The sequence below is a fragment of the Salmo trutta genome, chromosome 30 (assembly GCF_901001165.1).
Source record: "Salmo trutta chromosome 30, fSalTru1.1, whole genome shotgun sequence".
Lineage (NCBI taxonomy): Eukaryota > Metazoa > Chordata > Actinopteri > Salmoniformes > Salmonidae > Salmo > Salmo trutta.
The window spans coordinates 21,988,606-22,047,248 of record NC_042986.1 but is presented as its reverse complement, the minus strand read 5'-3'; the positions used below and the strand labels follow the sequence as shown (position 1 = coordinate 22,047,248).

Genomic DNA, 58,643 nt, shown 5'->3' with positions numbered 1-58,643 from the left:
CACACTTTATGTAAATAAGGTATTTTTGTTTAATTATTTTCAATACATTTGAAAAAATTCTAAAAATCTGTTTTTGCTTTGTCATTATTGGGTATTGGGTGTAGATTGATGAGGATTTATTTTTCTTTAATCCATTTTAGAATAAGGCTGTACATTAACAAAATGTGGAAAAAGTCAAGGGGAATACTTTCTGAATGCACTGTATGTCACGCTCTTATACCTCTTTGCCCAACATGTTATACCCCAGAGGTTGTAAATAAACCCTTTTTAAGGTGATAGAACTTCTATCATTATTATAGGCTGTGAAAGCCATAGCTGAATGGCTTCAGACTGAACATTTCTCACTGGAAATTGCTGCTGACATTGAACTTATTTTGGGCAACAGACATATACAACAAAATGCACAATGTGGATCCAGAGGATATCACTTGAAAGTATGAATTAAAAAGCTTATTTCCAAGTAAAAACAATAACATGATAAGACAAGATAAAATTACAAACCATAAACACATTCATTTATATTGACATCCTAAAAAGTGGCACTATTCACTGCACTTCTCCCTAACCTTAAAAATCAACCATATTCATTTCACATTAAAACAACCTAGTAATTGCACATACCAATCCTTCAAATAAATACACCTGACCAGAATTAGGGGGCACAAGGGGCAGTGGAGTGGTTTCCCTTACTTAGAAAACCTTGTCCTACTTTTTAAAGCTATTTTTACTTTTATTTGCTTGATCTCCAAGGGAGGCTATTCCATAGACAAATGCCTGTTTAGAAAAACGTGCTCCTCACAGTACTGTTTACTCTTGGGATTTTACAAGACATAACACTAGCTCTGGTATTGTGCCTGTTGGTTATAGACCATATCTTACCTGTATAGTTCCCCTTCTCACTTTCCTTCTTAATGTGGTCAAAAAGGTGGACAAGTATCAGGAATAAGGTAAGACCCAAGTGTAGAAGTAACAATGTTTATTGTACCAACAGGGGCAGGCAAACGTCAAAGCAGGCAGGCTCAGGTCAGGCAGAGGTCGGTAATCCAGAGATGGAGCAAAGGTACAGGACCGCAGGCAGACTCCGGGTCAGTGACGGGCAGGGTGGTCAGGTGGGTACAGGGTCAGGACAGGCAAGGCAAGGCTCAAAAACCAGGAGGACGAGCAAGACTGGAAAAGCAGGAGATGAGACACAAACCACTGGTAGACTTGTCAAACAAGACAAACTGGCAACACAGAAAACACAGGTACAAGTACCCAGGGGATACAGTTGAAGTCTGAAGTTTACATACACCTTAGCCAAATACATTTAAGCTCAGTTTTTCACAATTACTAACATTTAATCCTAGTAAAAATTCCCTGTCTTAGGTCAGTTAGGATCACCACTTTATTTTAAGAATGTGAAATGTCAGAATAATAGTAGAGAGTAATTTATTTCAGCTTTTATTTCTTTCATCACGTTCCCAGTGGGTCAGAAGTTTACATACACTCAATTAGTATTTGGTAGCATTGCCTTTAAATTGTTTAACTTGGGTCAAACGTTTTGGGGAGCCTTCCACAAGCTTCCCACAATAAGTTGGGTGAATTTTGGCCCATTCCTCCTGACAGAGCTGGTGTAACTGAGTCAGGTTTGTAGGCCTCCTTGCTAGCACATGCTTTTTCAGTTCTGCCCACAAATTTTCTATAGGATTGAGGTCAGGGCTTTGTGATGGCCACTCCAATACCTTGACTTTGTTGTTCTTAAGCCATTTTGCCACAACTTTGGAAGTATGCTTGGGGTCATTGTCCATTTGGAAGACCCATTTGCGACTAAGCTTTAACTTCCTGACTGATGTCTTGAGATGTTGCTTCAATATATCCACATAATTTTCCTCCCTCATGATACCATCTATTTTGTGAAGTGAACCAGTCCCTCCTGCAGCAAAGCACCCCCCACAGCATGATGCTGCCATCCCCGTGCTTCACGGTTGGGATGGTGTTCTTCAGCTTGCAAGCCTCCCCCTTTTTCCTCCAAACATAACGATGGTCATTATGGCCAAACAGTTCTATTTTTGTTTCATCAGACCAGAGGACATTTCTCCAAAAAGTACAATCTTTGTTCCCATGTGCAGTTGCAAACCGTAGTCTGGCTTTTTTATGCCGGTTTTGGAGCAGTGGTCTCTTCCTTGCTGAGCGGCCTTTCAGGTTATGTCGATATAAGACTCGTTTTACAGTGGATATAGATTATTTGTACTTGCTTGTACCTCCAGCATCTTCACAAGGTCATTTGCTGTTGTTTTGGGATTGATTTGCTCTTTTCGCACCAAAGTACGTTCATTTCTAGGAGACAAAACGCGTCTCCTTCCTGAGTGGTATGACGGCTGCGTGGTCTCATGGTGTTAATACTTGCGTACTATTGTTTGTACAGATGAACATGGTACCTTCAGGCGTTTGGAAATTGCTCCCAAGGATGAACCAGACTTGTGGAGGTCTACAATTTTTCTTCTGAGGTCTTGGCTGATTTCTTTTGATTTTCCCATGATGTCATGCAAAGAGGCATTGAGTTTAAAGGTAGGCCTTGAAATACAGCCACAGGTACACCTCCAATTGACTCAAATTATGTCAATTAGCCTATCAGAAGCTTCTAAAGCCATGACATCATTTTCTGGAATTTTTCAAGCTGTTTAAAGGCACAGTCAACTTAGTGTATGTAAACTTCTGACCCACTGTTATTGTGATACAGTGAATTATAAGTGAAATAATCTGTCTGTAAACAATTGTTGGGAAAATGACTTGTGTCATGCACAAAGTAGATGTCCTAACCGACTTGCCAAAACTATAGTTTGTTAACAAGAAATTTGTGGAGTAGTTGAAAAACGAGTTTTAATGACTCCAACCTAAGCGTATGCAAACTTCTGACTTCACCTGTAAGTGGGGAAGATGGGCGACACCTGGAGGGGGTGGAGACAACATAAGGACAGGTGAAACAGATCAGGCAAGTATCAGTGGAGTGAGCTGTTCTAAAGCCAGATTGTAGTTCAAAAGAAGTTTGTGCTCAAGAAGGTATCCCTCAAGTTGATTAAAAACAAATCTCTCAACAACTTTGGATAAGGTGCTGAGGATTGACACAGGCCTGTAGATTCCTACATTTGTTTTACTGCTCTTCTTGTGAAGTGTAACCACCCAGGCTGTTTTGAGATCCTTTTTTTCAACCTTCATTTATACCGTTTTTTCTCAGTGACATAACATCTCTTTTCCAAGGGAGACCTGGTTCAACTAATAGAAACGTTTACAATATGCGTTATCATTTTAGCAGTGACACAAGCGCTATCCTTTATGAATCTTGCAGGAAGGTTATCCAGCCCAGTTGCTTTGTTTGTGCTCATTAAGCATAGTAGATTGGAAAGGTTGTCCTCTGTTACCATGCACAGCTCAAACAAATTATTTGTGATACCTTTGCTATGGTAAAAGTTGTTAATGAAAGACTGGCCACAGTATCCAGAGCATATGGGTAACTTAACCAGAGATGAGACTATAGTGGTAAAAAATGTGTTTAAATTATTTAAAACATAAAACATCATCACTATCCAGGCCAAAACTACAGGATCTCTACAAAATGTTATTTTGAGTATTGTTTCATAGACCGTACCTTCATGTATTTATTACCTGGCTGTAGTAGCATTTTAAATTTCTTACGGGTACAGTAGGTTACCAAATGATCATTAAAACCAATGTTTAAGACTCCTGACTGATAGTCGTTCTCTTGATCTGATACAATAATCAAATCCAAAGTTAATTTACTGTCAATACACACCTGGGTTGGCTCAACAATCAGTTGTTTTAGTCCAAATAACTGATTGAAGTTATACAGGGCATTTACTAGTGTACTGTTCTTGGGTGATAACTCCACATTTGTATTAAAATTGCCAAGCAGATGTCACGACTTCCGCCGAAGTCGGCTCCTCTCCTTGTTCGGGCTTTCTAGCTATCGCCGCTCCATTTTTCATATATCCATTTGTCTTGTCTTGTTTCCATACACACCTGGTTTTCATTTCTCCAATCAATCTACTTGTATTTAACCCTCTGTTTCCCATCATGTTTTGTGTGTAATTGTTTCCTGTTATTATGGTGTTTTATTTACGCGCTTTACTTTTATGATGTTCCGTGTTTTGAGCGCATTTTATTTATGTAGTGCTCAGGTTTTTGGAACTAAAATAAAGTGCGACTGTTTACATCACTCTACTCTCCTGCACCTGACTTTGCCTCTAATACACCCGCTGACAGAATTACACACTGCCAATGGAGTCAGCAGGAGCAGGTACCCCGGTTAAGAGGAGTCGAGGAGCACGTCCAGGAACATTCGGCCATGTTACAACATCTTGGTGCCTTGATGGATTGCGTTGTCCAGACCATGGACCACTGGGAGAGACAAGAAGTCTCTCCAGTACCTCGACCAGCACAACCGGGGTTGTCTCCATTCGTTCCATCCGGAGAGAGTTCCAGTGGGATGCGTCTCTCCCTTCCCAGGGAGTATGATGGAACGGCAGCACAGTGCCAGGGATTCTTGTTACAACTGGACCTCTACCTGGCCACTGTGCACCCAGCTCCCTCAGGAGGGCAGAGAGTGGCCGCCCTCGTCTCCTGCCTCACAGGAAGAGCTCTGGAGTGGGCAAATGCCGTGTGGAGAGAAGGAGACACGGCGGCAGACCACTTTGAGGTCACCCGGCGCTTCAGGGCCGTCTTCGACCATCCACCTGAGGGCAGAGCGGTGGGGGAGAGGCTCTTCCATTTGAGACGGGACGAGGAGCGCCCTGGAATTCCGGACCTTGGCCACCGGAGCAGGCTGGAATGACAGGGCCCCCATCGACCACTATCGATGCAGCCTACGAGAGGACGTTCGACGTGAGCTGGCCTGCAGGGATGCCACCATTTCCTTCGACCAACTGGTGGATTTGTCCATCCGGTTGGATAACCTGCTGGTCACCCGCGGACGTCCAGAGGGGGCTCTGTCGGTTCCATCGTCCAGTACCCCCGCTCCGGTGCCCATGGAGTTAGGAGGGGCTGCTCATAAGGAGATTGGAGGAGGAGCTGTCATGTGCGCCATCTGTGGCCGCAGAGGACACACTGCTGGTCGGTGCCGTGTTGGTTCCTCTGGGAGTTGAGGTAACAGGCAGGGCACTCTGGCGTCACCCCAGGTGAGTTTGCACCACACTCATCCAGAGTCCTCTGTTGATCAACTGTTTGTGTCTGTTTGTTTCCCTGAGTTTTCCCCACATTCCCAGAATTTTATCAACAGAGCATTAGCCATTAGGTTAGGGATCCCCATTTTTCCTATAGTTAGACCCTTTACGGTACACGCTCTAGATAGTCGACCATTAGGGTCCGGGCTAATCAAGGAGGCCACCATCTCCTTGGTCATGGTTATGCAGGGGAGTCATGAGGAGAGAATCAGTCTCTTTCTCATTGACTCTCCTGCGTTTCCTGTTGTACTAGGCCTTCCTTGGTTGGCTCTGCATAACCCCACTATTTCCTGGCAACAGAGGGCTCTCACGGGGTGGTTGCGGGAGTGCTCAGGGATGTATGTAGGGGTTTCCGTTGATGCTACCACGGTGGAAAGTCCAGACCAGGTCTCCACCGTGCACATCCCCCCAGAATATGCCGATTTGGCTCTCGCCTTCTGTAAAAAGAAGGTGACTCAATTGCCACTTCATCGACAGGGGGATTGTGCGATAAATTTCCTGGCAGACGCTGCGCTTCCCAGGAGTCACGTGTATCCCCTGTCGCAAGCGGAGACGGTGGCTATGGATACATATGTCTCTGAATCCCTGCGCCAGGGGTACATTCGGCCCTCTACTTCACCCGCCTCCTCGAGTTTCTTTTTTGTGAAGAAGAAGGATGGAGGTTTACGCCCGTGCATTGACTACAGAGGTCTCAATCAAATCACGGTGAAGTACAGTTACCCGCTACCTCTTATCACCACGGCGATTGAGTCAATGCATGGGGCGCGCTTCTTCACGAAACTAGAGCTCAGGAGTGCGTATAACCTGGTGCGTATCCGGGAGGGAGACGAGTGGAAGACAGCGTTCAGTACCACCACAGGGCATTATGAGTACCTCGTCATGCCGTACGGGTTGATGAATGCTCCTTCAGTTTTCCAATCCTTTGAAGATGAGATTTTCAGGGACCTGCACGGGCAGGGTGTAGTGGTGTATATCGATGACATTCTGATTTACTCCGCTGCACGCGCCGAGCATGTGTCTTTGGTGCACAAGGTACTTGGACGACTGTTGGAGCATGATCTGTACGTCAAGGCTGAGAAATGCCTGTTCTTTCAGCAGGCCGTCTCCTTCCTAGGGTATTGCATTTCCACATCAGGGGTGGAGATGGAGAGTGACCGCATTGCAGCCGTGCATAATTGGCCGACTCCCACCACGGTAAAGGAGGTGCAGCGATTTTTAGGGTTTGCAATTACTGCCAGAGATTTATCCGGGGTTTTGGCCAGGTTGCTGCACTCATTACCTCACTGCTGAAGGGGGGTCCTGTAAAGTGCGGTGGTCAGCTGAGGCGGACATGGCTTTTGGGCAACTAAGGGCTCTGTTTACTTCGGCTCCAGTGCTGGCCCATTCGGATCCCTCTTTGGCATTCATAGTGGAGGTGGATGCATCTGAGGCTGGGATAGGAGCCGTGCTCGCACAGCGCTTGGGCACACTACCGAAACTCCGCCCCTGTGCTTTCTTCTCGAGGAAGCTCAGCCCAGCGGAGCTTAACTATGATGTGGGGGACCGGGAGTTGTTGGCTGTGGTTAAAGCGTTGAAAGCGTGGAGACATTGGCTTGAGGTGGCTAAACACCCTTTTCTCATCTGGACTGACCACCGCAACCTGGAGTACATCCGGGCAGCGAGGAGACTGAATCCTCGTCAGGCAAGGTGGGCCATGTTCCTTACCCGTTTTGTGTTTACCCTATCCTACAGACCAGGTTCCCAGAATAAGAAGGCAGACGCACTGTCCCGGCTGTATGACACAGAGGAGCAGCCCATGGATCAGACTCCCATACTCCCTGCCTCCTGCCTGGTAGCGCCAGTCATGTGGGATCTGGATGCGGACATTGAGCAGGCGTTGCGTACAGAGCCCGCTCCCCTCCAGTGTCCCGTCGGGCGTCGGGAACGTTCCGTCTGCTGTCCGTGACCAGTTGATCTATTGGGCCCACACATCACCCTCCTCTGGTCATCCAGGGATTGGTCGGACGGTGCGCTGTCTGACTGGGAAGTACTGGTGGCCCACTTTGGCTAAGGACGTGAGGATTTATGTCTCCTCCTGCTCGGTGTGTGCCCAGTGTAAGGCTCCAAGACACCTTCCCAGAGGTAAGTTGTATCCCTAACCCGTTCCACAACGACCATGGTCACATCTGTCAGTAGATTTCCTAACAGATCTTCCTCCCTCACAGGGAAATACCACGATCCTGGTCATTGTGGATCATTTTTCTAAGTCCTGTCGTCTCCTCCCTCTGCCTGGTCTCCCACAGCCCTTCAGACTGCAGAGGCCCTGTTTACACACGTCTTCCGGCACTACGGGGTGCCTGAGGATATAGTGTCAGATCGGGGTTCCCAGTTCACGTCGAGAGTTTGGAGTGCGTTCATGGAACGTCTGGGGGTCTCGATTAGCCTTACCTCAGGTTTTCACCCCGAGAGTAACAGGCAGGTAGAGAGAGTCAACCACGATGTGAGAAGGTTTCTGCGGTCCTATTGCCAGGACCGGCCGGGGGAGTGGGCAGCGTTTGTGCCCTGGGCCGAGATGGCACAGAACTCACTTCGCCACTCCTCCACTAACCTCTCCCCCTTTCAGTGCATATTTGGGTACCAGCCGGTTCTGGCACCATGGCATCAGGGTCAGACCGAGACTCCTGCGGTAGACGACTGGTTTAGGCGTGCAGAGGAGACATGGGAGGCCGCCCGTGTCCATCTCCAGTGAGCCACGCGTCGCCGTCACCGCAGTGAGACCCCGGTGTTTGCACCGGGGGACCGGGTCTGGCTCTCGACCCGTAACCTTCCCCGCCGCCTGCCCTGCCGGATGCTGGGTCCGCGGTTTGTGGGGCCATTTAAAGTCCTGAGGAGGGTGAACGAGATATGTTATAGATTACAGCTTCCCTCTGATTATCGTATTAACCCCTCGTTCCATGTGTCTCTCCTCAGGCCGGTGGTGGCTGGTCTGCTCCAGGAATCTGAGGTGCTGGAGGTCCCTCCGCCCCCTTTGGACATCGAGGGGGCCCCGGCGTACATCGTTCGTTCCATCCTGGATTCGAGGCATCGGGTGGGGGGCCTTCAGTACCTCGTGGAGTGGGAGGGGTACGGGTCGGAGGAGAGGTGGTGGGTTCCGGTTGCAGACGTTTTGGATCCTGAACTGCTGCGGGAGTTTCACTGTCGCCAACACCGTCGCCGGTGTCGGCGCACCGCTGGAGCCGCGCGTCAAGGTGGGGGTACTGTCACGACTTCCGCCGAAGTCGGCTCCTCTCCTTGTTCGGGCGGCGTTCAGCGATCGACATCACTGGCTTTCTAGCCATCGCCGCTCCATTTTTCATATATCCATTTGTCTTGTCTTGTTTCCATACACACCTGGTTTTCATTTCCCCAATCAATCTACTTGTATTTAACCCTCTGTTTCCCATCATGTTTTGTGTGTAATTGTTTCCTGTTATTATGGTGTTTTATTTACGCACTTTACTTTTATGATGTTCCGTGTTTTGAGCGCATTTTATTTATGTAGTGCTCAGGTTTTTGGAACTAAAATAAAGTGCGCCTGTGTCACAGTATCTAACGAAGGTGGCGCCCCTCCTCGGTCGGGCGGCGCTCGCCGGTCGTCGTCGCCGGCCTATTAGCTGCCACCGATCGTTGTTTCTGTGTCTTTTGGTTTTGTCTGTCTATCCCGCACCTGTTTTGTGTTTGTCATTAGTGGGGGGTTATTTAGTGTGTATTTTCAGTTGGGGTTCTCGTGCGGGATTGTTTATTGTTCACTCAGGACGGTTGTGATTGTATCCTGTTAGTAACCATTACATTGCCGGGCTGCGCCCCGTGCGCTGTTTTTTTTCAGTGCGCTTATTTTGGGAAAAGTGTTTTCCCCTGGCGGACTTCGCCACGCGCCCTGTGCCCTACGGCTATTGCATTTTTTTATTTTTATTAAAACACAGTTGCTCCGGCCCTCTGTCTCCTGCTCCTGATTCCACATCTCCACTGGTCCTAGACAACCGTGACAGCCTGTTTACGTCACTCTACTCTCCTGCACCTGACTTCGCCTCTAATACACCCGTTGACAGAATTACACACTGCCAATGGAATCAGCAGGAGCAGGTACCCCGGTTAGAGGAGTCGAGGAGCACGTCCAGGAACATTCGGCCATGTTACAACATCTTGGTGCCTTGCATATGTATATCCCGGTAGCTCACAGTGATGCCAATTTAGCAATTTTGTTGCTAGATTTAGCAACTATTCAGACTACCCTGGTAAGTTTTTTTTTTTTTCAAACAGCACCTGGCAACAAATGTAGTTACTTTAAAAAATGTCTTTTGAACTTTTAGCAACTTTTGAAAAGTGACTCAAATGCTAAAATGCAAGCATTTTCCCTCTAAATGACACAAAAACTATTTTCTCTGTCACACACTCAGTCACAACACACGGGCCTGACTGCAAAAGTGCATTGTGAGTGACATCAGCAGGCCAGCAGCAATTTCAGCAAATTGCAAATCATTGTTGGCTGACTGCAGCATTCGACGAGACAAACCCAATGAATATAGTTGGTCACGAATGTTTGATCTTGAACAGAATTTACAACATCCGTTAACCATGTTAAAAAAGAGCCGTTGTGTACACATTTCTGGGGCTGGTTGAACATGAGGGGGGCGATGCCAGATCAATAGTAAAGGTGGTAGTTGAGTTTCTTGAAGTGTAACCTTAAAAAAGAGAATCTTCAGGGTATTGGCACTGATAATGCATCTGTGATGACTGGGATGCACAACGGGGTGCACAAGATTTTAATGGAAGAATGTGCATTGCCCAATTTGGTACTCATCCGCTGTGTGTGCCATTCTTTACAATTGGCTGTCAGCGCAGCATCCAAAGAAACCATCCCTAGGAGTGTTGAGTACTTAATCAGGGAAACCTACAACTGGTTTTCGATTTCCCCAAAACGGCGCGAGGCGTACAAAGCAGTGTATGCCACCATTAATTGTGGCCAGAAACCCCTGCAGATCAAAGTGTGTGCCACACGTTGGCTATCGATTGAGCCTGCGGTAACTCGTATATTGAGCCAGTGGGAAGAACTGAAACTCCACTTTGAGGTGACCAAGGCCAGTGAGCATTGCTACATGGCGGATGTGCTCCACGCCATGTACGTGGACAAGACCAACTATGTCTAGCTGACATTCTTGAAATCAATCCTGTCTGACGTACAAGTTGCAGTGAAGTCATTTGAGGGAGAGCAAACCAGATCCTGTCAAGCTTTTGGACAATCTGGTACACCTCTTAACATCAATTTGCAGCAGAGTAGTCAACCCTATGGCAAAAATGGATGTCCTGAAGGATGCCATTGATGGACATCGCAGTCCATCACCATACCTTGGGTATCTTTTCGAGAGCACGGTGTACCAACTCAGTCTTGCGCCAAAGGACGAACAGGTCGTTTGGAGACGGTGCATCAACTACATTGTTGCTTTAAGCAAGGAGCTGCAAGCAAGGCTCCCAGACAACCTTGCGAAGCCTTGCGAAACATGGCCTTGTTCAGTGTTATGGAGACGCTAAAGGACAATAAAGGCACCACTGAAATTATTAAAGTAGCTGAGCTACTGGGGTACCAGCCCCAAACAATGATACAATTGTTTCCCAATGGAGAAAGATCCATCTGTTTAAGTGAATAACTACACAGACTCTTCCAGATCAAATCCTTATGAAGAACTGTGCAAAGCTGCACTCGCTGCCCTCTCCTTGCCACACTCAAATGCAGAGGTTGAACGGCTGTTCAGTCAAATGAGTGTGGTCAAGTCTAAGTTAAGAAATAGAATGTCACTGCACGCTCTCAACTCCATACTCCTGGTGTGGTACGGACTGAAGCTGGCTGGTGATACCTGTTACCAGCGTAAACTACCAAGTGAAGTTCTGCAGCAGTTTGGCACCACAGCAGCATACAGCTTTAAGGCCACTCCATCCTCTTCTGCTGGTTCCAGCTCCGTGACAATGCAGTTGGACAGTGAAGATGAGGTTTTCCTTGTCAATCTATGATTCATCATATTTACAGTACATATGCAAGGAGTGGACTTTCTGGAACTGGCGGAGACACACAGCTGATGGTGGCAGTGTGCACTGCAGTGTGAGCGAGAACAGTGGCAATATCTGGAGGAAACCATTGAGTAGCTAGCCAGCCAAGCTGCACAACAACCTGGAGAGAGATGCCTAGCGCACACATCATTATTTGAGTTAAGTTGCTTGTTCAATAAGACAGCATATATACCTTGTTATTAGCCTGTACCTGTAATTGTTGATCAGTTAGGTAGCATGTTAACTACCAATACACTGCTTAAAACTATAATTGTTCAGAATGTGTAGGTTTACTAGTTAAAAAGAAAATAGATGAAACGTAATTGTTTAATAATGTGTAATGTGTAATTGTTCAATAAAATAAAAATATCTGATCCTATAAAATGTGTTGTGTTTATATTACTTTTACAAATAAAAATGTGATAATAAACAAACAAATCTAAACTAACAAATGTCAAATTATATTTCTCGCCGAGATGGCCAGTCAATTTGAGTAACGTTATCGTGTATTCTACGTAATGACGTCATCACGTAATGACGTCATCACGCAATGACATCACAATGTCATATAGCAACTTTTAGCAACAAATCAACCTACCTCTAACAACTTCCCCTGAAAATTAGTTGGCAACACTGGTAGCTCAACCTCATTGTCCTCAAAAGTAAACTTGGAGTCTCGCAATGATATGTTGTCTGGTCCTCCCACTACGACTCGGGAAAGCATGCAGTTTATTAGGCTACAGATTAAATACATTTTGATGAACTTCACAGGATGGTGGATGCTCTTTTCCAATAAACATCGAGGGTTTATTCTGGTGACATGATGGGCGACACTTGGCTGCCGATTGACAAATACTGTTGTTCTTATCCATAATAATCTCACAGTGTAGATAGCCTACCCCCACTGTATGTGAGAGCTGTTGGCTAGAGTGCATGTGACAAGACCAGAGTGGGCACATTTGCTACATAACGCAACAGTTTGTGACAAAACCATCAGTAGAGATGAAAATGCGATGGAAACCCATTTTAAAAAATGCATTCGGTATTTAATGGCAAAGGTTATTTTTATGTGCACTGCATCACTCACATCCTTTTATCCACTAAAAGTATGTTTACTCTAAACATCTCCGGTGAGAAAATGCATATATTGTTTTCTGGAGACTTTAAGATATACACATGAAAATCTGTCACATATTGGATGGAAACTTTCCTAATGTTTTGGAGTGTGCAGCTATGCCTTACCAATTTTGGAATGCTGTTCCTTTCATTCAAGGTTTACAAAATGCCAACATCTAATTTCCCCATCAATCTATGCCTATCCACTATTAAATGTACAGGCAGCTCGTCAATCTTTCTCGTCTCATTGAAGCTGGGCCGGAATGTCTTCCTGCCTATCTTGTAGACTGGTGTTGGGAGGACCACTGGCAGAAGTCTTAAAGCGATGTCACCTTGTGTATCTGGAGTATGGTTGACCCCAATTAGTCGACTGGTCAATTGTTTTGTCGATAGGCTGTCGGTCAACCAAGATTTTTTTCGTCGAGCAGTAGCAAATATATATATATACATTTTTTTATGGCACAGGAGATACCTGTCTGATTCACGCCCATCTCAGTGAACCTTTATTTGTATTTATTTAACTTTTATTTAACCAGGTAGGCTAGTTGAGAACAAGTTCTCATTTACAGCTGCGACCTGGCCAAGATAAAGCAAAGCAGAGCAACACAAACAACACAGAGTTACACATGGAGTAAACAAACATACAGTCAATAATACAATGGAGAAAGTCTATATACAGTGTGTGCAAATGAGGTAGGATAATGGGGGTGAGGCAATAAATAGGCCATAGTGGCGAAATTATTACAGTATGGCAAATTAAACACGGGTGATAGATGTGCAGAAGATGAGTGTGCAAGTAGCGGTACTGGGGTGCAAAAGAGCAAAATAAATAATATGGGGATGAGGTAGTTGGATGGGCTATTTACAGATTGGCTTTGCACAGGTGCAGTGATCTGTGAGCTGCTCTGACAGCTGGTGCTTAAAGCTAGTGAGGGAGATATGAGTCTCCAGCTTCAGTGATTTTTGCAGTTTGTTCCAGTCATTGGCAGCAGAGAACTGGAAGGAAAGGCGACCGAAGGAGAAATTGGCTTTGGGGGTGACCAGTGAAATATACCTGCTGAAGCGCGTGCTGCGGGTGGGTGCTGCTATGGTGACCAGTGAGCTGAGATAAGGCGGAGCTTTACCTAGCAACGACTTATAGATGACCTGGAGCCAGTGGGTTTGGCGACGGATATGAAGCGAGGGCCAGCCAACGAGAGCATACAGGTGGCAGTGGTGGGTAGTATATGGGGCTTTGGTGACAAAACGGATGGCACTGTGATAGACTGCATCCAATTTGCTGAGTAGAGTGTTGGGGCCTATTTTGTAAATGACATTGCCGAAGTCAAGGATCGGTAGGATAGTCAGTTTCACAAGGGTATGTTTAGCAGCATGAGTGAAGGATGCTTTGTTGCGAAATAGGAAGCCGATTCTAGATTTAATTTTGGATTGGAGATGCTTAATGTGAGTCAGGAAGGAGAGTTTACAGTCTAACCAGACACCTATGCCTTGTTAAAAGTTCATTTGTGGAATTTCTTTCCTTCTTAATGCATTTGAGCCAATCAGTTGTGTTGTGACAAGGTAGGGGTGGTATACAGAAGATAGCCCTATTTGGTAAAATACCAAGTCCATATTATGACAAGAACAGCTGAAATAAGCAAAGAGAAATGACAGTCCATCATTACTTTAAGACATGTAGGTCAGTCAATTCTGAAATTTTCAAGAACTTCGAAAGGAGTGATCTATCAGCCAGAGTGTTACCAGCTACAATATCTCTGTATACTACATACTGCTATTGTGCCCTTGAGCAATGCACTTTAACCCTAAGTGCCCATGAGCTTCGCCCAGCCTGTGATGTGTGTGTTGTGTGTCAAGTTGGTCACTATGACAATTTCAGTGCAAATGACCAATAAAGCAAGTATGGTAAAATTAAGGCCAGACTGACTATGGTATCTGTGCATGTAATGTATCTAGTCCCAAATTGTCTACATGGTTCTAAGAAGCTCTGGTGAAGTTAAGTCTTTCAAGTTTCCATTAAGGTTGTACTATTGGTTATCGATGACAATGTGGAAGAAGTAGATGCTATTTTACAAAGGGTTAATGAAAATGTGACTGACTACCTCGATTCGGTCTTATAGTATGTAGCAAAATTTGAAATGGTGTTTTACATTGGATAGAAGTAGAGACTCAGAGCTACAAAATGGTATACTTCAGTTGTGCAACCATGGGAAAGTAATTCTGCTTTGAAAGTTAAACATGTAAACCCACTTTTGAGAAAATGGCCCCACCCATTTATTTTAGGATTCACGTGAGGCCTTGTGCTAAACAGAGTGAGTAGGGTAGTAAACAACAAAAGATTTCAAGACTAAAATTGGTAAAAGTAACAGCCTACAATAAGGAAAAACTAAATCAAATCAAAGTTTGTCACATGCACAGGATATAGAAGGTGTAAACGGCACAGTGAAATGGTTACTTGCATATTTGCGTAGTAGCAATATCAAAAATAGAAAGTCTAGATATACAGTACCAGTCAAAAGTTTGGACCCACCTATTCATTCAAGGGTTTTTCTTTATTTGTAATATTTTCTACATTGTAGAATAATAGTGAAGACATCAAAACTATGAAATAACACATATGGAATCATGTAGTAACCAAAAAAGTGTTAAACAAATCAAAATATATATATTTTTTGAGATCCTTCAAAGTAGCCACCCTTTGCCTTGATGACAACATTGCACACACTTGGCATTCTCTAAACCAGCTTCATGAGGTAGTCACCTGGAATGCATTTCAATTAACCAGTGTGCTTTGTTACTATGAAATAACACATATGTAGCTAACTTTACCACAGCCAATGATATTACTGTAGTTAACTTTACCACAGCCAAAGATATTAGCACTGAAAATGGCTAACTACAGTAGCTAATGGTCGTTAGCTAGCCAGCGGTTGTTAGCTAGCTAACGGTCAAGCTAACATTTGCTAGCTACCTAATTATGATAGGACAAACTATTGAACCTGAACGACCATCACATTCATAATTCGTAGTGTTTGTAATTCGTAGTGTTTGTTCAGTCAGCCAAAACACCCTTGGTCAGAATAACGTTATCCGTTTTCCACTCGTCAGTCACTGAGTCACACTAGAACTAGAATACTTACAAGTATTCTGGTGAACTTCACGTGCTGGTGGCGGGAAAATTAACCCACTGGCTGGGTCAAATATCCATAGCCTAACCTTAATAACCCAGCACCAACAACCAAACCTTGTTGTATTTACAGAAAACAACCCAACAATTGACCTAATGCCTGCAACACAGCAACTGGGTCATCCAAACAACCCTTACATCTCAAAGCCATGCATGCAAGAAGCCTTTGACTTACCTTATAAATCTTGAAGACGATACACTCATTTATCACTCAAAATAAGTGTTATGAGTGAGTGCACCACAAACATATTTCCAGGGTGTTGATGCATCCCCCTCCCAAGCCTCTTCCAACACATCGGGAAGGGAAAGGTATCCATCTGTCAAAATGAAGGTTTGCTTTGATGTCAAATCATATCATATTGTTGCTAGCTAGCTACCTTAGCTGTTGTGCTAGCTTATGCTACTGAACCATGACACTAGCATATTGACATGCATATTGGTATTAAAAGTCAGTAACGTATCTACCTAAAAATGTGTCTAGGCAAATCATTAGTTAACTAGCTACCTATCACATGAATTGAGCAAAAATATGATAGCTAACGTTAGCTAGCTTGCTAAACACTAGCCAGTCAGTCAGTCAGTGGCACTGACAGATTGAAATTGATATCAGCAAAATGTGTTTCATTGTATCCCATGAAACATGTCTTTGTTAACTAAGTTAGGCTTTATTTAGCTAAAAAATGTTAAAGTTTATTAAGAAGTTTAATTAAGAAGTTAGACACTCACAGGAAAACTTTGGTAGGTTCTGTAGCTAGCTAGATAGCTAGCTTGGTTTCCAACAGATGTTTCTAATCCTCTTGATTGATCATCAACGGTTACTGATCTTGGAACTCATGTGTTCACCAGAAACAGCTTCTGGTAAACTTCTTCTTCCTCTATGATATCATGGCTGTCCACAAACAATAATTTAAGTGCATGTATGGTCAATCATGATCTTCCCAATTCTGTACTACCATAAAAATAAAACCAAATAAATCCCTACTAACTTCTACCACCTCCCTAGCCTCTCTCTGCACCTGGCCTCCACCAAATGCTGCACTATGTCCCCCACCACCCACAATTACAACACTTAACCTTCACATTTCTCCCACATTCACCGAAATCATGTTCCCATCCACACTTGGCACATCTTTTCCTTCCTTTACATTGAACAGCTACATTACCCATTATTTCGCATTTAAACACCGCAATCTCTGACATTGAAACTAAGGAATCCTATCTGTACTTTCCCAGGCATAACCTTCTCAAACCTCAGCAGCACTGATAGGCTTTCACTTCTTTGACCCACTTGGCCTCAATCACTCTTCCTCCCTTCAAATGTTCTATAATATAATCTATGGACATAGATATTGGGACCCCAGTAATGACTCCCTTCAATCTAACATAAGCACCAATGACATGGCTTTTTATTTTGTATTTTGTATTTTTTTTTGTTACCCCTTTTTCTTCCCAATATCATGGTATCCAATTGGTAGTTACAGTCTTGTCCCATCGCTGCAACTCCCGTACGGACTCTGGAGATGCGAAGGTCGAGAGCCGTGCGTCCTCCGAAACACAACCCAGCCAAGCCGCACTGCTTCTTGACACAATGCTTGCTTAACCCGGAAGCCAGCCGCACCAATGTGTCGGAGGAAACACCGTACACCTGGCTACCGTGTCAGCATGCATGTGCCTGGGCCTGCCACAGGAGTCGCTAGAGCATGATGGGACAAGGACATCCCGGCCGGCCAAACCCTCCCCTAACCTGCAAGACGCTGGGCCAATTGTGCGCCACCCCATGGGTCTCCTGGTCGCAGCCGGCTGCCTGGACTCGAACCAGGATCTCTAGTGGCACAGCACCTTAGACCACTGCGCCACTCGGGAGGCCCACCAGGGACATGGCTTTTAATCTTATTCCCATTAAGCTTTTCCATTTTCAGAATCTTCTTTTGCTGAGCCTGGCTTTCATATATTTTAATAATCTACCATTTCCAATAAACCAAGCTAATTTGACTTCACCTACCTCTTTCTTGACTGCATTAGTTGGATAGGGTGTAAATGAGCCACTGTGGTCTCATCAAACACCATCACCAATTTCCACTCCAACACATTATTACGCTTGCTTCCTACCTTGGCCCTCTTTATGCTTTCTTTACTAGACACTCCACTGCTTTCTGTATCATGATCTCTCTTCTTCCTATGTCTTTCCACTACCGACCATTCCGGTCCTTGACCATCATCCTCCTGCTCCATACCATCAGAACTGACACCCATATTGTTCACATTCCAGCACAGCTGTTGCTTCACCGACTTTTTCTCAATTTCCTCCATTCCGCACTACTCGCCGCCCTTTCCCCTTAACAGCTCACGGAATCTCCGCCAGTTCTTTCGTGTCCCTGACCTGTATGAAGCTACCCACAATAAGGATTAGCTTCTGGTAAACTGCCGCTAGTGGCAATAAATGTTGCTGCCACAGGTTTGCCACAGATTCAAATAGAATCTTGAGAGAATTGTCTGCCACAAAAAACACTCAGGTGAACTGTTTGCCACTAGTGGCAATAAATATTATTGTTGCCAAAGGTTTGCCGCAGATTCACCACTAGTGGCAAACATTTGCAAACTTCTGGCAACATTTTTTGCACACGTTTTAGTTTGCTGCAAATTTGCCACACACTTGCGTGAAGTTTGCATCAACAAATGTATTTTTGGAAGGGTTGGCTATAGATATAGGTGCATGACTGTATTTATACAGTCAAATTAATTGTTGTGATTTCACCATAATGGGTTGTTGTAGTTTTCCAATATTGTTTGAATAGCTCAATGTTAATATATTCTTATTTTCTGTATTAAATTGCCAGTGTATGTGGCAATATTTTATGTATGTGCAAGACATATTCTCTCCAATGGCTTTTTGTTCTATTCTATGGTGTTCTGTTGGGCCAGTATTTGGTCCTGCTTTCCTGTGCTCAAAGTTATGGGTGCTATTCTCCACAAGATGGCAGCAGCATACAGTACTGCCAAGAGGACCCTGCTACCAGGTTTCCTAATTGCTCTGCATAAGTCTATGGAAGGTTGCTGGGGTGCTACATAAGGGGCCTGTGTTCAAACTCTTAAAGGCCAAACATTTTCTCACATTGAAAGCAAAGTATCACTTGCTGTCTTCCGACAATGCTTTGTTAAACATCTATTTTCATCTACATCCCTCAAACACAATGACTTCAAAGAGATATGCAAACATCCCATTTGCTGATATGCAAAACTTACCACCTTTCTTTTCACATCCCCTTTAGAGCAACTTCCTGTTGTTGTTTTATAGGGGCTTGACCAACGTTTTCGATCTTTTCATCTAGGAACCATTTGAAGAACATTTTTAAGGATTGTTCTGAACTTTCACTCTCCTGGATGGGATTTTATCTCCCAGAAAATGTTCGATAACTTTTGAGAGATCCTGCAAGGCTGGAACAAGTTATTTTACTGTCTCTGTCACATGTAGATTTCCAGTTGCTGGTGTCAGTCATTAAAATAATCATGCTGATGAAGCAGATTCTCCAATTCATTACATAGGTTGGTCAGCACATTTACCAGCTTGTCCCTAGCTATGACTCATCATTGCACTGAATGACTGGTCAAATTCAGGGTGACAGCCTGTTCTCCTATTTGTCCCAGTGGCAGGAAACAAAGAGGCAAAGTTGTCCTAATTGGGCAAAGGGAAAGGGTATAATGGCCCTACAGTATTTCGCCAACAGAGCAAACAGAGAGTACTCTTGCCACATAATTGTGGCTTGGAACTGCATGCAGTGTGCTGATGTCATGTCACCATCTTTGTTGGAGTGATGGGTTCCATTTGACACCCCGCTTTCATGCTGTGCAACGAGCCTTTCGACAGTGTCAACCTCTATTACAAAATGGTACCCTTGATGACAGGGACAAGAGCAGGAGAGAAAGTGAATGTGGGGGTACTTGTTTTGGGTACACTGGTCACAGTCTTTTGCCACCATCCACCTCCGGATCAGGTCTTGATCTTCCTGTTTGAACTCAGTGAACTGGCAGATCCCATCCCATTCAACTTTACAGTAGGTCCAGGACAGAGAAAGAATGTCAGAGAAATGATGACAGGCAAGGCTACACAGTAAAAAGTTAAAATTGCCACTACTGTACAATATGCTTGCTAGGCACTGGTTTAAAAGAGTGAATACCAGTAGTTGTTTTGAGGGAAAATGTCCTTGCGCCAGCCTTCCTCAATATTTGTGCTCTGCCATGCCACCTATACATCTTTCTTGACTGTTCTACCCATGGCCTTTTGTGTATTTACTAGGCCTACTTTCATGATTTATTAATTGTGCATAGTGTCTCTTAAAGCACTTATACCATGTGTCTTTTCTCTGTACTCTGGATTGGCCAGTTTAGATGTCCGTCTCCTGTGCTAGGCTGGGATTGGAGGTTGGAGGCAGGATGGAAGCAGGATGCTGGATTAGGCAGCGGGAGCAGGTGGGCCTCAGGTGTCAGAGCAGGCAGGTGGGGAGGGGATCAGGTTCCCGTCATGTGAAGTTGAGTCATCCTGGAGGCAGGGAGTATTCCCATGAGCCAGCAGCACTATGGAGGTCACATGACTGCCTGGATTAGGTGTCATGTTTTTACCCGAGCTCATCCTCTCTCAAGGGAAGTCGAGGTGGCCATCGGCCAGTTCACACCCAGCCTCAGCCACAGCCCTCAGCCCTCACCAACAACATTTGCAAGACAAAGGTGTGTGTTTCAAACTCGCATTGGTCTCACATGCAAGATGTTCAAAAAATAAATTGCACTGGTGAAAAGTTTGCAGTTCCGTTTTTTCAGAGGGAATAAAATTAAACACAAAGGTAAAATAAAAGTTAGGATTTGAGTTTAAATGAAAACAATATTATTGTTTAGCTTTAAAAAATGATTCCCTTCTGAAAATGATAGGTGGTAACTTTTCACAAGTGCAAATGCTTAGTAAATCTGGTCCTAATATTACATCCTACCACAGCATCATCCCAGTGTCAGAGGTGCTGGTATCAAACCATTGTAAAGCATTTCCTTAAAATAGCAACTGTACCCAGGGGGATTACAGTCAGCACTAGGAACTGTCCAGATAAGCACTCTCTCACCTGTACTTACATGAGAGAAACAATGCGACACTGCCAGGACAGGTGAGAGGGAGGGACAGACATAATATATTATCAAATGATCCTGGAACAAATGATCAATGTCATTATTATGAAAGTGCAGACCTTGTACTTCCTTGTGAACATCAGTTGGCTGCCCTAGCTTGTTCTGCTATCCCGGTGAAAGAGACAGGCTCGTTCATTCCAAATAAAACTTTTTAGAAGTTTTGTCTCATCATAAAAAAGCTGTTTGTTTGGCTAGCACACAACTTGGTAAAAACATAATGGGCTCTCTCTATAACTGTAGCCTCTGTGTGGTGGAAGTCCTTTCAGTGGTAGATGACGCCATGCAGGTATTGGATTGCAAATGCCCATTGTGCTCTCAACCCTACTGTTTCCATTCTAGCATTGTGGCCCGTAGTGGGTGTAATGACACATTACACAAAATATTTATCTCAGAAAAAATATAGCTGCAGTAATAAATCAAATGTTATTTTGGGGAATTTGTTTACAGGACAAAATGACTAAACTAGACATTGCTTAGCTTATTATGTACGCAGGTGCAGTAGTAGTTCACCAACTAACATGTAAACAAGCAATAAGGCAGTCATTTTCTTTCTCTGACTTCTAGGCCATACTGTTGTGGATGTGGTCTGTTTATTGTCTTTTCTTATCCTGAACTGTTGCTATGTTCACAATGTGTTGTGTTTATCATTGGTGGTCCATCAGTCAGTCAGTCAATGGTTGGCTAACTAACTAAGGTGACCCTTGCGAATCCCTTAGGCCTATTATCATGACAGAGGAGGACTCTATATTGGACTCTGCTCTGGTTTCAGCACAACCAAAGCAGAAACCCATTCAATAACAACCAGTCTGGTAGGTGGAAGAATGGGATTCTTGTTCCTGCTAAATGACTCATTCATTACCTGTCTATTCTGCCCTGATTCTGTCTTTCATCATATACTGTAATAGTTTGCTTGGTATTAAACTATCATCTGTACTGTTTTGTATTAATTTATTTTCCAAACCTGGATGTTTTTGATCATGTTGCATGGCTTTTGACACAAGTTGTTCGCAATGGCTTGTATTCAAGTATTCTCTTTTGATATATTAAACAATACTGATCCCACCAAATCTCCCCCCATTCTTTCTTTTAACATGATTGTTTATGTTCACTTTCAAAGAGTGTTGATTAAATCATTTGGACCCAAGTTTTGCATTAATTTGTTCTTGGAGCAGTAGTCTTTGCACGTAGGTCTTTCTTGCACCTCGTGAAACATATTTTTTTGATTTTGGCATTCAGATGACCGGACAGCTCCCTACTGTCAGGAACAAAGGTTGACATCAATACAGCCAATGATCTCAACAACACATTTACAATTTCTGTGGAAAAGTAGTGTACTTCAGTCCCATTTTGTATTAGTAGTAAGACCAAAGCTATTGTTATTTGTCCTATAGTTATTGTTCCTCTGGTGGCTTTGAGCTGTAAACCAGATCTGCTAAATGTCCCATCCCTCCACTTGCAAAGCTCCAATCCAGTATTATTGCGGTGCATGTCTTTTAAAGTGTGTCTTGTACCCATTTATGGAATTGGCCTGTTTTCTTTTTAATACAAGCACTGACCATTGTTACATTTACATTTTAAATTTGAGTCACTTAGCAGACACTCTTATCCAGAGCAGCTTACAGTTAGTGCATTCATCTTAAGGTGGCTAGGTGGGACAACCACATATCACAGGCATACAGTAGTAAGTAAACTTTTCCTCAATAAAGTAGCTATCAGCAAAGTCAGAGCAAAGAGGGGGCTTCAAGTGTTGGTTAAGTATTTTTTTGGGGGGGGGGGTTGAGGTGAGGGTTTATTTCAGATATTCTTTGAAGAGGTAGGGTTTCAGGTGCTTTCAGAAGATGGGCAAGGACTCTGCCCCGGGAGGAAGAGCAGCTCTGTCTTGTCGAGGTTGAGCTTGAGGTGGTGGGCCGACATCCAAGCTGAGATATCTGCCAGGCATGCAGAGATGTGAGTCGCCTCCTGGGTGTCAGAAGGGGGGAAGAAGAAAAGTAGTTGAGTGTCATCCACATAGCAATGATAGGAGAGACCATGTGAGGATATGACAAAGCCGAGTGACTTGGTGTATAGAGGGAAGAGGAGAGGGCCTAGAACCGAGCCCTGGGGGAGACCAATAGTGAGAGTATCCTCTCCACGTCACATGGTAGGAGCAATCTGCCAGGTAGGATGCAATCAAAGAGTGTGCAGAGCCTGAGACGACCAGCCCTGAGAGCGTGGAGAGGAGGATCTGATGTTTCACGTGTCGAAGGCGGCGGATAGATCTAGGAGGATAAGAACAGAAGAGAGAGTCAGCTTCGACAGTGCAGAGAGCCTCTGTGACACAGAGAAGTGCAGTCTCAGTTGAGTGACCCGTCTTGAAGCCTGACTGGTTAGGGTCAAGAAGATCGTTCTGAGAGAGATAACGAGAGAGTTGATCATAGTGAAAATTCACTTTGTCTGAGAAATACAGAGAATTTGACCCTAATAAGAAGCTATTATTTTTTTAAGGCTATAGGCCCATTATCGTATCCAGTTGTTATAGCCAAGGTCAAGAGAATACTATAAGATGCACGTTCCTAGGTTAAACGTTTTGCAATTATTAAGAGGCTAAGGAACAAAGAGCTAATATCTTGCAATGTCCTTCTCAATGTCCTAGCATTAAATTATTTAGTTAACCTTAGCTCAGAGAAGCACAGTTAGAGACCGAGCATACATGCTATGTATATTGCTAACAACATTTACTGTTAGACACTTCACCAAATAATAATAAGTAATATTACTCAGAAATGTGAGGACTACGGTTCATATCCATTTAAAAATAATCCGATTTATTATAGTTATGCAATAAGAATACAATTAACAAATGGTACATATCAGAAACCTTCACGAGAAAAAGAAGAAGTCTTAGCAGCATAGAAAATTCACCGCTACGACATACAAATGTGCATAAGGAGATCAGTTTTCCTAAGACTCCATGATCAATGTTTAAACCCAGTTTTTGTTATTATTCCAAGAGCGCCAAATCCTGGTATCTCCAGTCTAATTAACATCACTTTGTATGGCCCAAAACATTAAAACAAAGACATGAAAACACACATTCTTGGATCTAGTCATCACAACTCGTCGTTAAAGGTAGACCAAGGCGCAGCGTGTAAAGTGCTCATATTTCCTTTATTAATGAAAACACTTGGAGGTTCTGACCTACAGGCCGCCGCTGGAGGCTCCGGGCTGAGGAGCGTCGCTGGAGGCTCCGGGCTGAGGAGCGTCGCTGGAGGCTCCGGGCTGAGGAGCGTCGCTGGAGGCTCCGGGCTGAGGAGCGTCGCTGGAGGAAGAGTGCGAGGAGCAGGCACAGGACGTACTGGGCCATGGTGGCACACTGGAGGGAGAGTGCGCGGAGCAGGCACAGGGTACACTGGGCCTTGGAGGCGCCCTGGAGGTCTGGCACAACCCGTCCTGGCTCGATGTTAACCATAGCCCAGCAAGGGCGGGAGCTGGAATAGGCCACACTGGGTTGAGCTGGCGAACTGGGGTTACCGTGCGCAGAGCTGGCGCAGGATAACCTGGGCCGAGGAGACGCACCAGAGACCAGGAACGCTGAGCCGGCGCACTCCTTCTTGGCTGAATGCCAACTCTAGCACGGCAGCGGTAAGGAGCTTGCACCGAGCGCACCGGGATGTGAGTGTGCCTGGGCGACACCGTGCGCCCCATCGCATCACACGGTGCTTCTACAGTCACTCGCTCCCCACGGTAAGCACGGGGAGTTGGCTCAGGTCTTAACCTCGCCTTCGCCAATCTACCCGTGTGCCCCCCCCAAAAAATGTGCGCTGCCTCTCGGCCTCTTCTTGCTTGCCTAGCCGTTCCTCACAGTATCATCGTTCCGCCTTCGCTGCCTCTATCTCCCACTGCGGACGGCGATACTCCCCAGGGCTTGTCCAGGGTCCTGCCCCATCTAGGATCTCCTCACAGGTCCACTCCTCTGAACCATACTGCTTGGTCCTGCTCTTCCTCCTGGAGAATGCCCGCTGCTTGGTCCGTTGGTGGTGGGTAGTTCTGTCACATCCGTCGTTAAAGGTAGACCAAGGCGCAGCGTGTAAAGTGCTCATATTTCCTTTATTTATGAAAACACTTAAACCAAAATAACAAAAACAACAGCCAACAGTTCCGTGAGGTACACTGACAAAACGGAAAACAACTACCCACAAAACCCAAAGGAAAAACAGGCTGCCTAAGTATGGCTTCCAATCAGAGACAACGATAGACACCTGCCTCTGATTGGAAACCATACCTGGCAAAAACATAGAAAACAAAACATAGAAATCTAGAAAAAGCCCACATATAAACAGAAAACCCAAAACCACCCAAAACAACCACCTGTCACGCCCTGACCACTCTACTATGGAAAATGACCTCTTCCAAGGGTCAGGATGTAACAGTGGGAATGTCTCTTCCTTGAGATTGCCACAGATAAGTTGTTTGACCCCTGTGATAGCCCACAGATGGTGTCGTTCTACCAATACTCGGCGCCAGCAATTCACTAGGCGCATCTTCATCACTGGCCTTCATCATCGTTCACATTTGTTCACTCTCTTTATATTTCCACTACAACAGCATGCTCAAGTGTTTTGGAAAGTACATACAGAAGGGATACAGGTCTATAGTTTTTGACCTCAGATGAGTCGAGTGTTGGTTTCTTGAGGGGAGCAACTCGGGAAATGTTGAAGTCAGAGGGGACGCAATCAGTGGTCAGGGATGAGTTGATGAGGGAGGAATGGGAGAAGGATTTAGCAGAAGGGAGAGATGATAGGATAGAAGACGATGGAGTGGTGGGAGAGATTGCGACGGCTCATGACCATCTGGGTAGGGGCTGAGTGGCTAGGGTTGGTGGAAAGGGAGAGAGAAAAGGAAACAAAATAGGGATCAGGGGGGTTGCAGTGAGAATACTAGGTGAACAGCCTCTAGTATTGCTTGCCTTGTGAGCGTATTGCTTGCCTTGTGAGTTGGAGGGGATTGACAAAGGGTGAGGTCAAAAGAGGCAAGGAGTGGAAAGAGAATTAATCGAAGGCAGACGTCAAGAGGTTGAAGTCGCCAAGTACAAAGAGTGATACGCCATTGTCAGGAAATTTGCTTTTCAAGGTGTCAAGCTCATTGAGGAACTCTCTAAGGGCACCTATTGGGTGATAGAAGACAACAATGTTAAGCTTTAGTGGACAAGTGACAGTGACAGCATTGAATTCAAATGAGGAGATGGACAGGTGAGAGAAGGAGAAAATAAAACATCTTCACTTAGGAGAAATGAGTAGCCCTGTGCCACCACTGTGGTGACCAGATGCACTTGGATTATGAGAGAAAATGTAGTCAGATGAAGAAAGAGCAGCTGGATTGGCAGTGTTCTCTGGGGTGATCCATGTCTCCGTCAGGGCCAAAAATTCAAGGGACCGAGGGGCAGCATAGGCTGAGATGAACTCAACGTTCTTGACCACAGATCAGCAGTTCCAAACGCTGCCAGAGACCCAGAATTCCACATGGATTGTGTGCGCAGGGTACACTAAATTAGAAGGGTTGCAGCCAAGGTGTGTGGAGCATCTGTAAAGCCTACAGGGAAAAGAGCAAACAGGTATAGAACACACATACACATAGTTCCGAAAGCTACAAAAGAGTGTCATTCATTTTCAGGCGTTTTCAAGACTGAGAATTTATAGTCACCTGTTACGCACGCCTCTAGAAAGAGGGAACGCAACACCCTGCTACAACTTAACTCTCCTTGTTGTGAATAAGGTAGGGAAGTGTAGGTGTGAACAAGTATGACGAATAGGCAGAGAATACCGTTAACAGGGAATTTATTCCTTCACGTGGTAAGGTTTGGGGAAAAGGGGCTGGACGGAACCAAAGCAAAGAAAGTAAATATCAAAGCCCCCTCTCCTACCTTACCTGCCTACCCACTACTTACCTAACTAGCACCACCTGGTGCACTAACCAAAATACAGGGGATGGTCCGCCCAGGTCTTTCCTAGTGTGCATAGACAGCAAACTACTACAGGTATATGTATGCCCGCGGGCCTCTTGCCTAAGCACTCCCTAGGTGCCTTCCCCTTCCCCCCTGGGAACAAATGAAACAGAATTACACAAATGTAAGTCAATCAAAACACTGCATCCTATTGACACACACAACCAATCAGCTCCCTCAGCAACAACGAACACTGTACATACCAAAATTCTTAGAAACAACCAACATGCTATAACCCTCAGCCATTAGCCTTGTCTCTCAGCAATCATCTCTCCTTCTGAGCAACAGAACTGGGGCTTATATAGCTTCAGAAGAAGTTAGTAATTGGAGACAGCTGCGTCCTGATGAGGGGGCGGGGTCAGCTCTCCAAACAATCAATGTTGATTGACCAATCAGCTGCTCGTAGAGAATTTCAGGAATCCATTTCCTGAAATACATGCATGATAATACACAAACCAGAACAAAGAAACTGGGGAACGTAACATCACCTCAGGCTCCATATTCACATAGTTATTTCCATAATGTTCATTATTTGTTTTAAAAGTGGACATTACCAGGCCACTGACAGTAACATGATGACATAGCCTACGCAAACAGATTTTAAGAGTCTATATGAAACATGTAATGTTCATGTGAGGGACAATTTCTCCTCCTGATGTTCAACAGGTTCACTTCTCAAACTATTTACAATGTCAATCTTGTATTAGTGGTGTGGCTTATTTGGCAAAGAGGTAGATTTATGTGTTCTGAAAATATTTTGATATCATGCCATCACAGATCTGGCACCTGAGGGCTGTGGCACCCATTTTACAAAGTAAAGCTTGAATAAAAAATGTAATAAAAAATAAATAAACACATCCAGGAAAGAGCAGCTTAGCATTACCACGATACAGGAGTAAACAGCATACGACTGACAGGAACGACTTCTATGGAAATGTAGCCGTTTTTAAAAAATTATAATTTCTTGCAATTCTACACTTTTTGTCCAAGGGGTGGAGAGGAAATTGTGCAGTTTTAAAGCAAATGTCCTGCCATTCCACACATTTTGCCATGAGTTATGCAATATTCATATGATATCTGAATGAGAGTGACAAACAAAATCAATGGGGGCCCACTGGAGGTCAGGGCCCCTGGTCACATGCCTTGCGTACTCAGTCAGTAATTCGGCCACTACAAGGTTTAGATAGCTGGCTAGACTCACCTAGCAATCTATAAAATGTTAGCTGACATGGCCTAATTAAGTGACTGTCAGTGACTGATACAAGAGAATAGCTGCTGCTTTTTCATTTATTTATTTTTGTTTTGGGGGTCCCCTAGCGGATGGTTGTTGCTTATGTCTAGAAACGGCACTGCTCAAATCATTGCTGCCAGTACGACTCCTGGGTCAAGTCATCGTTCCTGTCAGTCGTGTGCTGTTTACTCCTGCATCAACGTTCATGCCAAGCTGCTCGTTCAAGGATTTGTTTATTTATTTATTTTAGTCAGTCAACCTGTATTATGCTGGCCCAAAACAATGGAGGGAATGTTCTGATCAGTGGCATAGTGATTGGTAAACACACATAAACACCCTAGTGACATCTTATCAGAACAATCTGACATTTAGAAAAATCCAGAATAATTATTGTGGGAGTTTGTATATTAATTAAAAGCTCCATCTTTTGGAAGATATCTGCCATGGAGCCAGACCTGCGATTGGCACGATATCTAAATATTTTTATATAATCTCTGCCAAATTTGGTGCTTTTATCACAAACTGAACAAGTATTATGCTTAGTCACCCCAAGATATGGTCTGATTTATAAATGTCCTTACTGCTTGAACATTTAATTAATCTAATCCCCATGTAACTCAACAATGGCCATGTTCCTAAATCAACTCTAGGCTACTATGCACTTCCACCAGAGCACATGCCACTCAGTTACTTTCAGACCAGCCCTACATCTAAACATTTTGTCTTTGTCTTTGCTTTCTTACAAGCCCTTAACCAACAATGCCGTTTTAAGAAGTTAAGAAAATAAAGTGTTAAGTAAAAAATAGATAGGTAAAAAAATAGAAAATAAAAGTAACAAATAATTAAACAGCAGCAGTAAAATAACAATAACGAGGCTATATACAGGGGGATACCGGTACAGAGTCAATGTGCGGGGGCATCGGTTAGTCGAGGTAATTGAGGTAATATGTACATGTAGGTAGAGTTAAAGTGACTATGAATAGATAATAAACAGAGAGTAGCAGCAGCGTAAAGAGGGGTCTGGGTAGCCCTTTGATAAGCTGTTCAGGAGTCTTTGGGCTTGGGAGTAGAAGCTGTTAAGAAGCCTTTTGGACCTAGACTTGGCGCTCCGGTACCGCTCGCCGTGCTGTAGCAGAGAGAACAGTCCATGACTAGGGTGGCTGGAGTCTTTGACAATTTTTAGGGCCTTCCTCTGACCACCCGGTGTAGAGGTCCTGGATGGCAGGAAGCTTGGCCCCAGTGATGTACTGCACTGTACGCACTACCCTCTGTAGTACCATGCGGTCGGAGGCCGAGCAGTTGCCATGCCAGGCAGTGGTGCAACAAGTCAGGATGCTCTCGATGGTGCAGCTGTAGAACTTCATAACAATTTCATGAAAGACATTTGATGAAGGTAGGCTTTATAAAGCCTTTATTTCACCTCATGGATATGCCTCCTTTAATTTAAAATACCTTCTGCACACATTGAAGGCTTTACCTTTTAAAGTATCCTAACAATACATAATATTACAGCAATACGGTACAGTAACTAATGGAAAATTGAATTGCTAATCTATTAACAAGTACTCTTGCCTTAGATACTAGAATTACTTTTTCAAAGTAGCACATGCAACATAAATATGGACTGAAGTGGGAAAATAGCTCTGTTCATCAGAGAAAACTTTCTTCTACATTAGTACGCAATGAGCTACGTCATCTGCCGAGCTATCCACAGCCAATTAGAATCATATTTTACAAACAGGCGCTCTCCCACTCCTCGGAATCGCTCGCTCCGAAGCTGCAGGCAGCCAATAACATTGAAAGCTGATTGAATAATATTAACCGGCTTATGTCCAGTAAGAACGTATCAATGGGAGCCAATAACGAACGGTAGGTATACTTGCGTATCATAAAATAATAAGTAAAGACCGCATAATGAAAATGTAATAATGAATTGTGGATTTTAAATGTTTTTTTAAAACTTTAATATCAGTATTTACAAAGGCTAACGACGGTGTAGTAAGCGCTGTGGATTTTAGTTTCCTCACTGGAGATAAAAGGATCCTAGAAGACTCTTCTGCATAATTGTGTCCTGTCTTCTGCGAGGTATCCCGACAACCATCGATACTTCACTGATCAATCACTATGGAAGGCGAAGGAAAGGTAATGACAAAGAGATACCCCAAAACTGGTGAAATTAGCCGAGTAGCCAAAGTATCGTGATGGGCAAAGATAGTCTTGTTAGCATGTACAGTTTGGTTTGTCTGCATGACTTATGGATAGTCTACTAATGTTTTAACTTTTTTGCAGAGTATATGGAATAGCCTGGGCTGCACTTGGGCACATGCCATGAAACGACCCGACACAAAGGATGTTTGTAATGTAAACCTTTGACAATGTCTAGTGTTGTTGGGTTAGGGTTCAACGGGATGGTTCAATTTGTTTGTGGGACCAAAGTCTCAAACTTGCATATCAGTCTAGACTGGATCCTTATACTTAAAGCAGAGTCCATGATGGATTGTTTATTTTGTAAATTACATACAACGAAATGCTTACAATTCTTTACTTTATTTGAGCTAGACCAAGTGTCAAAACATCTACAGTTGAAGTCAGAAGTTTACATACACTTAGGTTGGAGTCATTACAACTCGTTTTTCAACCACTCCACAAATTTCTTGTTAACAAACTATAGTTTTGGCAAGTCGGTTAGGACATCTACTTTGTGCATGACAAGTAATTTTTCCAACAATTGTTTCCAGACAGATTATTTCACTTATAATTCACTGTATCACAATTCCAGTGGGTCAGAAGTTTACATACACTAAATTGACTGTGCCTTTAAACAGCTTGGAAAATTCCAGAAAATGATGTCATGGCTTTAGAAGCTTCTAATAGGCTAATTGACATAATTTGAGTCAATTGGAGGTGTACCTGTGGATGTATTTCAAGGCCTACCTTCAAACTCAGTGTCTCTTTGCTTGACATCATGGGAAAATCAAAAGAAATCAGCCAAGACAAGAAAATAAATTGTAGAACTCCACAAGTCTGGTTTATCCTTGGGAGCAATTTCCAAACGCCTGAAGGTACCACGTTCATCAGTACAAACAATAGTACGCAAGTATAAACACCATGGGACCACGCAGCCGTCATACCGCTCAGGAAGGAGATCTAGAGATTTACATTTACATTTTAGTCATTTTAGCAGACGCTCTTATCCAGAGCGACTTAAAGTAGTGAATGCATACATTTCATTTCATGCATTTTTCTTTTTGTACTGAATGAACGTACTTTGGTGCGAAAAGTGCAAATCAATCCCAGAACATCAGCAAAGGACCTTGTGAAGATGCTGGAGGAAACAGGTACAAAAGTGTCTATATCCACAGTAAAACGAGTCCTATATTGACATAACCTGAAAGGCCGCTCAGCAAGGAAGAAGCCACTGCTCCAAAACCGCCATAAAAAAGCCAGACTGCGGTTTGCAACTGCACATGGGGACAAAGATCGTACTTTTTTGGAGAAATGTCCTCTGGTCTGATGAAACAAAAATAGGACTGTTTGGCCATAATCACCATTGTTATGTTTGGGGGGAAAAGGGGGATGCTTGCAAGCTGAAGAACACCTTCCCAACCGTGAAGCACGGGGGTGGCAGCATCATGTTGTGGGGGTGCTTTGCTGCAGGAGGGACTGGTGCACTTCACAAAATAGATGGCATCATGAGGGAGGAAAATTATGTGGATATATTGAAGCAACATCTCAAGGCATCAGTCAGGAATTTAAAGCTTGGTCGCAAATGGGTCTTCCAAATGGACAATGACCCCAAGCATACTTCCAAAGTTGTGGCAAAATGGCTTAAGGACAACAAAGTCAAGGTATTGGAGTGGCCATCACAAAGCCCTGACCTCAATCCTATATTTTTCACTATAGAACATTTGTGGGCAGAACTGAAAAAGCGTGTGCAAGCAAGGAGGCCTACAAACCTGACTCAGTTACACCAGCTCTGTCAGGAGGAATGGGCCAAAATTCACCCAACTTATTGTGGGACGCTTGTGGAAGGCTACCCGAAACATTTGACCCAAATTAATTATTCTGACATTTCACATTCTTAAAATAAAGTGGTGATCCTAACTGGCCTAAAACAGGGACATTTTACTTGGATTAAATGTCAGGAATTGTGAAAAACTGAGTTTAAATGTATTTGGCTAAGTGTATGTAACCTTCCGACTTCAACTGTAGATGTGTGTGCGTGTGCGTGTTGCCGTCCTATGTCAATGGTGCATGCATCTCTCCTGACTGACAACATTTGAAACAAATCATGTTATTTTAATACTTTTTGCTCACCCTGAAAAATTATAGGCAGAATCCTAGTTAGATAAACGCCTTATATGTTATAATCACCAGATTAATGAATGCCTTTTGGGGAACCGTGTCCCCGTATGGCAGTAAACACATGGTAATATTCCTACACATATTAAGCCACTTTTCAGCATCCTTATACAGTACATTGGGAAAGTATTCAGACCCCTTAACTTTATCCACATTTTGTTACGTTACAGCCTTATTCTAAAATGGATTAAAAATGAATAAAAACTCAATCTACAAACAATACCCCATAATGACAAAGAAAAAAATGTTTAGACATTTTTGCAAATGTATTAAAAATAAAAACGAAAATATTACATTTACATAACTTTTCAGACCCTTTACTCAGTACTTTGTTTCAGCACCTTTGGCAAAGATTACAGCCTCGAGTCTTAGGTATGACGCTACAAGCTTGGCACACCTGTTTTTGGGGAGTTTCTCCCATTCTTCTCTGCAGATCCTCTCAAGCTCTGTCAGGTTGGATGGGGATTGTCGCTGCACAGCTATTTTCAGGTCTCTCCAGAGATGTTCAAGTCCGGGCTCTGGCTGGGCCACTCAAGGACATTCAGAGACTTGTCCCGAAGCCACTCCTGTGTTGTCTTGGCTGTGTGCTTAGGGTCGTTGTCCTAAGTTGCCCCAGTCTGAGGTCCTGAGGCCTCTGGAGCAGGTTTTCTTCAAGGATCTCTCAGTATTTTTCTCCGTTCATCTTTCCCTCGATCCTGACTAGTCTCCCAGTCCCTGCCACTGAAAAACATCCCCATACCATGATGCTGCCACAATGCTTCACCGTAGGGATGGTGTGAGTTTTCCTTAGTTTGACCGGGCAGCCAGCTCTAGGTAGAGTCTTCTTCCATTTAAGAATGATGGAGGGCAGTATGTTCTTGGGGACCTTCAATGCTGCAGAAATTGTTTTGTACCCTTCCCCAGATCTGTGCCTCGACACAATCCTGTCTCGGAGCTCTACGGACAATTCCTTCGACCTCATGGCTTGGTTTTTGCTCTGACATGCACTGTCAACTGTGGCACCTTATATATACACAGGTGTGTGCCTTTCCAAATCATGCCCAATCAATTGAATATACCACAGGTGGACTCCAATCAAGTTGTAGAAAGATCTCAAGGATGATCAATGAAAACAGGATGCACATGTGCTCAATTTCGAGTCTCATAGCAAAGGGTCTGAATACTTATGTAAATAAGGTATTTCTGTTTTTTACTTTTAATACATTTGCAAAAATGTCTAAACCTTTTTTCGCTTTGTCACTATGGGGTATTGTGTGTAGATTGATGAAAGGTTTTTATTTAATCCATTTTAGAATAAGGCGGTAACGTAACAAAATGTGGAAAAAGGGAAGGCGTCTGTATTTTCAGAATGCACTGTAATTATATGTGCCTTAGAGGCTGCCAGGAGGCACACATTCACTGTCTCTGAATTGTGTGGCTGGCTAGTTGTATAAAACAGAGGTTGCCTTGGTTCATCTGTCGTGCGTGTGTAACAGTATAGCTTCCGTCCCTCTCCTCGCCCCAACCTGGGCTCGAACCAGGGACCCTCTGCGCACATCAACAACTGACACCCCACGAAGCATCGTTACCCATCACGCCACAAAAGCCGCGGCCCTTGCAGTGCAAGGGGAACAACTACTTAAGGTCGCAGAGCGAGTGACGTCACCCGATTGAATCGCTATTAGCGCGCACCACCGCTAACTAACTAGCCATTTCACATCAGTTATACTCACCCCCCTTTTCGCAGCAACCGATGATCCGGGTCAACATCATCAATGTAACAGTATAGCTTCCGTCCCTCTCCTCGCCCCAACCTGGGCTCGAAACAGGGACCCTCTGCACACATCAACAACTGACACCCACGAAGCATCGTTACCCATCGCGCCACAAAGCCACGGCCCTTGCAGCGCAAGGGGAACAACTACTTAAGGTCGCAGAGTGAGTGACGTCACCCGATTGAATCGCTATTCGCGCACACCACAGCTAACTAACTAGCCATTTCACATCGGTTACACGTGCGTGTGTGTGGTTTGGTTTACATCCTGTTTTGTTGGTGTTTAAAGAATGCACTCATTGACCCCAAAAGCTAGTTTGCTCTCTCATTTACTGATGTTTACCTTTCGGCAAAGCCACCCACACACATACACTTTCCATTCAGACTCCTCGGCTTTTCCTTCACAGGGGACAGTCTTCCCCCGCTGGGCTCGTCCTTCACAGGGGAGAGACTTCCCTCGCTGGGCTCGTCCTTCACAGGGGACAGTCTTCCCTCGCTGGGCTCCTCCTTCACAGGGGACAGTCTTCCCTCACTGGGCTCCTCCTTCACAGGGGACAGTCTTCCCTCGCTGGGCTCCTCCTTCACAGGGGACAGTCTTCCCTCGCTGGGCTCCTCCTTCACAGGGGACAGTCTTCCCTCACTGGGCTCGTCCTTCACAAGTTGACAGTGTTCCTACACTGGACTCGTCCTTCACAGGGGACAGTCTTCCCTCATTGGGCGGCCAGGAAGCTAATGGGCATCCGATACGTGTCCATGGCCACGGTGAAGAAGGTGGAGTGAGCATGACACAGCAGCAGCTGATCCCTCACAAAGCTGCACGCTGGCCGACTCCGCTTCCCTGCATATAACCTCCACACAGGAGCACTGTCAGACACAAGATAGGAGCCAGATTACTAAACTATTAAAAGTCCACTGACGGAACATGTTCAAGCCTGAACAGATAAGATGGATATTATTTTGCTGTTTAAGCATGGGCAGGACATGTTTTTGTTGATACCCAGTTTTAGAAGAAGTTATGGTATTTATTGGTGTAGTGCATGCTGCATAAGGTCCAAAAATAATTTCACTCAGAAGATTTGTAGAAGTAGGAGTAAAGCTACTCTTAGTGCGTCTCTCTTTTGACATAATAGATTCTCGATGCAGATTCTAGAAGGTGAAATGGCTGAGAGATTCCTGTCGATTTGAGTAAGGATGAAACTTCTATGGATGTTATTGTGACTGCAACTATTTCACATGGGGTTGAATAGCTTCCTGTTGATGTGATCCCAACATGTGTGGCTAGATCTTGGAGATGGTGTCGCTCACTAAGACGACCTGACACAAAGGATGTTTGTGATGTAAAACTTTGACAATATACACTGAGTGTAAAAAACATTAGGAACACCTTCCTAATACTGAGTTGCACCCCCTTTTGCCATCAGAACACCCTCAATTCGTCTGGGCATGGACTTTATAAGGTGTCGAAAGCATTCCACAGGGGTGCTGGGCAATGTTGACTCCAATGCTTCCCACAGTTGTGTCAAGTTGGCTGGATGCCCTTTGGGTGGTGGACCATTCTTGATATACACAGGAAACTGTTGAGCGTGAAAAACCCAGCAGTGTTGCAGTTCTTGACATATTCAAACCGATGAGCCTGGCGAGGCTCCTTCTTTAACCTGTCTACTCCCCTTCATCTCAAGGTCCTAAACGATATCTTAACCGCCATCGATAAGAAACAATACTGTGCTGCCGTATTCATTGACCTGGCCAAGGCTTTCGACTCTGTCAATCACCACATCCTCATCGGCAGACTCAATAGCCTTGGTTTCTCAAATGATTGCCTCGCCTGGTTTACCAACTACTTCTCCGATAGAGTTCAGTGTGTCAAATCGGAGGGCCTGTTGTCCGGGCCTCTGGCAGTCTCTATGGGGGTGCCACGGGGTTCAATTCCTGGGCCGACTCTTTTCTCTGTATACATCAATGATGTCGCTCTTGCTGCTGGTGAGTCTCTGATCCACCTCTACGCAGACGACACCATTCTGTATACTTCTGGCCCTTCTTTGGACACTGTGTTAACTACCCTCCAGACGAGCTTCAATGCCATACAACTCTCCTTCCATGGCCTCCAACTGTTCTTAAATACAAGTAAAGCTAAATGCATGCTCTTCAACCGATCGCTGCCTGCACTTGCCCACCCGTCCAGCATCACTACTCTGGACGGTTCTGACTTAGAATATGTGGACAACTACAAATACCTAGGTGTCTGGTTAGACTGTAAACTCTCCTTCCAGACTCACATCAAACATCTCCAATCCAAAGTTAAATCTAGAATTGGCTTCCTATTTCGCAACAAAGCATCCTTCACTCATGCTGCCAAACATACCCTCGTAAAACTGACCATCCTACCAATCCTCGACTTCGGCGATGTCATTTACAAAATAGCCTCCAATACCCTACTCAATAAATTGGATGCAGTCTATCACAGTGCCATCCGTTTTGTCACCAAAGCTCCATATACTACCCACCACTGCGACCTGTACGCTCTCGTTGGCTGGCCCTCGCTTCATACTCGTTGCCAAACCCACTAGCTCCAGGTCATCTACAAGACCCTGCTAGGTAAAGTTCCCCCTTATCTCAGCTCGCTGGTCACCATAGCAGCACCCACCTGTAGCACGCGCTCCAGCAGGTATATTTCACTGGCCACCCCCAAAGCCAATTCCTCCTTTGGCCGATCTTTCCAGTTCTCTGCTGCCAATGACTGGAACGAACTACAAAAATCTCTAAAACTGGAAACACTTATCTCCCTCACTAGCTTTTAGCACCAGCTGTCAGAGCAGCTCACAGATTACTGCACCTGTACATAGCCCATCTATAATTTAGCCAAAACAACTACCTCTCCCCCTACTGTATTTATTTATTTATTTATTTTGCTCCTTTGCACCCCATTATTTCTATTTCTACTTTGCACTTTCTTCTACTACAAATCTACCATTCCAGTGTTTTACTTGCTATATTGTATTTACTTCACCACTATGGCCTTTTTTGCCTTTACCTCCCTTATCTCACCTCATTTGCTCACTTTGTATATAGACTTATTTTTCTACTATATTATTGACTGTATGTTTGTTTTACTCCATGTGTAACTGTGTTGTTGTATGTGTCAAACAGCTTGCTTTATCTTGGCCAGGTCGCAATTGTAAATGAGAACTTGTTCTCAACTTGCCTAGCTGGTTAAATAAAGGTGAAATAAATAAAGAAAATAAAGAAAAATAAAATCTACACTGAATGAGTTTAACAAGTGACATCAATAAGGGATCATAGTTTTCCCCTGGATTCACTTGGTCAGTCTGTCATGGAAAAAGCAGTTGTTCCTAATGCGTTGTACACTCAGTGTATATTGCTGTTGCGTTAGGGTTGAACTGGATGGTTCAATTTGTCTGTGGGACCAAAGTCTCAAATGGATCCTGATACCTAAAGCAGAGTCTATGATGGTTTGTATATTTTCTGAATTACAAAAGGCGAAATGCTTAGACTGAGAGATTCATGTCGATGTGAGTAAGAGGGAAACTTCTATAGACATCAGTGTGACTGCAACTATTTCACATCTTGGAGGGGGTGTCACTCACTAAGAAGAGCCTACGCACTTAGGTGTGTTTGTTACGTAAGTTTAAGTGTTTGCGTGTGGCTTGGCGCAGTGTGGCCTGTGTAAGCAAGCTGTCCTGTTTGCGTGCCCATGTTCCTCATTCCTTAAGTGGATTATACTGAATGGACCACCAGTCTCACTCAGCCAGTGCTACCACAGTGTCACAATGGTGGTGCACCTGCAAAGCTCAAGGATATGACAGGTGTCCAGATCAATTAATACTTTTAATAAAGCGGATACTCTTTGTTGTGAACAGTTTACAGACTTCAGACGTGTTGTTCCAACATCAGACATAGCTAGAACATTTGTCATCAACTGTTCCCTCCAGAACACACTACTCTCACTACAGAAATGTCCTTCTCCAAAATAACAGTCATAACAGGCCTCACATTAGAGACACCCATGAAAAAGAAATGTGCACCGCATTTCAAGCATAAACAACTAAAACAAGGACAACTTTAGCATATTACTGTAACAGAACGTTACTGATGTTCCTCAGTCCCTAAGGGGATTACACTGAACGGACCACCTGTCAGCCAAGTGTTACCGTAGAGTCACTATCACTTGTTAACACAGAAGAGTCCAAGTCAGGTCTCAATTTCTTGTGCACATTTATTAAGTCTTAGTCCCAATTCACCTATCCTCTCATCCAAGTCCGAGACTTCTTAAATAAAAATCAAATTAGGCTAAATATACCTTCTCTCAAAGATAGTAAAAAAACAAAACTATTACTTGTAGGCTAATGCTTTAATGCATGTGTTCTGAAGCTGATAGAGCACTTTTAGCTATTCTTTGTTAAACTGAAGAGATGTTTGTTTTTCCTCTGTGCCCACAGGGGTTGACGCTCCAGCTGATGATGGCAGTGGGAACAGCTGTGATTGGCTCGCTGCAGTTTGGCTACAACACAGGGGTCATCAATGCTCCCCAAAAGGTGAGTGAGAAAGGGACAGTTTCAAATGGCACCCTAATCCCTATATGGTGCACTATTTTTGGACAGAGCCATAGAGGCCCTGTATAGAGAATAAAGTTACATTTTGTATGCATATTCTATGTTTGTGACCCTTAGAAGCCTGTCCAAATCCATTGAATGTGAAGACAGTATTCTTCCGATTCTTTCTTGACACCCCTGACTAGCTCAGCAGGTTAAGATGTTCCTCAGAGATGCATGGCGCTCATAGATCTCCTACCCAAAGGTGCCGTAATGCATGTTCCGACAGATTGCATCTCATCTCTCCAGCAGGAGCCCTGCCAGGTCAATCAAAGGTGATACATCACATACATGTAGGATCTTTGACTGACGTGGTGAGACTCGCTGGTGAGATGCAGTCCTTCTACTGAATTTAACACTTGACTAAGTGACAGTCTGGCAGATATACTGGAGAGACTCTGGTACTGTATGTACTTCACTCCAGCAGCTTCTTAAGAAAGTTACTTGAGGTTTCACTGATGCCTGCTCTGTAAATAAGAATGTGTGAGTGCATGCACTTACATTTGTATGTGTGTGTGTGCGGGCGTACGTATGTCCCATGTGTGTGATTTGGGAGGTGTAAGGCGAACGGTGAATCCTGGAGCCTCTTCAGGACACCTGAGCACATAAGCACTGTAAATAGTTGCGGAGATTAAAGATTACATCAGTCTGAAGGTGTGTAGGCCAGTGAGGTAGCTACTAGGATCCAAGCCTCTTTGATACTTTGTTATGCAAGGCGTGTAATTGCCTCCATGGTCTAGGGTGGAAAGTCACCATCTATTATAGCGAATTCTAGTAACTTTCCCAAAATGCCCAGGTTTTCCTGAAATCCCAGTTGGAGGATTCACAGATTTCCATCTTATTCCAGGAAGCCTCCAACTGGGAAGTTTGGGAAAGGTTTACCATTGTGATCAATTCACTTGTGGTGTGTCCATTACACCTGGCAGAGATAACAAGGATTATTGTCAAATTCACAGGATTTAAGGGGAGGCTACAGGAGTGTAACTGAGTTGTCCAATGAAACGAGTGTTTTTTGCATCCCTCTGATTTTTGAAGTTGACATTGTGCACCAATATAGCATTTTAAAAGCCTGTTATATTAAATGAAGTGCCCTTCTATAAATCTCATTCAGCATTTTGACATGTCCATCCGTGTCACTTCTAGGAACATTTTAACCCACTTAACGAAAATTTTACCATGTCATTGGATTTAGGTTCAAAGTTGGGTGAAAAAAATATGAAATTCACTTACCTTGATGACTTTCTCAAATCCAAATCAGTTTTCCACGTTGATTCAACGTCATCACATTAACTTTTTTTGTTGAAACATGCTCCAATGTTTTGTCACGATCATTTGGACAAATCACGATTTCGCAGATGTTCGCATTGTTCCAATTTCGGAAGGGGATGGGACATTTGGCACATACTTGCCCGTAACTTGCAAAGAGAGGGGGGGGTGGTGGTGGAGCTACCGCCCTACTTCTGCTCCTCGTTCTAGTATCTTTTATAACACATCTTTCCCTAGAATTTAAACAAGCATCTGACTCAATTATGCAAGATTTTAGTTCTGGGCAATATCTATAATTTCACTGTATGTTTGGTAATTTACTATGAAGTGAATTGTGACTGTGTATGTATGATAATTATATTATTTAACGTCTCCATCAACCTTCAATGATGACTATAGTTTATGTATATTCTTCATGTGTTATGTTGTATTGTACCGTAGATCATCGAAGGCTTCCTGAATGACACGTGGAACAGCAGGTACTCTGAGCCCATCCCTACCACATCCCTGACCACCTTGTGGTCCATCTCCGTGGCCGTCTTCTCTGTCGGGGGCATTTTTGGCTCCTTCTCCGTGGGCCTCTTTGTCAACCGCCTGGGCAGGTAAAACTGCAGTGTTCATGTATTTTAGGCTGGTATTCACATTAAAAGGGTGTGGTAATCAGTGGCGATTTTAGCATGTAAGTCTTGGCGGGGCAAACTCAACAACAACAAAAAATGTGATGCATGCCAGCAAAGCCCACTACACAACACAACACTAAACAGTACATGAATTGCACAATAACGGTGACAAATGGTGCCCACAAACTTTTAAGGCCATAAAGCTGCCCCAACAACAGAGTCCCAACAGCAGTCCCAACACCTTACCACTGCTTCACCTGGCTATCAGCGGAGCCTTGTCTGGCAGCGAAACAGTTCGTTCAGCCTCATTTACTGCCTTTAAAAAAAACATAGCTGACATGTCTGACTTGCTTAAACAAATGTGGTTTCTAATGAAAATTGAGATGTACAAACTATGGCATAAGGCGATGACGAGCGGATAAGAGGCAATCCGTATTTTCGATTAAGACATTAATGAGCGAGCTAGGACGGACGTAGTCAATATAACTATTTGTTCAGCATTTTGAAATGTACAGCGACAGAATCCAGAACATGGGCCCTTCTTACAGTATTGTCCCTGTACAAGTCAGAACCGTAGGATAAATAAAGGAGGCATTTCAGCAGACAATGAAAGCTCTTACATTTCTCTAAAACAGGCTATAGGCTACATGTGCACCATCAAGTCAGAACAGTAGGCTAAGTTATGAGGGAGGAAATGGACCAAATTATTAGGGTGAGGCACATGGGCTAACAGCTTACTACACAACATACACTTAGTATTACTTTCTTAGCTACAGTATACATATCTCCCTGGCATATTACATCATTCATCCAGCAGCATACAATACATTTTTGGACTCACTTTTTTGTGCTGTGCTCACTTGAACAGGACGGTGGTGCGGCAGTCCTTCTTGTGGGCTCTGGAAAGAGGTCCAAAATCCCGACTTGGAATTCCGAGTTGGTTAACCGTTATTTTAGGTATTTTCCCAGTCGGAGCTGGTTCCCAGTTGTCTTGAACTGAATTCTGAGATTTCCCAGTTCTGAGTTTCCAGTTGATTTGAATGCGGCAGAACTGATGCTGGATTGACAGCATGGCAAATGTTTTCAAACTTTTTCTGCCCATGGCGTTACTCCTTTATTCGTGATATTCGTGATATCCAATTGGTAGTTACAATCTTGTCTCATCGCTGCAACTCCCCTACCGACTTGGCGAAGGTCAAGAGCCAAGCCGCACTGCTTCTTGACACACTGCTCGCTTAACCCGGAAGCCAGCCACACCAATGTGTCGGAGGAAACATTTGACCTGACGACAGCTTGCAGTAGCTCGGCTCGCCACAAGGAGTCGCTAGAGCACGATGAGACAAAGACATCCCGGCCTGCAAAACCCTCCCCTAACCCAGATGACGCTGGGCCAACGGTCACTGCCGGCTGTGACATAGCCTGGGATCGAACTCCGGGCTGCAGTGGCGCCTTAGCACTTATTGGTGAATTTGCGATTTCCAACTTGTTGTGTAATGTTTATGTCCAATGGCCGATGAGCACCGATACGCTTTATCTATAATTTCTCTTCATATGACAAGGATTGAAAAGGATTTGCCAGTAGATTGTCGACTTGATTCATGATGATGAATGCTAGCTTGCTAGCTAAGATTTTTAAAGTATGATGTTGACATGATCAGTCCAATCAAGGCTACTGTAGATATAACGTGATTTGATGTCATTTTAACTGTGGCCAATGATCTTGAGACTTCTTGGATTGGCACTTCTAATGTAAGTCTCTGGCAGCACCCAGGGGGCTTGAATTTTCTAGCTCTCCCCATAGCTTTTGCGGTGATGTAGTGTCCCCATGAGTGACAGAACACTGAGCCAATCACGGCACAACTAGAGAACTGGCTGTCTCACCACCACAGAAAGCACTGAGCTAGGCTGAAACACCTGCAAAAAAGAGACCATGTTTGTATGCGGCTTTATTAACTCAGTTATTATTCTTTTTTTTACATTGTTCGCAAACTGATATGTGACACGTATTAATGGCAAAATAATAACATGCTAAACAGGCAACAACAACAAAAATATATATATATACATATTTCTTTAGCTAAACAGGTGGGGTTCCCACCTGCCCTGAATGACGTGTCGCCTGAGGGTGGTAATCATGGGTCATCTCGGTTTGTTGTGCTGTCCTGTGCACCTCAACAATAGTATAGCATTTTTGTGCCTTTAGGAAGTGAAGAAGACCTCTGTGAATGATTTGCAGGAGAAACTCGATGCTCATTGCCAACGTGCTGGCGTTCATCGCCGCTGGGTTCATGGGCTTCTCCAAGCTGGCGGCGTCGTGGGAGATGCTGATTATCGGGCGCTTCGTTGTGGGGCTCTACTCCGGCCTGTCCACTGGCTTCGTGCCCATGTACGTGGGGGAGATTGCGCCCACCTCGCTCCGCGGGGCGCTGGGCACTCTGCACCAGCTGGGCATTGTCCTTGGCATCCTCATGGCACAGGTAGGCACTGTCCATCGGGTGACTTTATTTTTTAAAGCTAGTGATACAGCACAATCATCTGGACAAATATGGGCCTCTCACCAACCAGTACTCAAGTAAGTACTCAAGTAACCTCACAACCTTACCACAGTGTATTTCCATGGTAGTTTATCTTTCATTGACAGCATAATTACAGTGTAGTTAAATATTGTTTCTTACAGGTGTTTGGGATCGAGTCGATTATGGGGAACTCCACTCTGTGGCCCTTCCTGCTGGGCTTCACATTCATCCCAGCAATGCTGCAGTGTATCCTGTTACCCTTCTGCCCCGAGAGCCCCCGCTTCCTCCTAATCAACCGCAACGAGGAGCTCAAGGCCAGAGAAGGTAAGCCTCTGACCAGCTACTGCTACACCCTACACCCCTCAAACTCAACTCTGGACATCAAAGCCAGTTCCACTGCATTTTTCATTGTTCCCCTCTAATCAGGGACTGATTTAGACCTGGGACACCAGGTGTGTGTAATTAATTATCAGGTAGAACAGAACACCAGCAGGCTCCAGACCTCGTAGGGAAACAGTTGAGTACCCCTGTCCTACACCCCTATTCCCACGAAAAGCAGGAGAGCTCTTGGGTGTGCTGGCTTTTGTTCCAGCCCTGCTCTGACACACCATTGAACTTATCAAGGTCCTGACCAGAAGCTTATTAATAGAATCTGGTGTGTTAGAGTAAGACTGGAACAAAGGGCTTCACCTCGAGTAGCTCTCCAGGAGGGAATGGAGCTGAGATGTGTATTTCCCTGCAGTGCTGGAGAAGCTGCGAGGCACTGAGGAGGTGGGCGCCGACATGCAGGAGATGAAGGAGGAGGCCAGGCAGATGATGAGGGAGAAGAAGGTGACCATCCTGGAGCTGTTCCGCTCGCCACTCTACCGCCAGCCCATCTTCATCGCCGTCATGCTCCAGCTCTCCCAGCAGCTGTCTGGCATCAACGCTGTGAGTGTGGGACACTCTGGGAGACACACACTGACTTGCAAATACACACATGCTAACTCATGCACAAACACACACACACACACTTCAAACTATATGGTCCACTCAATTATGACATTTTTGTGCAGGTTTTCTACTACTCCACCAGGATCTTTGAGAAGGCGGGAGTCTCTCAGCCAGTCTACGCTACGATTGGTGCCGGAGTGGTCAATACAGCCTTCACTGTTGTGTCTGTAAGTCTGATAAACACTGTATAACATCCATAAACAGGAGCCCAGTCCCAGTGATCATATGAGCATCTCAACAATGAGTATTAAGATATTCGGGTGGGAATGGAATTGATCAAATTTGATTATTGTTTCCATTATAATAGATTAGGAGATAAATGTATTGTCCATCTGACTGTAACAACAGAAATGTGTCTTGGAAATGAATCCACTTCCCAACCCCCACTAACACCACCATTCTTCTCCTCTTCCTCTCTCTCTTTATTTAGCTATTCGTCGTGGAGCGTGCTGGGCGAAGATCCCTTCACCTCACTGGGTTACTGGGGATGGCATTCTCAGCTGTCCTGATGACAATCGCTATGGCGCTACTGGTACGTATAATGGCGCAATAAAAAACATCACTGGATTTGCATATATCATATTTTATGTAGACGATTACCTCAGCTAGCCTCCTCCACTGATGTTCCCCGTGTTTTTCCTCAGGACCAGCTGCCATGGATGTCCTACGTCAGCATCGTAGCCATCTTTAGCTTTGTGGCCTTCTTTGAGATCGGCCCGGGCCCCATCCCCTGGTTCATCGTGGCTGAGCTCTTCAGCCAAGGTCCTCGGCCCTCTGCCTTTGCCGTTGCTGGATTCTCCAACTGGTCGGCTAACTTCATAGTGGGCTTGACCTTCCAATACGTTGAGGTAAGGAGACAGAAAAAAAACTCGCAGATTTCTGGGTTATTGCCTTGATGGCTCTATTACATATGTATATCAATTATTACAAACCGTGTAGTTTGGGTCCTGTGTGCTGATTGGCTGAAACAGCATTTCAGCCGTGTCTATATCCAACAATATACCACAGTTATGACACAAAAATAGTTGTTTCCTATTCTATTTATGTTGGTAACCAGTTTATAATAGCAATAAGGCACCTCGGGGTTTGTGGTATATAACATTACGTTGTGCCTAAGAACAGCTCTTAGCCGTGGTATATTGGCCATATACCACACCCCCTCGTGCCTTATTGCTTAAATATACCACACCCCCTCTGGCCTTTTTTCTTAAATATACACAGAGTATACAAAAGATTAAGAACACCTGCTTTTCCATGACATAGACAGACCAGGTGAATCCAGGTAAAAGCTATGATCCTTTATTGATGTCACTTGTTAAATCCACTTCAGTCATTGCAGATGAAGGGGAGTAGACAGGTTAAATAAGTATTTTTAAGCCTTGAGACAATTGTGACATTGATTGTATGTGTGCCATTCAGAGGGTGAATGGGAAGACAAAAAATGTAAGTGCCTTTGAACGGGGTATGGTAGTAGTTGCCAATCACATCTGTCTGTGTCAAGAACTGCAACGCTTCTGGATTTTTCACGCTCAACAGTTTCCTGTGTGTGCCAAGAATGGTCCACTACCTAAAAGACATCCAGTCAACTTGATACAACTGTGGGAAACATTGGAGTCAACATGAGCCAGCATCCCTGTGGAAGGCTTTCAACACTTTTTAGAGTCCCATGTCCTGTCGAATTGAGGCTGTTCTGAGGGCAAAAGGGGGTGCAACTCAATATTAGGAAGGGGTTCCTAATGTTTGGTATACTCAATGTACATTGATAGTACAGTATATATAATTAAATATATTATTATATACCTGTAGTTTTATAATAGCCCTGATGACTTCCATTTTCAATTTGAAATTGAAGTTGAAATTCAATTTATGAATGGAAGAATGTGAAAATAATGTTACTTTTCTGTCTTCTCTGTAGCAACTGTGTGGCCCCTACGTCTTCATCATCTTCACTGTGCTACTGCTGGGCTTCTTCATCTTCACTTATTTCAAGGTGCCCGAAACCAAGGGACGGTCGTTTGACGAGATCTCCGCCGGCTTCCGCCATGAGGCCGGACAGTCAGGGGAAAAGTACACTGCTGATGAGATGAACAGCCTTGGGGGAGCCGACTCTCAACTCTAAGCTCTCCGACAACACCCCCAACCACCTTCAATACTACTGATAGACTGGGTGGGCAACATACGCCTGGGCATTTCTAGTTTAGGGACGAGTGCAACTCCTATAGGCCTTCAGAGTCCCACCTCTCCTGCTCTCTGTGGTAAACTGATGACTGCAGTATGCATGGGGTTCCAGGAGGGGGCGATGAGAGACTGCGAATTCACAATAGAGATGTGTAGAGATCGCAACGTTGTATGTTTCATTATGGCGTCTGTGACAGCATGGGCAGCATCATTGAGGCTATCGGCATTTTAAAGTAGTACATTTTCTTCTTCTTTGATGTTTGAAAAAAGTATAAAGCTATTGTGATTTACCACCACCTGCACTGCTGTAATCTTGAACCAAATCTGGTTCATTTATTGTGTCCACTAGATGGCTGTGATATAGCTTAAAAGCCCTTTACAAACCAGGCAAAACAATTTGAAAAAGACAATGCTCTGATCATTGGGAGAATCTCAATTGCATACTCCTCTTGTCTCCTTTTCCAAATCTATTGGAAGAGGTCAGAGGCGAGGGACCTCTGGCTTGCTCATCCAATGAGTTTTGAGAAGGAAGAGAGGAGAGAGAACGCGAGGCGTATGCAATTGAGATTCTCCCATTGGCTGATCCCCACCCAGCTGACTACTTTAAAATGGTGGAAGACCTCAATGGCAATGTCCATGCAAAAATTGGTTATTTCCAAGTAGCGATCTCTATACATCTCTATAGTATTCACAGGAAGTAGAGGCTCTCCTTGTGAATCCTTGGGTAATATTGGCAGATATCCATATCAGAGACGGAAGAGAAAGCGAGACATCTCACAGGCAAAAAAATGTAATGTCCATTCGGGTGGTGCAAGCTGGAGAGAGGGGAATAAGTAGACCAGAGCCAGCTGTTATAAAAGGGCATTTATGAGACATCTTCATTATCTTGTTGGTTTAAATCCTCATCAGCCTGAAAGGGAAAATAGCTCTTTATCCTCTTTTGGTCTCTTCCTGCAGCTTAAAAGGGCTGACTAGGTTGCTATTAAGATAACCAAGTGAAACATTGAATTAAACAATGCTTTCCATTCCACTTATCCAATACTTAATATCACCACAAACTATGCAGTTAGTGAGACACATTCTCAATTCCAACTGTTCATCCACAATTTACTTCAGCAAACTCTGACAATAAAAACAAAAACCCCCGACCAATCTTATTGACAAAAGGTTATAACAAGGCACCATATCCCTGACCTAGCCGAGATATTGTAAAATGTATGTCAATATTTGACTTATTTGTGTCTTGGCTCTTCTGTTACTGAGGAGCAATATGAACAATCTTTGCTAAAGCATTCTATTTACGCCATTAGAAATGAATGAATTATGAAGCCAACTCTATTCATGGAAGTTTGTGATTATATATCCCTCAATTATTTTCTTTATTTGGTGAAGTGTTATATTGTATCTTAATATATGACTCTGGTAGGACCTAATGCTTGTATGTAATGGAATACCAACAGTAATAATGTATTTTTAATCCCTTTATTTAATGAATTAACTTAATTTAATTAAAGTTTTACAATAGCCTTGATCTTTGCATAAAACCTTACTGTGACTAAGTGGGACTTAGTAGTTTCAGCACACCATTCCCTGAAAATAACCTTACATTTCCTCAACCACTGTCTATTGGCATAATGATACTGCACATTTGGTTTAAAATTAAATGTCAAACTATACTAGCAACAGTGGTGTAGTTGAGGGTAAACACAAGTAAACACAGTTTACCCAGCTTTTTTTGCCCAACAGTTTACCATGGTCTTGTCAAATTGTTGAACTAGATCACATTTTATAATTATTTAATCCGTTTTTTTCTCTCAACACAATTGATTTATATAAAACAAAAACAAAAAAGAAACTTTCAAATTATATTGCATAATTAGATAATGTCAACTAACCAGGCCTATCAAGTGTATTATTGAACTATACTGCTCAAAAAAATAAAGGGAACACTTAAACAACAGATCCTAGATCTGAATGAAAGAAATAATCTTATTAAATACTTTTTTCTTTACATAGTTGAATGTGCTGACAACAAAATCACACAAAAATAATCAATGGAAATCCAATTTATCAACCCATGGAGGTCTGGATTTGGAGTCACACTCAAAATTAAAGTGGAAAACCACACTACAGGCTGATCCAACTTTGATGTAATGTCCTTAAAACAAGTCAAAATGAGGCTCAGTAGTGTGTGTGGCCTCCACGTGCCTGTATGACCTCCCTACAACGCCTGGGCATGCTCCTGATGAGGTGGCGGATGTTCTCCTGAGGGATCTCCTCCCAGACCTGGACTAAAGCATCCGCCAACTCCTGGACAGTCTGTGGTGCAACGTGGCGTTGGTGGACGGAGCGAAACATGATGTCCCAGATGTGCTCAATTGGATTCAGGTCTGGGGAACGGGCGGGCCAGTCCACAGCATCAATGCCTTCCTCCTGCAGGAACTGCTGACACACTCCAGCCACATGAGGTCTAGCATTGTCTTTCATTAGGAGGAACCCAGGGCCAACCGCACCAGCATATGGTCTCACAAGGGGTCTGAGGATCTCATCTCGGTACCTAATGGCAGTCAGGCTACCTCTGGCGAGCACATGGAGGGCTGTGCGGCCCCCCAAAGAAATGCCACCCCACACCATGACTGACCCACCGCCAAACCGGTCATGCTGGAGGATGTTGCAGGCAGCAGAACGTTCTCCACGGCATCTCCAGACTCTGTCACGTCTGTCACGTGCTCAGTGTGAACCTGCTTTCATCTGTGAAGAGCACAGGCCACCAGTGGCGAATTTGCCAATCTTGGTGTTCTCTGGCAAATGCCAAACGTCCTGCACGGTGTTGGGCTGTAAGCACAACCCCCACCTGTGGACGTCGGGCCCTCATACCACCCTCATGGAGTCTGTTTCTGACCGTTTGAGCAGACACATGCACATTTGTGGCCTGCTGGAGGTCATTTTGCAGGGCTCTGGCAGTGCTTCTCCTGCTCCTCCTTGCACTGAGGCGGAGGTAGCGGTCCTGCTGCTGGGTTGTTGCCCTCCTACGGCTTCCTCCACGTCTCCTGATGTACTGGCCTGTCTCCTGGTAGTGCCTCCATGCTCTGGACACTACGCTGACAGACACAGCAAACCTTCTTGCCACAGCTCGCATTGATGTGCCATCCTGGATGAGCTGCACTACTTGAGCCACTTGTGTGGGTTGTAGACTCCGTCTCATGCTACCACTAGAGTGAAAGCACCGCCAGCATTCAAAAGTGACCAAAACATCAGCCAGGAAGCATAGGAACTGAGAAGTGGTCTGTGGTCCCCACCTGCAGAACCACTCCTTAATTGGGGGTGTCTTGCTAATTGCCTATAATTTCCACCTGTTGTCTTTTCCATTTGCACAACAGCATGTGAAATTTATTGTCAATCAGTGTTGCTTCCTAAGTGGACAGTTTGATTTCACAGACGTGTGATTGACTTGGAGTTACATTGTGTTGTTTAAGTGTTCCCTTTATTTTTTTGAGCAGGGTATATTTATAATATTTCTGTATCTGCCCTTTGATCTGTTTAGCAAATTGTAGCTGTTGTTGATCCTCAACGTTGCTTTTGGAATATGCATTTAAATGTGTTCACCACCACAATATAAACTCAGCAAAAAGAGAAACGTCCTCTCACTGTCAACTGCGTTTATTTTCAGCAAACTTAACATGTGTAAATATTTGTATGAACATAACAAGATTCAACAACTGACATAAACTGAACAAGTTCCACAGACATGTGACTGACAGAAATGGAATGTGTCCCTGAACAAAGGGGGTGTCAAAATCAAAAGTACCAGTCAGTATCTGCTGTGGCCACCAGCTGCGTTAAGTACTGCAGTGCATCTTCTCCTCATGGACTGCACCAGATTTGCCAGTTTTTGCTGTGAGATGTTACCCCACTCTTCCACCAAGGCACCTGCAAGTTCCCAGACATTTCTGGGGGGAATGGCCCTAGCCTTCACCCTCCGATCCAACAGGTCGCAGACGTGCTCAATGGGATTGAGATCCGGGCTCTTCGCTGGCCATGGCAGAACACTGACATTTCTGTCTTGCAGGAAATCACGCACAGAACGAGCAGTATGGCTGGTGGCATTGTCATGCTGGAGGGTCATGTCAGGATGAGCCTACAGGAAGGGTACCACATGAGGGAGGAGGTCTTCCCTGTAACGCACAGCATTGAGATTGCCTGCAATGACAACAAGCTCAGTCCGATGATGCTGTGACACACCGCCCCAGACCATGACGGACCCTCCACCTCCAAATCGATCCCAATCCAGAGTACAGGCCTCGGTGTAGCGCTCATTCCTTCGACGATAAACGCGAATCCGACCATCACCCCTGGTGAGACAAAACCGCAACACGTCAGTGAAGAGCACTTTTTGCCAGTCCTGTCTGGTCCAGCGACCATAGGCGACGTTGTTGCCGGTGATGTCTGGTGAGGACCTGTCTTACAACAGGCCTACAAGCCCTCAGTCCAGCCTCTCTCAGCCTATTGCAGACAGTCTGAGCACTGATGGAGGGATTGTGCGTTCCTGGTGTAACTCGGACAGTTGTTGTTGCCATCCTGCACTTGTCCCGTAGGTGTGATGTTCGGATGTACAGATCCAGTGCAGGTGTTGTTACACGTGGTCTGCCACTGCGAGGACGACCAGCTGTCCGTCCTGTCTCCCTGTAGCGCTGTCTTAGGCGTCTCACAGTACGGACATTTATTGCCCTGGCCACATCTGCAGTCCTCACGCCTCCTTGCAGCATGCCTAACCACGTTCACGCAGATGAGCAGGGACCCTGGGCATCTTTCTTTTGGTGTTTTTCAGAGTCAGTAGAAAGGCCTCTTCAGTGTCCTAAGTTTTCATAACTGTGCCCTTAATTGCCTACCGATGTTAGTGTCTTAATGACCGTTCCAAGGGTGCATGTTCATTAATTGTTTATGGTTCATTGAACAAGCATGGGAAACAGTGTTTAAACCCTTTACAATGAAGATCTGTGAAGTTATTTGGATTTTTACAAATTATCTTTGAAAGACAGGGTCCTGAAAAAGGGACGTTTCTTTTTTTGCTGAGTTTATAATAAACAATGGGGTGTTCACAGGGTAACCTTTTCAAATGAAATATTGAGCAATGAGACCTTTTGTCAGAGTTGACTTGGACTGGTGCAAGGTGGAATCAGATGCAGGAGACAGGTGCTGGAGTTGAGTGTCCTTTTAATAATTCGACACACAAAACAAAAACGCGAGGCACAGGGCGCTACAGACAGACTGCCTGGGAAAAACACACTCCCAATATTGCGAACAAACAATATATATAAGCGGCACAAAAGGCACGGGGCGCAGCCCGGTAAATCCTCTCTTCAATAGACTGTCAGGGAAAAAAACCGTAATGAAACACTGACCACCGTCCTGAACGGACAATCAACAATCCCGCACAAAATCCCCAACTGAAAACACACATTAAATAAGTCCCCACTAATGACATACATAAAACAGGTGCGGAACAGACAGACAAAACTAAACGAAACTGAAACAACGATCGGTGGCAGCTAATAGGCCGGCGACGACGACCGCCGAGCGCCGCCCGACCGAGGAGGGGCGCCACTTTCGTTGGATCCTGTGACACCTTTTATTACGGTATTTTCTATAATCTATACACCGAAGACTAAGTTTCAACATTAATAAGTAGGACAAAGATATCAGCAAATGTGAATATATACTTTTACTAGCAAATGTTACATACAATCCACTTGAACCTATGTATTTTAGAGGGTGACTGCTTTGTGACAACAAATGGGGATTTGTAGTGTGTTCTCTGATTTTTAGAAGTATAGCTACTGTAGTCTTTCAATTATCTGAGGCAAAACATTTTGGAATTAACTGATTTTATCCTTGTCTTTGATCAATACAATGTATAATAATTTCCCTACTTGTTTCAAGCTGTGTGTGTGTGTGTGTGTGTGTGTGTGTGTGTGTGTGTGTGTGTGTGTGTGTGTGTGTGTGTGTGTGTGTGTGTGTGTGTGTCCGTGCATGCATGCATGCATGCAATTGTGTCCCTCTCTCTCTTTCTCTTGTGTGTGTTCGTGTACACACCACAAGTCACTAGGCTATGTATAGTGACTTTTCTTTAGTATTGAACACTTGCTGTAAATAACATAAAATATAAATAATTGTAGTTGTATAACCAGAACAAAAGAAAATCCCATGTAAGCTCTATCTTGTCAATTACAGAGTGGGGACACATATAATTTTCTAAAACAAATAATTTATTAGTGAGCTGTACAAATGTATTGTATAATAAAAAATAAAATCTGTGTGTTGTGCCTAGGGGTGGGGGTGTAGATTTTTAGCTTTCTTTTTTATGTACAAACAATGTGCCAAGACTGCTATGTTCACGGTTCTTCCCCTTTTTATGAGATATTGTATCGTAGCTGGATATTTGTCTCAATAAAAACCAGCTGCACCCAGGGAACCATGTTCATGGTTGTGTCTTTTCTGTTATTTTTCTGTTCAACACATTTAAACAGAGTTGAAGGTTTTCCAAATAATATCATATAAAACTGTATTTTTGCTGTACAATTTTGCCATATCTTTACCACATCAAATCAAATTTTATTAGTCACACACATGGTTAGCAGATGTTAATGCGAGTGTAGCGAAATGCTTGTGCTTCTAGTTCCGACCATGCAGTAATATCTAACAAGTAGTCTAACAATTTCACAACTACCTTTTACACACAAGTGTAAAGGAATGAATAAGAATATGTACTGTGGCGTACAGCAGGTCAGCCACCAGGGGGAGACTCCTCGAGGCCTGGTGACAGACGGAGTATACATCACGAGGCGATGGCTCCATCTGCTGGATGTGCCAGGTCTCGACGGGCTCTCCGGCCAGGACTAATTGGGGCTGATTGGGAGTTGGTGAGTAATCAAGGGCTGATTGCTCACCAGCTGTACAAGTCCCATAAAGCTGGGGGAAGACTGGGGGATGAAAGGACTCCTGTATAGTTGGGGACAGTTACAGAGGTAACAGGAGTGAGGTCAGTTTTTGATCACCACAGGATACAGCAAGACCCGGAGCCCAGAAGACGGTATCTCGGAGAGGGTCTCATGGGGGAGACCTTCAATTTTTGAACTATTATTTTTAATAAACACCTTTGAAACTGAGCTAATCTTACTCTGTCCGTCTCTGATCTGTGTAAACGTTTTGACCCAACCCCCTGGTCTGCCCACAGTACATATAAATATATGGATGAGCGATGGCCGAACAGCATAGGCAAGATGCAGTAGATGGTATAGAGTACAGTATATACATATGAGATGAGTAATATAGGGTATGTAAACATTATATAAAGTGGCATTGTTTAAAGTGACTAGTGATACATTTATTACATCCAATTTGTAATTATTAAAGTGGCTAGAGATTTGAGTCAGTATGTTGGCAGCAGCCACTCAATGTTGGTGATGGCTGTTTAACAGTCTGATGGCCTTGAGATAGAAGCTGTTTTTCAGTCTCTCGGTCCCAGCTTTGATGCACCTGTACTGACCTCGCCTTCTGGATGATAGTGGGGTGAACAGGCAGTGGCTTGGGTGGTTGTTGTCCTTGATGATCTTTTTGGCAGTGTAGGTGTCCTGGAGGGCAGGTAGTTTGCCCCCGGTGATGCGTTGTGCAGACCTCACTACCCTCTGGAGAGCCTTACGGTTGTGGGCGGAGCAGTTGCCGTACCAGGCGGTGATACAGCCTGACAGGATGCTCTCGATTGTGCATCTGTAAAAGTTTGTGAGTGATTTTGGTGACAAGCCAAATTTCTTCAGCCTCCTGAGGTTGAAGAGGCGCTGTTGCGCCGTCTTCACCACACTGTCTGTGTGGGTGGACCATTTCAGTTTGTCCATGATGTGTACGCCGACGAACTTAAAACTTTCCACCTTCTCCACTACTGTCCCGTCGATGTGGATAGGGGGGTGCTCCCTCTGTTGTTTCCTGAAGTCCACGATCATCTCCTTTGTTTTTGTTGATGTTGAGTGTGAGGTTATTTTCCTGACACCACACTCTGAGGGCCCTCACCTCCTCCCTGTAGACTGTCTCGTTGTTGTTGGTAATCAAGCCTACCACTGTAGTGTCGTCTGCAAACTTGATGATTGAGTTGGAGACGTGCATAACCACGCAGTCATGGGTGAACAGGGAGTACAGGAGAGGGCTGAGAACGCACCCTTGTGGGGCCCCAGTGTTGAGGATCAGCGGGGTGGAGATGTTGTTTCCTACCCTCACCACCTGGGGGCGTCCTGTCAGAAAGTCCAGGACCCAGTTGCACAGGGCGGGGTTGAGACCCAGGGTCTCGAGCTTAATGACGAGTTTGGAGGGTACTATGGTGTTAAATGCTGAGCTGTAGTCAATGAACAGCATTCTTACATAGGTATTCCTCTTGTCCAGATGGGTTAGGGCAGTGTGCAGTGTGCAGTGTGATTGCGATTGCGTCGTCTGTGGACCTATTGGGGCGGTACGCAAGTTGGAGTGGGTCTAGGGTGTCAGGTATGGTGGAGGTGATATGGTCCTTGACTAGTCTCTCAAAGCACGTCATGATGACGGAAGTGAGTGCAATGGGGCAGAAGTCATTTAGCTCAGTTACCTTCGCTTTCTTGGGAACAGGAACAATGGTGGCCCTCTTGATGCATGTGGGAACAGCAGACTGGGATAAGGATTGATTGAATATGTCCGTAAACACACCAGCCAGCTGGTCTGCACATGCTCTGAGGGCGCAGCTAGGGATGCTGTCTGGGCCGGCAGCCTTGAGAGGGTTAACACGTTTAAATGTTTTACTCACGTTGGCTGCGGTGAAGGAGAGCCCACAGGTTTTGGTAGTGGGCCGTGTCGGTGGCACTGTATTGTCCTCAAAGCGAGCAAAGAAGTTGTTTAGTTTGTCTGGGAGCAAGACATCGGGGTCCGTGACGGGGCTGGTTTTCTTTTTGTCGTCCGTGATTGACTGTAGACCCTGCCACATACTTCTCGTGTCTGAGCTGTTGAATTGCCATTCTACTTTGTCTCTATACTGACGCTTAGCTTGTTTGATTGCCTTGCGGAGGGAATAGCTACACTGTTTGTATTCGGTCATGTTTCCGGTCACCTTGCCCTGATTAAAACAGTGGTTTGCGCTTTCAGTTTTGCGCGAATGCTGCCATCAACCCACAGCTTCTGGTTGGGGAAGGTTTTAATGGTCGCGGTGGGTACAACATCATCGATGCACTTGCAAATAAACTCGCTCACCGAATCAGCGTATACATCAATGTTGTTGTTCGACGCTATCCGGAACATATCCCAGTCCACATGATCGAAACAATCTTGACACGTGGAATCAGATTGGTCGGACCAGCATTGAACAGACCTGAGCACGGGCGTTTCCTGTTTTAGTTTCTGTCGATAGGCTGGGAGCAAAAAAATGAAGTCGTGGTCAGATTTGCCGAAAGGAGGGTGAGGGAGGGCTTTGTATGCGTCGCGGAAGTTAGAGTAACAATGGTCCAGAATTCTTCCAGCCTGGGTCACGCATTCAATATGCTGATAGAATTTAGGGAGCCTTGTTTTCAGATTAGCCTTGTTAAAATCCCCAGCAACAATAAATGCAGCCTCAGGATATGTGGTTTCCAGTTTACATAGAGTCCACTGAAGTTCTTTCAGGGACATCGAGGTGTCTGCTTGGGGGGGGGGGGGGGGGGAATATACAAAACTGATTATAATCGAAGATAATTTTCTTGGTAGATAATGTGGTGGGCATTTGATTGTAAGGAATTCTAGGTCAGGTGAACAAAAGGACTTGAGTTCTGTTTCTGTCGGCGCGATGTGTGAAGCAACTGGGTGGCTGTAACGACTCTGATAACATATCCCGAGTGAGCAATGTTTCTGTGAAACAGAGAATGTTACAATCTCTGATGTATCTCTGGAAGGCAACCCTTGGTCGGTTTTTGTCTTCCTTGTTGTCAAGAGACTGGACATTGGCGAGTAGTATACTCGGGAGCGGTGGGCGATGTGCCCGTCTACGGAGCCTGACCAGAAGACCGCTCTGTCTGCCCCTTCTGCGGCACCGTTGTTTTGGGTCGCCTGCTGGGATCCGATCCATTGTTCATTGTAACAGTGTAAGAAATAATACATAAAAAAACAAAATACTGCATAGTTTCCTAAGAACGCGAAGCATAGATTAAGGACGATCCAACTTGTGTAACGGCCGTCATTGAAGAGAGTAGACCAAGGCGCAGCGTGGTTAGTGCTCAAAACAAGAAACCGACAGCCAAACAGTTCTGTCAGGTGCAAAACACTAAACAGAAATTAACTACCCACAAACCCAAAGGAAAACAGGCTGCCTAAGTATGACTCCCAATCAGCGACAACGATGTACAGCTGTCCCTGATTGAAAGCCATACCAGGCCAAAACAAAGAAATACAAAGCATAGAAAAAAGGACATAGAATGCCCACCCAAATCACACCCTGACCAACCTAAATAGAGACATAAAAAAGGCTCTCTCAGGTCAGGGCGTGACAGTACCCCCCCCCCCCCAAAGGTGTGGACTCCGGCCGCAAAACCTGAACCTATAGGGGAGGGTCTGGGTGGGCATTTCTCTGTGGTGGCGGCTCTGGAGCGGGACGCAGACCCCACTCCACCACTGGCTCACCCCACTTTGGTGGCGCCTCTAGAGTGGGGTCCCTCGCCGCGGGCCCCGGACTGGAGGGCGACTCTGGCTGCGCCGGAGGACAGGCGGGCGACTCTGGCTGCGTCGGAGGACAGGCGGGCGACTCTGGCTGCGTCGGAGGACAGGCGGGCGACTCTGGCTGCGCCGGAGGACAGGCGGGCGACTCTGGCTGCGCCGGAGGACAGGCGGGCGACTCTGGCTGCTCCGTACTGTAGGGCGACTCTGGGAGCTCCGGACTGTAGGGCGACTCTGGGAGCTCCGGACTGTAGGGCGACTCTGGGAGCTCCGGACTCTAGGGCGACTCTCTCGGTTCCGGATTGTGGGCCGTCTCTCTACGGGGCACTGTCGCCGGAAGCTCTGGACGGGGCACTGTCGCCGGACACTCTGGACGAGGCACTGTTGCCGGACACTCTGGACGAGGCACTGTTGCCGGACACTCTGGACGAGGCACTGTTGCCGGACACTCTGGACGAGGCACTGTTGCCGGACACTCTGGACGGGGACTGCGCACTGAAGGCCTGATGCGTGGGGCTGGCTTAGGAAGCGCCAGACTAGGGACACGCACCACTGGGCTAGTGCGAGGAGCAGGAGCAGGACTGGCACCGCCCGTACTGGCTGGGTGCCCACTTCCCCCCGGCAAATGCAGGACGCTGGCACCGAGCACACCGGCCTGTGGATACTCGGCCTCGACGCTGTGGGCATCACCCCATAGCACGGGGCCTGACCAGTACCACGCTGCCTCTGGTAAGCACGGGGAGTTGACTTAGGGCTCAACCCTGGCCCTGCCAAACTAACCGTGTGCCCCCCCAAAAAAATGTTTGGGGGTGGCCTCTCAGGTTCCCATAGCTCCCTTCGCTTGTCCTCCCAGAGTTCACGTTCCAACTCCCATGTCCATCCTTCCCCCCGATGCTCCAAACCACGCTGCTTGGTCTTCTGTTGGTGGGTAGTTCTGTAACGGCCGTCGTTGAAGAGAGTAGACCAAGGCGCAGCGTGGTTAGTGCTCATCATGAATTTATTAAAGATAGAACACTTTAAACAAAAAAACAAGAAACCGACAGCCAAACAGTTCTGTCAGGTGCAAAACACTAAACAGAAATTAACTACCCACAAACCCCAAAGGAAAACAGGCTGCCTAAGTATGACTCCCAATCAGCGACAACAATGTACAGCTGTCCCTGATTGAGAGCCATGCCAGGCCAAAACAAAGAAATACAAAGCATAGAAAAAAGGACATAGAATGCCCACCCAAATCACACCCTGACCAACCTAAATAGAGACATAAATAAGGCTCTCTCAGGTCAGGGCGTGACAACATGTAGTAACCTGATATATTTATTTTAAGTATTATGTTTATAAATAGATTGCAGTATCACCTCAATATGGAGTTTGCTTTCCGCTATCTCTAGCCCTTAAAATGTCTGCCATATAACTGTGCTCAAGAGAAGCCTCAGGTAGCTTATGCCAGGTGCATTCTTGCAATGTTATTTTCAAGTTACAATTAAATACTAAAAGGTACTTACGTGTCCGAAGTCATCGATCTAAAAAGCATCCTAAGATACTAATATACGCTACATTGATACTAATATACGCTACAAAAGTATGTGGACACCCCTTCAAATTAGTGGATTCGGCTATTTCCACCTTCCAACAAGTCAATTCATCAAATTTCTGCCATGCTAGAGCTGCCCCGGTCAACTGTAAGTGCTGTTATT

General features: G+C 44.8%; 1 protein-coding gene across 4 annotated transcripts; it reads left to right on the top strand.

The window, feature by feature from the left end:
* The first annotated feature begins 29,705 nt into the window (after window positions 1-29,705).
* LOC115168264 (solute carrier family 2, facilitated glucose transporter member 1) lies at window positions 29,706-47,785 on the top strand. 4 transcript variants are annotated; one of them, XM_029723376.1, is made up of 12 exons: window positions 29,706-29,825; window positions 29,929-30,098; window positions 38,529-38,624; window positions 38,828-38,956; window positions 40,389-40,549; window positions 42,804-43,044; window positions 43,245-43,407; window positions 43,826-44,013; window positions 44,139-44,243; window positions 44,507-44,608; window positions 44,721-44,924; window positions 45,992-46,195. In XM_029723376.1, exons 2-12 carry the CDS (start codon window positions 30,081-30,083, stop codon window positions 46,193-46,195), a joined length of 1,611 nt encoding a protein of 536 aa, XP_029579236.1. In that variant the 5' UTR covers window positions 29,706-29,825; window positions 29,929-30,080. The 4 variants fall into 4 exon arrangements, with proteins under 4 accessions (XP_029579236.1, XP_029579235.1, XP_029579234.1 ...); XM_029723375.1 differs by having other exon boundaries at window positions 29,706-30,098; XM_029723374.1 differs by lacking the exons at window positions 29,706-29,825; window positions 29,929-30,098 and having other exon boundaries at window positions 38,363-38,624; window positions 45,992-47,785.
* Window positions 47,786-58,643: the final 10,858 nt, after the last annotated feature.

Coding starts and splice junctions, on each gene's coding strand:
- LOC115168264 (XM_029723374.1), top strand. CDS start 38,502: ATGTTTGTTTTTCCTCTGTGCCCACAGGGGTTGACGCTCCAGCTGATG. Junction 38,625..38,827: donor TCATCAATGCTCCCCAAAAG/GTGAGTGAGAAA, acceptor ACCCCTGACTAG/CTCAGCAGGTTAAGATGTTC. Junction 44,014..44,138: donor AGCTGTCTGGCATCAACGCT/GTGAGTGTGGGA, acceptor ATTTTTGTGCAG/GTTTTCTACTACTCCACCAG.